At 34.7% G+C, this 53,657-nt stretch overlaps 2 protein-coding genes and 2 pseudogenes across 3 annotated transcripts; 1 reads left to right on the top strand and 3 right to left on the bottom strand.

The window, feature by feature from the left end:
- Positions 1–7,431: 7,431 nt before the first annotated feature.
- Positions 7,432–8,941, bottom strand: LOC143568400 (scarecrow-like protein 18 pseudogene; annotated as a pseudogene).
- A 5,246-nt stretch (positions 8,942–14,187) lies between these two features.
- LOC143568399 (photosystem II 10 kDa polypeptide, chloroplastic-like) lies at positions 14,188–15,888 on the top strand. Its single transcript, XM_077054568.1, has 5 exons — positions 14,188–14,393; positions 15,245–15,303; positions 15,389–15,444; positions 15,527–15,579; positions 15,662–15,888. The coding sequence occupies exons 1-5, from the start codon at positions 14,267–14,269 to the stop codon at positions 15,754–15,756; spliced, it is 390 nt and encodes a 129-aa protein (XP_076910683.1). The 5' UTR covers positions 14,188–14,266; the 3' UTR covers positions 15,757–15,888.
- Positions 15,889–21,996: 6,108 nt separating this feature from the next.
- Positions 21,997–26,594, bottom strand: LOC143568398 (NAC domain-containing protein 21/22-like). Its single transcript, XM_077054567.1, has 3 exons — positions 26,403–26,594; positions 23,504–23,778; positions 21,997–22,950 (listed from the first exon to the last, which is right to left on the bottom strand). The coding sequence occupies exons 1-3, from the start codon at positions 26,551–26,553 to the stop codon at positions 22,402–22,404; spliced, it is 975 nt and encodes a 324-aa protein (XP_076910682.1). The 5' UTR covers positions 26,554–26,594; the 3' UTR covers positions 21,997–22,401.
- A 10,777-nt stretch (positions 26,595–37,371) lies between these two features.
- LOC143568397 (uncharacterized) lies at positions 37,372–45,539 on the bottom strand (annotated as a pseudogene). The gene is made up of 12 exons (XR_013141572.1): positions 45,407–45,539; positions 42,130–42,225; positions 41,430–41,485; positions 41,292–41,394; positions 41,116–41,196; positions 40,878–41,014; positions 39,676–39,852; positions 39,419–39,587; positions 39,248–39,334; positions 39,082–39,181; positions 38,161–38,336; positions 37,372–37,573 (listed from the first exon to the last, which is right to left on the bottom strand). The product of XR_013141572.1 is annotated as an uncharacterized LOC143568397 (transcript).
- Positions 45,540–53,657: the final 8,118 nt, after the last annotated feature.

The following is a 53,657-nucleotide window of genomic DNA, read 5'->3' as shown; positions in this document are numbered from 1 at the left end:
AAAATTTGGGACCGTCAGAAGCTAATTCGTTAGTTAGGACCAACAACGACCAAAAGACGATACCTTATTTATATTGCATGTTTAGTTTCTACATTTTTTAAAACTATATTAGTGGTCTATTATTTACAAACGGGTAATGCTTTTTATATTGCGTGTTTAGTGTTTACATTCTTTTAAAACTATATTAGTCGTCTCCATTACTTACAAATGGGTAATGCTGATGGTTACTGGTGTCGACGACTGTCGAAACATGCTTCCTTTTAAAATTAATTTTGGTTTATGGCGAACATTAAAGTAAAGAGCCAAGCCAAGTCGATTGATTTTTTTACCTTCGTCTAAACATCGTCCTAAATCATGTCAGTTTGAAGCCGTATGTCAAATGGTTCACGCTTGGTACTTTTAGCACATGGGCACTTGCATTGCATACACCACCCGAGTATTTTGTTATAAGAGTAAGGTCAATACTCAATACATATGTACATCTTTCCGTGGTGGTATACGGGTGTGAGACGAGACTTGCCAAAAATCGAAATTGTTTGATAAGATAACAAGTGGATGTTCTCATTTCAATGATATTCATGGTCAACACAAATGGTTGAATCCTGTGAAATCATTGTTCAATAAGCTATGTCGAGATATGCAATCAAATGTCCTAGTAACAATATTAATACATTCATTACATGATTCTAGCGGATAAACTCTTATCGTCTAATAAAAATAAAAATGTTAAAAAGAAATATTGTAATTATTCTTAAGAAGATTTCATATTTGTTTTAACCAAGTCATTGTTTCATGCGTGACGATTTCTTTTCGTCTCGTATAAAAGCAATCTCATATGAAAAGAGGTTTTTCGGAACATCATTAAAAACAATTACAACCTATTATCTATCTCTTGTTGGGTCAAACACCAAGTCATTTGGACACCCATTTTAGCTACTAAAGTTTCGTTTTTATATCATATAAAAATCGAATTTACGAAAATTTCTAAAATATTAGACAAAAAAGGAGATGATTCGGGGAATGGTGGCGGTTATTAATAGCATTTACGATATTAACCGGAAATTTGGTGAGAAACAAGGTTTTAAAAGTGAAGTATGAGATGTATAGTCATGAAGCCTCCAGAGATACATTATGCAACATGGATCAACCACCTCATGCAAGGATTTCATAACAAACACACATTGTAGTGGATAAAGCTCCATAAAATCCCCCATCAATGATTGTATAATTAATTTTTATTTTTGTTGATATTTTTTAACTAATTTAAAAACATCAAAAGATGATGATGGGTGGAGTGAATCAGGTAAAGTGAACAAGGGCAGCTATCTACATCACACCTTGATGCTCATAATGTCTCATAAATCCCAAAGGTAAAGGTACAGGGGCTTCATGAGGAAGTATGACGTCCCACTACACATAGTATGAAACTTATTAACAATTATTTTATTTCATATATTTAAATTATAAGTAACAAACTTCTTTTACTAATCAAAGAATTTAAATTAATTAAACTAAAAATAACCAAACATCTTCTTTAATAAAAACACAAACAAGTCAAAGCAACCAAATAATTAAACAAACAAACAAAATTAATTACACTATAAAAAGTCAAAGCAACCTTTTTTATAATCTAACAAATAAACATTATTAAATAAACTCACATGATCAATTTTATCCGAGAAGATTCTCACAAAACATTTGATTTAGTTTTAAATGTTTTGTTTTTTTTCAGTACAAAACATCAAGTTAAGCTAACAAAATAAAAAACAGATGACAATATTTTCCATGTATCAATTAAAACTGTGATCAAAAGCCATTCGTAGCAAGTGTTTGATAAATTGTAACTTTCGTAGAAATTGTGTTAGAAATTAATATGTGATTAAAATAGTTTGAAATTCTGAATAGTGTTAATTAAAAAACGGCGTTGGAAATGTGTAGGAATTAGCGATACCAAAAATATGTAGTAAATGATTTTTGATGAGCGGATTTGAGGCCTTTCTATATTTGTCACAAATTTGTAGCAATATGCAGTTCCCTACGTATTTCTAACGAAACGAAACAGTGTGTCGCAAACTACAGTAATTCTAGTAGTGCAATTTTTGACGGTATATTGGTTTTTATTGGTCCAAACTATATCTTTTTGGTCGCTGTTGGTCCAAACTAACGAATTGGCTGCAGACGGTCCCAACTTTTAACGTATTTGTTCCAAGCCGTCTGCGACTAACGGAATCCTAACACCGTTAGCTGCAGGTCGCCGGAAAAACGTTTTTGGTCGGAAGTCACATTTTTTTTCCAGAAATCACCACCTGAACACCGCCACCACCACCAATTGACTCACCACCAACCAATCACCACCACCACTTGAGCCCCACCAACCGTTCGGACGATGGTTCTAGGGTTCCGGAACCTCAATAATTAGGGTTTTTACTAGAAAAAGATTACTAAAGGCCCGATACAAAGTTACAAAAGAAGTTTGAGACAAAAATGTTGAGTTTTCCGATTAAAAATGTGAGTTTTCTGGCCAAAAACGTTTTTCCGACGATTTGTAACTAACGACGTTAAGATCCTGTTAGTCGCGAACCGTTGGGAACAAATACGTTAAAAGTTGGAACTGTCAACATCCAATTCGTTAGTTGTAACCGACAGCGACCAAATGGCGATACTTGAGATTAATAAAAACCAATATACCTTTTTGACGGACAAAGCTGTTTACCGAACAATCATTTACCTGTTAGAACCAATGTTGTTGAAACCGGACCGGACCGGCCGGTCGAACTGGTCCGGTTCACATAGTTCGCTCGGCTGACAGAGAACCGGCCGGTCGAACCGGAAAGCCGGACCGGTTGAACCGGTTTTCTAAGAATTTTTTTTTTTTAAATCATTTTTTAACCTTGATCCGTCATTTTTTGACCAAATTTATTCGGCCGGTCCGACCGGTTCGACTGGTTGAACCGGTGAACCAGTAGGCCATCCGGTTCGGTGTCTGGTCCGGTTATAAAAACATTGGTTAGAACCATATCATGTTAACTTATCTTAGGTGGCTGGCCATGGCCACTCTATAGCTAGTACCGTACCGACCCCCATGCCCCAACTTTAGGCATTTGGTTCTCTCGTATCAAAGTCTTATTTAAACCTCTTGCTCAAATTAAAAAGAAAAGGCACACAAATGTAAATAAAGACAATAACTATAACTCCTCTATGTATTACATGCATTGACTTTTGAAATAAATGGTTAAATTTTAGAAATATTTGGTTGGATATATATGGTTTCTAATTTTATCAATAAGTTGACTTATTTTGAGTTTTCCCTTCCAATTAAAAGGTGGGTAGTGTCTTATTCTCATTTTGACAAGTTGATTACTCTTTTATGTGTAGTTTCATGTCTTCTACCTAGTTGACTTCTTTCTATCTTGATATGTCATATTTAACCAAACTTAAGTTCATGATTACTTTTCAATAATAATTTGATCTCATTTATTGTTTCATTTAAATTTTATGAAATAAATCAAAAGAAATGGTACATTATTAACATGACCAAAAAGTTTGGTGTCTAGTTTCTATTGTTCTTATGATGTTAAAATCAGAGGCGGAGTTTACTTAGGGCCCCGGGGCCGGGGCGACACTATCTCTTGTTTTTTTGCGCAGTGGTGTTAATTTACCCGTTTTCAACTGAAATTTTTTATTCGTAGTGTAAATTTAGCCGTTTCGGCAGAAAATCTGAGCCCAGCCCCCAATCGTTTGTGAATTTTTGTATACATTTTGAGTTCACCCCCCTCCCCTGGTGTATTAGTCCATGCTTCGCCACTTAAAATGCATGATCTGACTTTTACTAAAAATTAAGGGATACAAGATTACGGTTAACGATCTTAAGGGAATGCCTTAGTCTTTTTCTTGAGAAAATTGCTTTTCCTAGACCGTTGGCGTAGAGCCGGCCATAGGGGATGGCAGGGTAGTCGATGGCCATAGGTCCGTAACCCCGCTAGGCTCGATTTTTTTTAAAAAGTTATATGTTTTTATGAAAAATAATACGTATAATCAATGTTTCAATACAATTACATATCCACTAGCTTGGTCTAGTGGCAACGAGATATGTTATCTAATCAAGAGGTTGTGGGTTCTAGCCTTATTTGAGACATTTTTAAGTTTATTTTTATACAAAAGTTTTTTACACAACACAAATCATAACCAAGTAAGCACATTTAAAATTAAATTATTTAAACCCAACAAAATGTTCCTTTTACATAAGGCCCAAAAAAATTTTCTCCTTCTAAGAGTCGGCCCTACGTCGGCGAGCATTGCATGTTAGCTTTCTATTTTTTATTTAGATGTTTTATCTATCATGTTTTTCAGTTATTGATAGTTAAATTACTAATGATAATGATATATTGTTAGCACTTTGCATGCATGCCTCGTGTTTGTTATCCAGATATTCATTTTTGCACGCTCTCTGTCTAACACACATTCATGTCCGTAAGTTGTATTTGGATCTCGTGGGTATTTCTGAAAGCAACCTATCTATCTTTTACACTATTCATTAAACCATATATGATTATATGAATGTATTTAACTTTCATGTCTTGATGTAATTCCGGATGAGGTAAATTTGTCATGTATGTATGGCACAATTGTGTGCGTGAGTGTACGCAGATGGGTGTGCTCGTAATTAGAAGTACAACCTCTTTGCGTGAGCACACCCATCTAGTTATGCATTTTCTAGTAACAATCTTGTATATTCATAATTTAATTGTCAGACTTAACTTTTTACTGGGATGTGTTATTCATACACCCTTTATAGGATGTATATAAGGTTTAAATGCGTGTTAAAAAGGTATATGAATAACCAAAAAGAATGTATAAATAACCACAACCCTTTTTGCCACCAAATATATCTGCCACACTCAATCATGCAATACTATTCAAGTCTCTTTCATTCTCATATCATCACAGTAGAGAGAGAGAGAATGAAATAAGGGTTTTGAAGGAATAACAGAAAAATAATATGTTAATATTTTAAACAAAAAAAACAAAAAGAAGATGGGATATTAATCATATGTTGATAACTAATTAGGCTATGTGTAGTGGATGTGTTAAAAAATTGGATGATTTACGTCATGTGGCATCCAATCAGCAAATGGTGAGTTTTTTGTTTTAGGGTGTAATGGTGGTGTAGCCCCCTATATATATATATCACACACACACATATATATAAAATAATAATATACATAAACAAAAAACAGGCGATAAATATTCATCGCCCCCCCACCCCTATTGTCGCGTGGGGCAGTGTTCACCACAAAAATCACCCCCATCTCTCTTAGTTTGTCGCACACTACACATAGCATTAAGGAGTCATAGTTTTAGAGTCTTGTAGCTAGTTTGTTTAGATGGTTACTTTTAGGGTTTTCAAGTTTTGGTTCAATTTGCCAACCATATATATTATATATATATATATATATATGGGAGAGTTATTCTAAAAAGAAGTAGTTTTCTAGGAAGACTAGGATTAAATCATAGCAATTGGATCATGTTAATCAATGGTTGAGATTTAAAATTACCAATAACCGACATAGTTTCCTAGAATTACTCTTTCATCATTATAACCGACATAGTTTCCTAGAATTGTTCTTTCACCATCATTTATAATGCCAAATGTCAAAAATTTGTTGGTTCTTACCATTCTTAGAAAACTCTTTATTCTTATTTGAACTCTTTTCTATATATATATACACACATATATATATATATACCATATTCTACTTCCAATGTAACAATCACTATTAGCCTTCTTGTCGAATCATGAAATGAATCTTACCTGATCCATGACGATGTTTCCACGGATTTTGAGATGAACGAACCACGTCTTGATCTTCTTCTTCAGCTGCGCCTGTGACCTGCAATGGTTTTCGGGGGAGTGGAGGTGACTGCTAAGATATCCTGAGGATTTCTTGTTCACAGACACAAAAAGGTGGTGGTGGCTCTTATTGAGCATGACCCTTTGATAAGGAGGTGGAGACCTCCTTATATAGAGTCTCATGGCCACCATCATGGTACCCTAATGGGCCTAGCCCAGTTAGGGTTACCTCCACAAGACCCCCTCAGCCCAATAACATTGTATTAGTCCATGTAATGAAATAAGCCAAACATAATAGATTTAGGGTCGTAGAACCGGGTTTTAGTACCATACCCCTACACTTCTCATTAATAATATCAGCACAATATAAGAATATGGGATGTATATTGATCATCTGTCCAAACAAATTCATGTGTACTACATACATATAGCTTTTATTATGTGAAATGTGAATAAACACTACAGTAATTATACAAACATGACAATAATTACTAGATCTACTTCAAACATTATTACCATATTGTTTCTTACACTTCGCACACTAAATTCTATTTATTACGTGTGTGTATGCATATATTTGTTCAAACGTCTTTTTTCGACCAAAAGATCTATTGGCAATCCTTCGGTGAAACTGATTGCTATTGGTAACCATGAATCGCAGAAAACATGCGTGGCAATTCATTTCCAACTGAAATTCAACGCTAAATCACCGACACATTATCGACATAATAGCCTATAGGATTTAGCTTATTCTTCTTTAGCCAAGGCTTCATACGCCTCTAACGGAACTCGACACCAATTTCGTCACACTCAAAAAATGAACCAGGATAATCCGACTGATCCAACTCTGATACCACTTAATTATCTATAGAAGAAACACATGTTATGGAGGAAGTTTATTTCATTCATGCCTAACATTGAAACCGGAGGTGCCTTTTTACAGGCTGCTAACATTGATCAGGAAATAAACTACAATACTACTTGATACCACATGAATTAAACTAATTATAAGCATATAGTACATATTTAATTAACTGTGGAGTTCTCCTTTCATTCATAACAACCTTGTCTAAAATACGATGACGATTTTTAATACTAAGCAATATTTGTTATGTTCTACAACAAAATGACATGATACTAATCAATCTAACAATTCGGCCGATAAACGAACCTGACGAACACGAACGAGGGCATGCTCGTGTTATTTTATTTAACTTTAAAAGAGCACGGACACTAAATCGAATACAAATTCTGTGTTCATGTTCGTTTGTTTAAAATATAAACGAACAGTTCACGAACATAAATGAACATAACTTAACAAAGATAAACAAATAGTATATGAACAAACGTAAATGAACACAAACAAACATAGACGAACATAAATAAACACTTAAATGAACACAAATGAACAAATACAAAACCATTAAGCAAATGACTCATCCAGATAATATTTATTTATTTTCTATTAATATGTAAACGAACATGAATGAACGAACGAAACATCGTTCTGTTCATGTTCGTTCGTTTATTAAGTAAATGAACTTCTCGCTGAACGGCTCATGAACAGTTCAATGAATCGATCAACGCCATGAAGAAACCGAGTAAAGAGGCTGATTCCGCCAACCCAAAAACAAACAATCATCAACAACCTGAACATCATACCCTTCACAAGGATAATGAACCCTCAACAACAATTTAGCTTGTGTAAGAGCATAACCACTTAATGGAACCTTAACAAAACCAGCACTCATCATCATCACCTCCCAGGACCGATAACGCTCGTGTCTCAGTTTCCTACAATCTCCCTCCTCGGCCACTATATCCGCAATCTCTCTCCCAAACCACACTTCCTCCACCTCCATTCTATCACGGCTAGTTGGCGGTAGTGTCGCTTCTAACGACTCGAAAACCGCAGTGTAATAGTTTAAGGCTTCAGTAAACCTTGGTAAAAATATTTGGTTGTGGTTTGCTTCTTGTTCTAATAATGTAACCAGGTTAGGGTTCATCGATTTAATTTTGTTAAGCAATAAGCAAAGATTATCCTGGTTCGTCAACTGACGATGCAAGTACATCACACAGTTGACGGCTAGGGTTTCGTTAGGGCGGATTAGCACCACGGAGAGGTGGTCAATGAGGTGGTCAACGGTGGCGTTTGCAAGTAAAATTGTGTGGAATTGGAAGTTGAGGCCTAGTGAATGTGCAAAGTTGGATAGTCGGTCACCGGTTCGATGTAGGATGCTTAAATTTGTGCCTAGGGCGGTTATTCGAAGAGATGGAGGCGGATAGTGGTCCGCGATGGCTTGCATTAATGGCGGCCATTGGACGCCATGCATGATATCGAAATCGATTATGTGGATGTGTTGTGGTTGATGATTAGTTTGATGCATGGCTTCTAAGATGGCTTGGTTTGAAGTGAAGTGAATGAATCTTATAAATGGAGTTATTTGGTTTAGGGTTAAATAAGATGAGTAAAGAATATTAATATTATTAACATCTTCATATTGATTACTTGAATTTATGGAATTATTACCCGTCAGATAAAGTGTCTTACGCGGGTTAAAATTCCTGAACTGGGAAGTGGCAGGTCTGGCGGCTGACTGGAGAATTAGGTCGTCATATTGATTACTTTTATAAATTATTTTGAGTCGAAGTGCGAGAGCTTTAGTGAAATAGTGGATTATTCGGTCGGATGAGTCTCCGTAAGCGGACGAGTGGGAGGAGAGGATGGGGATGAGGCGGTGGGCGGCAGAGATATCCGAACGGGAGATCAGTTCAGCCGCAATGAGGAGGAGTTGGCGGGTGTGGTGGTGTTCGACTGGCAGCATAAGGTGGAGATGTGGTGGCAAAGGAGGGGGGAGATGGAGATCTACTTGTAAATTATCATTATGACTTTTGTCTTGATGAGAGGATGAAGCACACATTTGTATATGGTATTGAATATTGATTACTTTCTACTTTATGTTGTGGAACCCTAAAATATATATACAGACAATGTCATTGTGTGAGATGCTTGCAGCCAAAACACCTGAAGAATATGACAAGCTTACAACATATACATAATAAATATATACATGCATGCATTAAACTAACTTGTAGATATTCTAACTAATACAAAACCTATTGTTAGCTTAAATAAACAATTTGTTAAAAATGCAATCTTTTTTCTAAGGGGTAGTAAAGCTAATTAGCTACACCACCCTCATTTTATTTCATACCATCAAATTGTTGTTTTGACAAATATAAAAAAGTTAAACTTGGATATTAATGATTAATTAGAGCAGTAATCGGAAAAATATTCTGACGATCACTTTGAACATAAACTTTGAAATTTTGTTAGTTAGAACGGTCGTTTGGCCAATACAGATGACCGCTCTGACCATAAATGATCAAACTTTTTGAATTTCTTTTAGTTAAAACGTCGTTCTACATATATCTAAGCAGCCGTTTGAATTTACTTGAGATTATATGTCAGACGATAATTATATAGATGACCCTTCCTGCTGTTGGTATAAAAAAGAATTAATTGCATAAATTTCTTTGAAGTAATTAAGAGTCCTATAATCAATCTATCTCCTCCAAATATACATGTTTTGGTATTTTCTCCCTTACATTAACTTTCATCTTCTCATGTTTGTCCTATATTTATAATTTTTATAATCATTCCTCTAAATTTACATGAAGGTGTAAGTATGTTCTATTTCTCTTCATTTTTGTTTACTTTGATAGCTCTTGAGTATTAATTCTATATATCTAGCTTATAGTTGAATATTTATGATAGTTTGAAACGAACTTTGTAAGAACATTCATATATAGGCTAATAACATATGTAAACGGATCCCTTGATCCGCTCAGATTAGACACTTTATGGTTGTTTAATAGCCTCTTAATTATTCAACTAAGATGCCACATCTGAATCAGCTATATGTAAAAACATATTTGGTTCACTTATAAGACACATGCATTTTAATGGTTCATGGATCGAGCTTCTTAATTTGTAAGTATTAAAAACATGCTGACCAATTCTAAGGCTACCTCTTAATCGGTAAGACGACAAGCATTAACAAAAATGAATCCCAAACTCACGTAGCTATCCCAACATTTATTGAATCTTGTGTTCGTGTATTGAATTGTATAGATCAGTGCCTAACTAATTGTTATTTGTTTATTAGTTTGACATAGTTTTTATTTAACTACTCATTTTACCCTAATCTATATCCATGTCTTTTCTGCATCAATAAATAAATGTACATACATTACATACGTAAGCTCGTGTTTCATTTTCGAGTTCTTGTCAATACAATTGTTTGCTTAAAGAAATAACTTGTTACACATAAATGTTTTAATAAATTGATTCATGCATACTAAATAAAAAATGTTATAATTTTAACTTTATCCTTGCTTTATAGATATTTCTTTAATTTTTTTCACAAGATACATTGAAATAGAAAATTGAATTTAACCGGTGCTACTGTTGACGATTATCAAAACATCATCAATAAAAATATTATTCATTGGTAATTACTGACAGATAGCCTAAACTAGATCAAAGAGATTTTTACCGATGGTTTACAGAGGGACTACCTGCGTAATTCAGTCCAAATTTCGTTGTTTATTCGTGGGAACTATTTGTCATAGGACCATCCCTAACTAAACAACCAAAAGATAACTAGCCTAATGTTGACATGACCCATTAAGGCTCAATTGGTGGACATATGTCACATATCATTTAATCAGTGTTGTTAACAAAAAACTAAAATTACTAACGGTTTTCGATGGACAAGTTCTAAGTTACATGCCAAGGAAACGCCTCAACTCTGACACCGTCATAGTTTTGATACACCTCAGTTCGACTTTGATACAATCAGTTTCTAGTGTAAATGCCAATATGGTATAGTAAAAGCTGGAACAGATCAATAATACAATAAAACGCAAGATCTGTATTGTTTGCTTAAATATAATATAATACGAAGAAAAATACAGTAAACTCTCAAAATGTTATCAGCACTCTACAGTTTATAATAAACACATCAACTAAATAAACTAGTATATCTCGAAAACAATCATATGGACACTAGTATAGCTTACTTGACAAAAAATATGTATAATTTTTTTAAATTAATGACGTGGCATTTATGCCTGCCACGTGGCCCACTAGATGAAGTGGCGTTAACCAATGTTGTAAAAGTAGGATTACAAGGCCGAGTATTCTCCGAGCACTCGCTACAAGGTATGTCGCCGAGACGAGTTTCTATAAATCCGCCTAATTACTAAGAATCGGTCAAATGTAGTCTAACTCAGCCAGAATTACATCTTATCGGTAAACTTAGGATGATTTTGACTAAAAAAAATAAAACATAATTGTTATTTCAATAATATTAAAGAACAAAGATCATTTTTTTTAATTAATGATTAGTAATTTTTAAAGTATTTTATATTTAAAAATGTATTTCTTTTATTTATATTGAAATTCACCTATTTTGTTATAAATATTAGTAAAATTATGATATTTGACATACATATAATATCTAAAAATTAATTTTATTTATATTTATCATATCCGAGTACTCTCCGAGTACTCCCCGAGTACACCAAATTCCCTAGTTGGCCGCCTAAGGTCCGCCTAGAGACTTTTGCAACCTTGGCGCTAACATAGGAAATTAACATGTGGTGTAATTTATCTATCTATGATTAAATACTAAACTAAGAGTAAATTGCAGTTTTTTGTCTCTGTGGTTTGTTCAAATATGCGGTTTTAGTCTAATAATTTCAAATTTGCGATTTTCGTCTCTATGGTTTCAATTCACTTGCAATTAAACTAAATTCATTAACCCCGTTAAGTCTGGTCGTGAAACCTATTAGCGTACCCCTCACGTGAGCAGTGGTGGATCCAGAAAACTTTCTCACAGGGGTCAGAATACTTTTTAGTTGGTATTCAGTTGGCCATCGCTACATAATTAATTTCCTATCCAGTTCGACCGATCGTGTCAAGTAATCGGTATATATATTTTTTAGTCTGGTTGGGCCCCTCCAATCGACTAGAATCGGGTCGGCTCAAGTAATATAGAAAAAAGATAATCAAACAAAAAAAATACGTGAAACTTTATTAGAAATGCATAAATAATATGCCGTATGTCTAAAATTGTTCTTTAGGGTATTCATTTTTTAAAGCTTAACAAAAACATCATATAGTACGCATATCTTTTTCAATAAAACACATACAATTATCGTTTAAATTCTCATCATCCATTTTATTACACAAATTAGACTTCATGTAAAAGTATTTTTAAAGTTTGCGGTTGCGATGGGTAATAGGAGAGCTAGCCTCAATAAGCGATAAACCAATACAATGAAGTTGTGAGCTAACGTATGTAGAAAGTCAAAACATTTTCTTTGAATATTAAAACTCTTATAACCTGTTGAACTCACCTAACAAATTACTTGCCATAATAACCTTTTTTAAAAAGTTAAATGTATATTTTTTTGAAAGTTTAGGCTTGGACTTAAAACTTAGGAATAGATTGATTGGGCATTTGGCCTTAAATTTGTTTCAATTAAACTCAATTTTAGTTATGTAAATACATTTATATAATTATAAATGTAAATTTGGAAAAAAAATTATTATGGCCGGTCTTGAAATTTCATTGGGTTCGAATTTTCACAGGGTCTTTTTGTCGTTCTCGAAATTTCAAATGGGTCGGTGTCAAAATTTCACTACTAGAAAAAGAGATGTTTTTCTACAACCGAATTGTAGGAAATTTGTTGGAAAAATTCAGTTTCTAACAATTTTCTAACAAATAAGTTGTTGGAAAAACACATGCTTAAAAATCGTTTTCAACCGTTTTCGAACAAATTTTCTTACAAAATTGCTACAAAAACATGTGGTTGTAAACTTTCTACAACTTTCCTACAAAAACTATTCATAATGTTTATTAGATAATATTGTAGCAAAGTTTGAGCTTATTTTTTTGTTAGTAATCTGTTGGAACTACTTGTTGTAGGAAGTTTTTGTGAGAAAATGACTTGTTTTCTAGTAGTGTTTCACAGGGTCGGACGAGATTTTTACACATACTAGTCAGGTGCCCGCACGATGCAGTAGGAAACAATACGTAAAGGTTGTTAGCAAGCCAAGTCTAGCTCGAGCTCGACTCAAACTTCAATCCGAGCTCAACCTAAAGTCCGTCTTGATTATTTTTGATATTTATATAATTTAAGTTCTTTTAATCATATTTTTATAAAACATATAGAAGAAAAAAAAATAAAGTTAAGTAATATTTAGATAATTAATAAGTTGTCAAAGTTGTAAGTATTCCTTAAACTTTGAATTGTAATAAGTTTGTTTATGTTTTTTTATAAAAAAGATAAAGGGCTAGATATGTAATTAAATAAAACACGAGATTGTAAAATTTATTCTTTAGAAATTTGTACATTAATGCATAATTTCATGCAGTAATGACTTGTACATTTTAAACCGTTCATCTGTTTTGATAAAAATTTATACTGAAACGTCAACAAAAATAAACACGTTTAAATAGGTATGTTTGAAAAATTTTTAATCTAATTTTTGTAAGGCATATATGAAGAAAACCAAAAAAATTAAAGTTGAGTAAAAAGTGAGTAATCATGAGGGATCAAAGATGCAACTATTTTCTTAATTAACAAAATTTAAGTAAAGTTAAGGTACCATATTTGTAATTATTTTGATAAAAATCAAATGAACATGGGTTTTATGGGTGTAAAAGACAAGTGTATCATTACTTAGAGATGTATATAATGCATTGGGTGTTGTAAATCCCTTAAAAATCTAGTGTCTTAATTTGTCCTTGTTTGGTGTATTATATATAGTAAAGATATACCACTAAAAAAATTTTTCTCATAGGGGTCGGCCGACCCCCTACTCAAAGCATAGCTACGCCCCAGCACGTGAGGGGTTGTTTTGTCATTTTTCTCCCCAAATAAACCCAAATTCTTATTCGCAAGCTCCCTCACGTGAGGGGGCGGGGTGTATTTTGGGGGGAAAGTACAAAACTGCCCCTCACGTGAAGGGTACGTTGATGGATTTAACGATCAGACTTAACGGGGTTAGTGAATTCGGGTTTAATTGCAAGTGAAATGAAACCACATAGACGAAAATCACAAATATAAAACTATTGGATTAAAACTACAGATTTGTAAAAAGCACAGAGACGAAAACCGCAGTTAACTCAAAACTAAAATTATATTTATGAATTTTAAAATTAAATAAAATCCTCATATTCTTTTACAGATAATGCTACGAAATCCTTATCCAGAAGTAGTCCACATATTAAGTGACATGTGTCAACATGGAAATCACCAGTTGATGAATGATTGCCAATAATAATATTAATATTAATATTATTCCACATTCAGGTACTGCATTGAGTCAAGAACACAAAGATGGCAGCCACAGTGATGTCTTCTTCTTCATTTGCAGCTGTTAAGGGTCTTCCTTCTCTTCCTGCCAAAACCCCATTCAAGGTGTATGCTAGTGGTGGCAAGAAGATCAAAACTGACAAACCCTATGGTTAGTCACTTAGTCACACTATATATATATATATATATATATATATATATATATATATATATATATATAAGATTTGAATCAAATACAAATGAAATTAACGTGCTAAACGTGAGAATCAAGTAGAGTAATTATGTAATTACATTCATAGACAGCTTGATTCTCATGTTTAGCACATTAATTTCATTTGTATGATAACCTTCCCCTATACACACACACATACACACCGACATCTAATCTTATACCGTTTTAAATGGTCTTCCAGAAGTTCCATCTGGACGGCCGTTTTAATAATAAAAAAAAAACATTTCAAATTTTGACAATTTATGATCAGGAAAAACGGTCGTTACCAATAGTTTTCAAAGTTTGAGACCTCCTATGGTTGGCCTTCTTAATATTGTTCTGACTGACTGCTGTTTTGACAATAATTTTCAAAGTTTTACTCTTAGATGGTTGGAACGGAACAAACCGGTTCCAAACCCTAAATCGGTCCGGTTCACTCAACAAAACTCAAAGCCGGTTTATGATCGGTTATTGGTACAGTTAACCGGTTTGGAACTTGAGGTTACGGTTCAAAGAATTACAAACTAGTCACGAACCTAGGGTTTCAATCAGTTCGAAACGAGTTCCTATATGATCATATCCAAACCCTTTCAGGTTGTCGGGTTGGTTTGGTTAACCTGTTTTTTTGTGCACCTCTAGACGTGTATTCTGACAAATAATTTTTAAAGTTTGATTTTTTTTTTGTTCAAAAGAGTCACCCGTCTGATGACATAATGTCATCAGATGGGATGGTGTAGCTATAGCATGACCGAAACTAAAATCAAGAGGGGTTTATTTTTTTCTTTTAACAGGAGTTAATGGAGGAATGGCTTTGAGGGATGGTCTAGATGCATCTGGAAGGAAGCCAAAGGTTTAAAACTAATTCATGTTTTTCTTTTCCCTTCAAAATTTCATCAATATATATAACCTAAACTTGTGTATAATTTATTATTTAGGGAAAGGGTGTTTACCAATTCGTCGACAAGTACGGTGCTAATGTTGATGGATACAGGTATTGTAGATTCGTAACTCATTGCATATACATCATAATTTGATTAGCATGGTGTGATGATTAATGATGTTTGATTTTACAGTCCTATCTACAACGAAGACGAATGGTCTCCAAGTGGTGATAAATACGTTGGCGGTGAGAAAACTGATCATATACACACAAAGTGATTAAGATGCTTAATTTAGATATTGATTCATTGTCGTGTTATAAACTACAGGTACAACTGGTTTGTTGATTTGGGCGATTACGTTGGCTGGAATTCTAGGAGGCGGTGCGCTTCTCGTTTATAGCACAAGTGCTCTAGCACAGTAATTGTGACTCCATCCATCTTGTTATTGTTATAAGTAATTGTCTAGAATATGATGTGAAATACAAGATCAAACTATGTACCTTGTACAACTACTTATGTATGTTTGGATTGAGTACATAATGTGCTTTTGTGAATCATTGCATTATGTGCATAATGTGCTTTTGTTAGTGCCTCCAACTTGACACATTGATCATGCTCATTAAGTATTAGTGTAACATCTTAATCCTTATACCAGCCAATGTTGTCTGCTTTGTTCACTAGAAGCTTACAAATTTATTTTGGTTAGTGGAGACTTCTCAGGAGGTCACCAATCTTTGGATTGCTGCTTTCACCTAAACACGTAACTGTGGAGTTGTTTTCTCATTTGCATCTAACATGTCCAAAACGTGGTTTTGTATTTGAGACGACTTGAATCGTTATGGACCTTACCGTAATTAAGCACATATTCGGTCAAAAAGGAATTAGACTAACTTACGAAGAATTTAATCACTATGTGTTGTCGTGTTGATTATAGTTGAACTAGTTGCTTGTCCTTCATGCATTGCGGTAGAGGACCTGTATATGTAGAGCGAAGGAAAAACCCCCTCTTGTGCGGGATTTCAGTCGGTATGCTTCGGTACCATATTCGTAACTTGGCTACCATATTATAAACTTGTGGAGTTATTTGTGTAATTTATTGAACTTGAGAGTTACCATGCATTAAAAAGTTTTGGGGTTATAAATGTAACTTAATGAAAGCTGTAGTGTACCATATGTAGAATATAAACTTATGGGGTGTCATATGTGAAAAGAAAACTTACTTGTGGGGTTGTTTGTGTAGCTTAATGAAATTTGAGGTTTGTCATTTATCATATTAAAAAGTTGTGAGTTGGTTTTAAAATGGTTTAAGCATAGAAGTAACCTTACTGATCTAGACCGATTCGGGTCGGTTTTAAACAGATTTAACCGGCTTAAACCGGTTTAAGACAAAAAAAAATGGTTTGAGTTTGATTGTAAAATACCCAAACCGCTATACGAACCAGCGCTTTGGTTCGGTTTGAAAACCGGTTAGAGAAACAAACTTAAACCGGTTCGGTTTTCGGTTAACTAGTTCCGAACCGGTTTTTTTTACACCTTACTTTACTTAATACTACAGTTAAACAATATGTGAAGTAGGCCCATTTCCATCTAAGCTTAATTTCTTGAGTTGGCTCAAACTAGTCCAAACTAAAACTAGGCCTAGACCGGACTGATAACAACTATATTTGGGCCAATTTCTTAGGTCATCTTATGTGTATTTTTTTAAATACAAAAACTTTCAAACTTAAAATGTCAAAGCTATATAACCCTAAATTTTTTATTCTTGTTTGGTACCAAATGTGTGTCATATTTGAAATCGTGTCCTGATATATTTGTGTAGTTCATTTTCGAATTAAAGTATTTTTGAGTGTACGAAATACATAATTGGGTGACAAAGAAAGTTACGCAGAGAATAAAAATGTACATTCTGTGAAAACGAAGATACTACTACCGTACATATCACTAGGCATGAACTCAACCTCTTGGTCCAGGGACTCTACCCCTTAGAACCATCTACTAACTTGTTCATACGTTTTAATTATTTTTGAATTTAATCATTTAAATGCTACACATGCGCAGGTTACGTATAGATGATAGAATCTATACAGACTAAATCATGGATATGTTCTAATAGAGTTAACAAAAGTTAAACTACATTTTCCAAACTTGTTACTTCGTTTAAATCTGAAGTGAGAATGTTTAGAGCTTCAAAATTTGGATAATGCACTTGTACCGCTTGCTCTAAGGGTGGTGGGTGTGGGAAATGGGAATGGGAAGGTGACGTGGGATCCTTTTTCAACGGTGAACACTTCCCCACCACGTTAGGAATGGGGATCAGAGAGGAGGAGAGACTTCTAATCACAGATTCACCTGACGTTGTGTGTGTGTATGAGAGAGAGAGAGAGAGAGGGGGGGGGGGGAGCGGCTCTGGTGGTGACATGACAAAGCTCACCAGCAGGGAACACTATCCTCCTCCATCGTGATGTTTGCGGCTAGGTGGTGGGAGGGATGACAACCTGCATGCTAAGTTTTATATAAAAGACGGTTACATAACTACGTACCCATCATTTCATGAAATTATTAATGTACAACCTACAAGTGTCGTTCTCTCGCAGTTTCATCATTAAACTGATTTTAAAAAAATGTGTCCCTATATATATAATTATAATTATATGTATATGTATATATTATCTACTTTTTATTGGAGATGAATGGTTTATTTTATTCATGTTCTCACAATATATGTGTTATCCATACTCATACACATTAGATTTTTTATATTATCCATGTAAACAAAATCTTTACTATACAATTACATGCTCTCTAAATATATATAGTTAAATGTTAACAAACAAAATGATTATGTGTGATTAGCAATTTGGTAATACCTTCCAATTAAAACTGAACAACACTTGAAGTTGGTAGACTATAAGCATTTGAGTTTGGTTGCATGTTGCTTTCTAGCTTGGGACTGAGATTCTTGTTTTGACTTTTTGGCATCCAAACTAAAACCTAACCACATTATCATATGATTCATATCCGTTCTTTCTGTAGGGTCTTTGTTTTCTTAATAGTTATTTTTTTAATCTAATTAACAATTAATTACGTCCTTGTTATTAGGTTAGACTTTCCATGGAGACTTGCATTCGTGCGCTCGGTGAAAGACTGAATAACTCGTATACGTTGACAATTGTGTTTAGCCGTCTGTTTCATCTTTTATTCCACTAATCATTATTTGATACACAGACTTTTGTATCACTGTAGATTTTATACTGTATAATACTATACAGTATATTGCATAATACAAGTTTTTAATGTTAGTATGACAGATAAAATCTATGATGTTAGAAATAATTTGAAGTGATATATATATATAGGGGTTGGATCAAATACAAACTATAATATCGTACAAAACGTGCGAATTGAAGGTTTCACAAATTTTTGGCGGTGGCATTATCGTAAAACCATTTAATCTAATTAAATGGTTTCATCTCTTTCATCCTCCTGCTTCAAATATATCGAACAATTAAAGCTTTCGAAACAATCAATCAATTATAAAACACCTACTTGATCATTTGTAAATGTCAATTCAATTGATCAATTGTAAATACGTAATCAATCGATCAATTAAAGAAATCAATTTCATGAACAAAAGTTCACGACAAAGACGAATTGATGCTCAAATTGTACTAATCCATCAATTTGAAGCTTGTGAATTGAACTAATTGAGAAACTAAAGCTTTTTGAAAATAAAATTGATTAATGAGTTGAAGCTTGCAACTGAGATTTTTTAAAACAACCAAAAATAAAAAACAGGGTATGATATGTTGCTGGGTATCACGCTTCAAAGGTTTTTAAAATGGTAACTAGAGTGATTATTTTCCTTAGTAGAGTAATTATATTATTGGATACATATAACTAGAGTAATTTTGTCATGAGTAGAGTAATTATGTAACCGGTATATGAGTAAACAAAAAATTAGAGTAATTTTCAATTTCAAGTAGCGTAATTTTATATTATAAGTAGAGTAATTTTCAATTACAAGTAGTGTAATATTATTAAAAATAGAGTAATTTTCATTTGCAAGTATCGTAACTTTATACTATAAGTAGAGTAATTTTCAAATACAAGTAGTGTAATATTATTACAAATAGAGTAATTTTCATTTTCAAGTAGCGTAATTATATATTAAAATGTAGAGTAATCAACATTTATAAGTAGAGTAATTTGTGAAACAGAGAGTTCATAATTTGTTTGATTTCATAATTACTCTAGTTATATAAATAATTACTCTAGTAGAGTAATTATCATATCTTCACTTTGTTAATAGCTTCTTCTCCATCATCACCGAACACAATATGTAATGATTCATTATTTGAATATTTACAAACCCTTATAGCTGCTATCCTTTCACTTTTCCTTTTTCTCACCATTAAATTAACGTTACAAATAACCAGCTTAAAACATATTAATAATTACTAAACTTATACAGACATATTACAATAAATACAAAACAAATATCTATGATAATTACTATAGTATTCAATGTAATTACACTATAATCACTTAACATAGTTACAAAAGCTACATACAAACTAATTACCCTACATATGAAACAGCTTCTTTCCTACATCTTTCTTCACCATATTTGTCTTTTGCTTCTTTTTTCATCACCACATCCTTCTTAACCTCATTTTCTTTATCAACGCACTTTTTTGGTTTCTTAGTAGAAGCACTTTTGCTTCTTAACCTAGTTTTCTTCATCACTATATTCGTCTTTTGCTTCTTAACCTCCTTTTGATTCATCATTGAAGTATCTACAAGCCATTGTCATTGTTATTATTTCGCTCTTCCTCCTTTTCACTATTAAATTAACATCACAAACAACGAATTAGAAACATATTAATAATTACTCTACTTATACATACTAATTACACTATATACGAAACAACTACTATAGCTTTGATAATTACTCTAGCTGTGAAAATAATTACACTACAACCATAGAACAAGTTACAAACAGTATAAACATACAAATTAACATTACAAACAGCTAACTAGAAACATGTCGATAATTACTCTACTTATACAAACTAGTTACACTATGTACGAAACAACTATTATAACTTGGATAATTACTCTAGTTGTGAAAATAATTATACTACAGCCTTAGAACAAGTTACAAAAGCTATAAACAGGGAAATTGACATTACAAACAACTGATTATAAACATATTAATAATTACTCTACTTATTCACACTAATTACACTATGTACGAAACAAATATTGTAACTTTGATAATTACTCTAATTGTCAAAATAATTACACTACAATCTTAGAACATATTACAAAAGCATAAGCAGACATATTATACAAATACAAAGTTAATTACTCTATTTAAATACACTATAACCAGTCAACAAAGTAACAAAGAAATAAGTAGACTCGTTGGATTCAACTATGATAATTACACTACTTGACAAAATAATAAAAGCATTAAACAGACTAGTTATCTATTTTGGTTCGAAGCAAGGGTCTATCAAGATTCTTTTTGTTATTCGTTCACTATAAACTAGTGTTTCATCATTTGTATTTGTATGTATATGTTGAAATTACATTAAACATGAGAGATTTAAAATCAATTTTTCTCGATCCAAGCCCTAAGTATACGAGTATAACAAACAACACACACACAAGTGATCTGAATAATGAAATTTACCTTCAATCGCCATTGTTAGCAGATCATGTAGCGTATGAATGGTGAAATTGATTGATGATTGTAGGTTTTGAGAGAATCATTTGGGGGTTTGATGAAATGAATTTGGATTTAGACTATGTATTTGGGGGTTTGTGTGAAAAAAGAGATTTCAACTTATTTACATAATTGCCACCGTGAAATTCTTTTATTCGCACGTTTAGTATGGATTTTGTATTTGTATGTTAACCTCACCCTATATATGTATATAATAAATTTAATACAATTATTTTGAATTAGCATATTTAAGAATATACGAAACCTGAAATAACCAGCCAATTCAATCACGCTTTAAGAATACTCAAAACCAATCGATTATTTAGGCATGATCCAGTCAGTTGGTACGATTCGGTTCAGTTACAAGAAAAATCATCTAACTAATATGTATACACACAAATAAATTCATTCACTATAATGTATATAAAATATGGCTAATTGCTTACATTAGACATGACATCAAACTATCAAAGTGAGTGATTTGAATTGATTTGATTTAAATTTATTTATGTGTTTGTTTCCATTCTCCAATCATCAACTAAAATATTTATGATTGATGAAGATAGTGAATATCTGGTGAGGTCATACCATATGTGTTATATACATAACAATATAAAAAAAATGCTAATTAAAGGCATTATTTAATAGCCAGCAGGAGTATTAGCTTGCCGGCTAAGTCTATGAAAATGATACTTCATTATTAAACTCTGTGCTAAGAAAATTATTCAAATGGTGATTTAAATAAACAAGATTGAGGGTATATTCTTTTGTGTGTTGACCAAAAGAGTTATAGCATTTGAATAAATATGTGCAGAAGATTATTATCAAAGTGGAAGAAGTGGTGCAAGTTAAACAATCCTTTATAATTAGTTAGTAACAAGATGTTTCATATGTACATGTCTCACTATAATATATTCTATAATTGTGAATTAGGAATGAAACAAAATTATACAACATAGCACACTAACAAGCAATATTAATAAATATGTATTACACTAAAATATAACTTATTTTACCTTTTTATCATCATATATATGAACAAATATTTTTTTTTACATAACAGACCTTTAGTTTTTTTTATCTTTGTATGTAAGTAATATTTTATAACCATTTAATGATGACGTGATATACCACTATATTGTTAACAATATTGTGTCACATTATCATTTTATCTGTTATAAAAGATACGTTATTTACATACAATGCAAAAAATAAAAGTTATGTTATGTAAATGTGAAAAAATATCTTTGTTTCATATGTATAATGGTAGAAAAGTGTAACTAGGTTACATTTTAGTGTAATTAACACGCTATAGTTAATGTAGTTATTTCCATAATCAGGGATTCCACATGGTAACATGCAAAGATTCATCCGATAAAAAGCTTTGATCCGAAATCCCATCACCAAAGCCGAACGTTGACTCGTTGAAATTAATTTGCTTGTCCATGTTATTAAAACGACTCAAAATAGCTTTGATCACATCCTTCCTCTCACCACAATGTGACGATGATGAAGATGATGAAGGAATTGTAAGGTCGGGTGGTAGTGGCATCGCTGGTGGTGGTGGTGGTACGGTGGCAGAGAATAGATGACAGTTGTGATTAATAAGATCAAATTGAGGATTTGATTGATTAAAAGTGGTGGAGAGGCAGGGCACTTGCTGGTTAAAAATATTATTAGTATTAGTATTATTATTATTGAGTTGGCTTTGGTCAAATGAGAGTGTGTAAGGTTCCATTAATGGTGGTAGAGATGATGAACAACTTAGTGTATCTTCATGCCCTCCATACTTGCTTATGTTTCCCACCTTGCTATGACCAACTTGTTTTCCATCAATAATTCTTTCTCTATTCTTGCAAAACACTCTACACAACACCCAGTCTTCCTGTAATACATATAAATTTAATTATAGATATGTTACAGTTATTAAGAATATTGAATTTTAATAATTCTTTCAAAAATAATAATTCAAAAATAATATTGGATTTTAATATTATGTAAATGTCGATAATAATCCACATACCAATGCAAGAATTGAATCTTTATGTGGACAACTTTTATTTTATGACGTTTCAAAACAATTTGCAACATTCTGATTGGCATAAATATTAATAAGTTATTTGTTTTGATGAATGAAGTTGCTTTTTTGTTAGAGTGGCATTGCCCGGCAACAATAGTGAAAGTTTACGGATTATCATCAGCTAGTATATTATCGTTTAGATGATTAAAATCCAATCTAACCCTGTAAGTCTATAACTATATATGAAATAAAAATAAATTAAATGAATAAGAGGTCTTAATTTACGCATAAACATTGTTTTTGTTATATTGTATATAAATCGATTGCGTAACCTCTTACCGCTATTTTTTCTTTTCCGTTAAATCTTAAAAATTATAAACATATGATGCGGTTTTCACGTTTTTCTAACCATAATTACCTTGAGTGAAGAATCAAGTGGAGGTGTTTCAGGATCTTGTAGCCTAAATTCATGCATGACCCAATCGGTTTTCTTTCCTTTGGGTGCCCTTCCAAGATAGAAAACAAGAGTCTTTCTCATCCCAACAAGTATACGGTTTCGAAGGATAGATCGGTCTTTTCCAGTTGCTTTCCAGTACCCTGACACGGTCGCCCTATTTGTACGTAACCCTGTTGCGTATTTTCGATCTCGTTGGCTATAGAAGTACCATTCCTTGCCTCCCACGCATGCAGTGTCTAACATGAAATAACAATAATTAGTCACTACACTAATTAACTATGATTATTATGTATATTAAATATTTGCTAAGCCACACATGCTTGTAAATCTTCAATAACTTCCTTTGATAACAAAAAAAAATGTTCATGTTATATTTGATCATGGTGCATACATTCATGTCTCTTAATTCTATGTAGACGTCACACCATTCACTTTACCTTTTTTTACTATATATCACCTAAAAGAATTGGATTAACCTGCTTAACAATCCCCCAAAAACAATTATTAAATTATTGTGCGTGAGTAAGCTCGTTAACGCTTTAACCCAACTTGCCTTTTAACGTCCCCTAACCCATAAAGAGAGTGGTGGACTGGTGTCCCCCTCATTAACTTTATCAAATCAGCTTTGACGCCCTGACGTTAACATATACCCTAGGATCTTGCGTCTACGAAAAGTAATTAAATTACCGAACATAGATACAATGAACTTAAAACAAGATATAGAACCACTAACACATCACTATCATGTTTTTAGAAACTAAGCTGTCTTAACTTCATTACCATATAAAAAAGTAGTTCTCTTTACATTCTTTTAGAAATAATTTAGGCATTTTGATCACTCACGTATCTAATTTCTTGATCACCACATAATTATATAAATATATAATACTAACTCGCTATTTAAAAAAAACAAGAAAGGAAAAAAAAAACTTTATGAGATAACAGATAATTAATTTTAGATCCGTCACGAGTATTGATACATTATTTCTTCCATATGACCTACATGCATGGCCAGAATTATTTGTGCATGACATAGATATTATCTTATGGAAATTGATATAATTAAAACTAGATAAATATGTGAATGGAATATATAATATATATACATTATATGAGTGATAATAATAATAATAATAATTTGTTGTTTTTATACGTGAATTGGTATTATGTGAGGGCCAATCACGTGGGCAATGAACGACAATTAAGGTTAAGTGAGGGCCATCTAAATTTGGACACACTAGCTTATCACTTCCTTTAATTATTATTATTATTATTATTATTATTATTATTATTATTATTATTATTATTATATGCATGAGGCTAAACCTTAATAAATCTAACCAAAAAATATAAAAATACGAGTATTAGTTATTATCAAAGTATTATGTCTTAGTTATCAAAGTGTTAAAAAGAATGTTCTTAGTAGTGTCAATTAAAATTATCATTATGAGCAAATGATGTATATTTATTACTATTGTATGAGTTTGTCAATCAAAAAACAATATGTGTATTATTAGTTATTACTTGCATGTTATATATATAACCTATGATCATCTTAATGAAGATAGTATCATTTTTTATTGTTGGGCCGTATAATATAATACAATATTGCATTATATACCCTACAATGTAATTCTACAATACATTTTGCAACATAAAATTTAAAAATTGATTCAAGAATATTCGTGGTAATGTTTTAATATTGGTTATCTTTATTATTATTTTGAAAAGACAAAGGACAAAGGGATAAACGTCAATTTCATTATAAAGTGAAAGAAATATGGAATACGAAAGAATAAATAGTTTCCATCCTTATGTATATGTGTGTGAGTGACAAAATAACACGTAGGTTAGGATATACATAAATTTATACTCTCCTATATCCATATATATATATATATGTATATAATATTATTATAAAAATAAGCTTACATGTATAATATCTTTTAATATTCCACATGAATTGTATGCTTATATTGTATATTCACTACAAATTAAACTACTTCACATGTCAATGGAAATACCAGTCGTTAGTAATCTGGTAATGAAATTTTGTGAGAAAATTGGGTGTGGTTAAAGACTACACGTAATTAACACATTACACCGACGAAGATACTTCACTAACAGGCCACCGACGATGTTTTCACTACCATGGTCAATGACGTTTTCACCAACGAATCACCGACCGCCTGTCACTAACAGTTATTTCACTGATATATCACTGACATATACTTAAAACCTATCAATTTTTAATAATGTTTGGTAAGCTACTTGAACACAAGGTAATCACCATCAATTTATAAAAAATAGTTTTTATTTGTCAATGATCTATAGACTTTTTTCATTCAGCAAATTTTTCTTACATTAAAAATCGAACAAAGTGTGACATAGAAAGTAAAAAATAATTAGTATATAAAACTATATGTCACATATAATATAACTATTATATAAAAAGCATTTGATGTTTGGTGAAGGCATATATTGTATGTGAACTATTTTATGCATGTAACAATGTGAAAAAAACATATCAATTTTACTAATTGTAGGTTCTTTTTAATGTTTGATCAATAGTTACAACTTATAACCGATTAAACCCTCACCCATTTCCTGTAAAGTGAACTAGTTAACATATTTGTTTAACCGTAAGGTGTATCTGTAAAAACCTTGGAAACGTCGTTAAAAAAAGTGTACTTACAAAAAATTCAATTCAACTTTCAACTTTCGTGTGTTTGTATTTCCAAATATCTGAAACCTATCTCATACCCGTTTACAATGAGGTTCTCAGACCATAAATCATAATTGCAAACGACAAAAACATTAATCGATTCGAAAATGAGATTATAGGAGTTAAAAAGATTACCAGGAAGATCCCATGGCTCACACTTGTTTAGATCAATTTCAACAAGAAGAGGTAACTTTTTGAGCAAGTAATCGCACACGAGTTCTTTGTCTCTTGGGTGGAATCTGAAGCCAGGAGGGAGTGTGGATTCCACCAAACTGAGGTTGCTCATGATGAATGATCTATGTGACTATGTGTGTGTGTTTTTGGTGTGAATATGAGAGAGCGCCAAATAGGGAACTCCTATTAATATATGAAAATCTATCACTTATCATATATTTATTATAAGCTATGGTTGACTGAAAACCAATCCAGAAGAATGCAAGGTTAATATGGTCAATAGTATTAGTAATAATAATAATAATATGGTGCATTGGTTTTGTATCATCTTTTGGTTATTGCCGGTTCTAATTAACGAATTAGCTGCTGACGGTCACATCTTTTAACGTATCTGTTTCCAATGGTCCGTGATTAACAGAATTCTAACGTCGTTAATTGCAGGTCGTCGGGAAAACGTTTTTGGCCGGATAACTCACATTTTTCGAAACACTCACATTTTCTTTCCAAACATTTTTGTAACCTTGGATTGGACTTTCGGGAACTTTTTTTCTAGTAAAAACCCTAATTATTGAGGTCGTCGGAAACCTAAAACCATAATCAAAATCGGTTGGTGGTGCTCAAGTGTGGTGGTTGGTTGGTGGTGATGGCGGTGTTCAGGTTGAGTTTTTCGGCAAAAATGTGACTTTTCTGACCAAAAGTGTTTTTCGGCAACCCACAAATAACGGCATTAGCATTCTGTTAATCGCGAACCATTTGGAACAAAGTTAAAAAATATGACCATCAGCAGCCAATTTGTTAGTTAGGACGGGCAACATCTAAAAGATGATAGTTTGATTAATAAAACCCAATATACCTAATAATAATAATAATAATAATAATAATAATAATAATTAAGGTGGTAATTACGTTTAGGAAGAAGTGAGTGTATGTCCAGCCAAGCCACGCCAGGATTGGTCACCAACTGCAGTTCACATTCAACACGTCTCATCACTCATCCTCTAAAAAAATCTACACTTTAATTCCCACTAATAATATTATTAACAAATATTTACAAATTAAACAGACTCCAATTATGATTCCATACTTAAAAACAAGTCATATATAAAATGTTATATGAAATATTTACGGATTTGTATGCTACATGCGATGGCGGACCTACATATGTGGGATAAGGGGCGGCTGCCCTCCATAAAGTTTTTTTTTAATATTATTTTTGGCTAAACATCTAGATTGTCCTCGTAAAAGAAAAGAAACAAAGAAAACCCCAAGTCGGCCAAACTACATGCCTCTACTTCAAAACTAGGTATTTTTGTTCAAAATTGCTATTGCATAAATCTCTGGTAATCCCATTTTACGGTCCGTTTACAAATCTCTGGGAATCCCATTTTACGGTCAGTTTACGACCGATTTGCAGTTAAAATACATTTATTTAGTTTTGATTATCCTTTTCTCCCGCTTTCTACAACTTGACTACAATGGTCACAAACTTTACAACGAGTTTGTGGCCAAAATTTGACAGTCAAAAACTTTGCAAAGATATTGGTCATAAAATTTGTGGTTGTTTTCACGTTCATAAACGCCTTGCTAGTTTGTTTTACTAGTGTGTTTGCTTATGTGATGGATTAAACTTTCAACCAACTAATCTCTTGTAACAGATTATTATATGTTTGTGTGTTAGGTTGTTTGTGTATATGGATCAACACATTCACATGCTCTAATTGTATATTGCTTCCTTTATTAAAAGTTTCCTTTTATGTGTAAACACTAAAGTTCATTACTTTTCAAAGCAACATAAGTACATAACATTAAAGTTTTATATTTTAAAAAAAATATATTTGTTCGCTTCAGGGTCGGCCCCAGGCAAGGCGAGCCGGACTCCCAGCCTGGACACGTTTTTCCTACGACACTAAATTTACATATATATTTTTTAAAATATAAAACTGAAAATTTTTGGGCCATCTATATAAAACATAAAAACCTCAAAACTAATACTATGATTCTGTTATATATATTACTATAACGTTAATTATCATTTAAAAAATTAGTTTATAAAGTTCTTTAGCAACTAAGGGTCTTTTTTTCACCTCTTATAGGGCACTTGAATACTAGACCAATTATGGTTTACGACATAACGTGAATGAATGGTTTTATTGTTTAGTGATAAACCTTATTAAGTTTGTGGGAAGTATATATAATGCTTGAGTCTTGCGTGTACATAGCAGAACTTAATGAGGGGGGGGTCCGCCATCCCCCACTCTATGCCGCCACCCCCCACTCTATGCTTCTCTTACGTCTCTTCATCCAAACTTCATCACTATACTTGTATATTATAAAAAATATCAATGAACATGTGTTGTATAGACTAAAAATATACATTAATTCCAAGCTCCTACAGTACTCTACTGTTCTCCTACCTCACTAAAACCCCACTTAACAGTAAGCATATTTAATATTTTAAATTAATTTAAAACTAACACGTCTTTTTATAGAACGGTCTATGAATTATTCAAATGGATGAGCTACTAGCTAATTCACCACATCAGGAATTCGGGATACACTTGTTTTTCTATTCGGAGAAAACCCACATCTAAGGCCAACGTTATGAATACTTGCCTGAATGCACGATAGTGCGGTGAGGTAAAACACGTTCTGTTCATGGATCAAGCTAGTGAACGACATTTACTCGTCTAATCTCCCATAATCACCTGTCCCGCTGAAACTAAATATTGGGAGCAGGATTCAAATTTTGATTACATGAAACACCAAGTTTCTTCATCACCACTCCACCACAAGTCTCATATAAATATCATAAGATTTTCACCAGCTTAAAGATTAAAACATGAGACCCGTCACTATTAGAAAACTAGGCATTTCTTATAATCATTTCAGTCACAAACGACGTTTTGCGATCAAAATTGTGATCGCAAAAATCTCCATAAGTAATAATATTTTTTTGTAATCAAGTTTGCTACTGCTCGTAATTTTTGACCTCTTATAGCGATCAAAACAACAATCGCAGTATTTGCCGTCGACGTTGGCTGTCTGCGACTGGTGACCTTATATTTCTTTATAACTTTTTATAGTAAAAATAATGTAAGGCCCCGAACCCGGTGACCCTACTTTAGCGTCGGATTTACTCATAAACACAGTTCTTCAAATCAGAGTTTATTAAAACTTTTCGCGGAATATAAAACATCAATCATTTGTTACAAAACATTAAATCTTTTCTTTGATACCATAACACAAAACTTTATATTTAAAACATCTTTTTTTTCTTCAGATGCCAGCCGTTCAATCCATGTCGTGTGTCATCCTCATGCTAACTCTATAATCAGCTCACCTGCGTGCATACTAAAAGTCAGCTACGCTGAGTGAGTTCTAGTTAATCGAACGCCATACAATACATACACATACATACATATCTGTAGATACATATCCATACTTCACTAGTTACCCTTATGTTCTACATACATACTTGCTACCATACATACATACATATCTATAATCACTAACCTCAGTCTACCGAGAGTACGTTCATAGTTCACCGTCTATACCTGTACTCAAGGTCGTGAACACGTACAAGGTTCGCAGTCCTTACCTATGTTCACCATTTATGGTATGTACAAGGATCGCGGTCCTTCCCTATACCATAGTACATCCACAACACGTACAAGGTTCACAGTCCTTCCCTATGTTGCAACCTAATTCATAGCACGTACGAGGTTCGCAGTCCTCCCCTATGCTACAAAATCAGCACGTATAAGGTTCACAGTCCTTTCCTATGCTGAAATACATTCACAACACGTACAAGGTTCGCAGTCCTTCCCTATGTTGCAACCTAATTCATAGCACGTACGAGGTTCGCAGTCCTCCCCTATGCTACAAAATCAGCACGTATAAGGTTCACAGTCCTTTCCTATGCTGACGCCTATCTACATTACGTATAAGGTTCGCAGTCCTTATCTACGTTTACATATATCATCTACTTCACGTATAAGGCTCGCAGTCCTTAACTACGCCATCACCAGCCGAGTCTATGTCCGACAGAAGCTAGAGGGATTTGCCATCCTAACTTACTATGTCGAACGTAGAACTCACATGCCATTCGTGTACCTATATACACATACTTACATTATAACATAAGAACACTCTAGGCATTCCTTACCTCATTCATTTAACAACCATACCCCTTGACGTTACGTGCAATATCCGAAGATCGTTCACGCCCCGACAAGTATTCATTTGAAATATTCATACATCTTCGATATATAATATTCGTACCTTTATTTTTAACCTGACAGTACGCGCAATATCCGAAGATCGTTCTCGTACCGACAAACAATCATTCATATCTATCACACATATCACATATGACATACACTTATCACTTAGGATAAATGTATTAACAACACATCGAGTATGCACACAGCCCCGAAAACATAACAAGGAATGGGGCTAGAAACTCACCTGAACACGGTTACGTTCACCGTTAATCGTAATCCCTTTCTTCAGCTGTGCACGGCTGACTGTATAACAAGTACACGTATCAAACAACTATCACTATTCATATCATCTTTCCAGTCTTAACTACTACCCACAACGAACGGGGGTCCGGGGGCAGCGCCCCTGGCAGCGGGGTCTAGGGGAGGCAGCCCCTAGCAGGGTCCAAGGGGCAGAGCCCCTGGCTGGGGTCGAGAAATTAGATACGTGAACTTAACTTTAGGCGAAGTTAAACCTTAAGCGAACTTAGCTTTAGGCGAAGTTAAACCTTAGGCGAACTTAGCTTTAGGCGAAGTTAAACCATAGGCGAACTTAGCTTTAGGCGAAGTTAAACCTTAGGCGAACTTAGCTTTAGGCGAAGTTAAACCTTAGGCGAACTTAGCTTTAGGCGAAGTTCATCAGGCGAACTTAGCTTGCAGGCGAAGTTCATCAGGCGAACTTAGCTTGCAGGCGAAGTTGTCGTCTACAGGTTCTGTTCGCTCTTAAATCCTTCGTTCCTTAACCAAATAACTCGATTTAGGTACCCATGGAATCGTCTGACCAGCGCCTACAAACCCCAACTATCAAATCGACCTAACATCGATGTTTAGAGGGTGCGATTTAGGCATATAGGTTACGGGTCCTTTTTATCAATCGATTAACCCATCAAATCATAACCATTTTCAGTAAGTTTAGCTTTGTTGGATTCGTTTTTACCATACAAACTCAGATCTACCATTTCTCAAATCAAACCGAACCTATACGAACGATTTCTAACCATAAACGTACCTTGAACGAGTCGAACTTACGAACACGAGCTGGTCTTGTTGCTTTGGTTCGTCACGACGATCTAGCACCAACTAACGTTTACTCTCTCTCGGATCCTGCTCGTTTATGGTGTGTGTGTTTTTGAATGTGTAGAGATTAGAATGGAAAGAGATGAGGTTTAGGGTTTTATGGTGGTTTAGGGGATATTTATATCCCTTAAAGCCCATGGACCTAAGGCCCATTCTCATTTAACCCATCTCAAATAATCTAACACTAGCCCGACTCATACCAACTGCTACTCTATTATTTATTTCCCGAACCCGAGTCAACTTTCCCTCTATTATTAAGTAATATAATAAATATCATTTTGGAAATTTCGGGATGTTACAAATAAGGGAGATGTTACGACTCGTTAACATCATGTAAGGGTAATTATAGACACATCATACAATCTACAAGATTATAACCTTTTGATTGTATAAATAATCAAATTGGGTTAGGTTAAATGTACCCCCCAGGTTGCTTGTCATACCCCCCCCCTCCCTTGAAAAACCAACTTTCATGTTAACCCTTGAAATCATATAATTACCAAATTAGCACAAAAGTAAGGATTTAATATTATTTTTTTTACAAGTTGCGTTTTCTTTTTATGATTTCGAGTTTAGGGTTTTGGGTTTCGATTTTAGGGTTTAGGGTTCGGTTTCGGGTTTCAGGTTTAGGGTTTCGGTTTTAGGGTTTAGGGTTCGGTTTCGGGTTTAGGGTTTAGGGTTCAGTTTCAGGTTTAGGGATTAGGGTTCGGTTTCGGGTTTAGGGTTTAGGGTTCGGTTTCGGGTTTAGGTTTTAGGGTTTAGGGTTTTTGGTTATTTTGTAAAAAATAAAGTGGTAAAATAAGGATATTATAAATATATATACTATTAAAATTAAAAAAAGATATTATAAATATTTATAATATTAATATTAAAAAAATAAATTAATAGTAATACTTGATAGTTTTTAATTTGATATATGTAGTGAAAGTTATCAAATGAAAGTAATGTTGTAGGGACTAATATGTATATAAATAATGTTAAGAGCTAAATGTAATTTATGTAATAAGTTAGGGGGGAGTGTATTTAGTAAAAATGGAGTAAGAGGGATACGTTTAGCAGCACCCGATCAAATTATGTATAACTTTTATTCTCAATATATAAGTCTCACAAATGTTAAACCACGAACATTTGAAATAAATAATATCTTTCCACGTTTCTAACATGTGTAGTAGAACCTTATCTCATATACTCATGTAACTCTTTTATTCCTTACTAGAGGTTGAGACCACAATTACCAAGTGGTCGATCGACATCACAAAATGAGTGAAAAAAATAAGTCTGGATATCGAACTTGAATAGAATATCACGGAACCAAAATTCGATTTGAATTTTGGAATCTATTCGGTTTGATTTTAATTTGGATATTTTGAACTACATTTCAAGTTTGTGACCTTTTTATTTGATTCAGAATTCAAATTCTAATCATTCATATAATTTTTTAAGCACTAAAATTTGGGTATGTCCAATTAACACTTATTCTAAAGTCTAATATACAGCTCTAAATCACTATCATAGGGTGTGATCATGTGAAAATGGGGTGTGAAAACCGCCATGTAGATCGAATATACAAACATTGAAACACCATACATGATTATATGAAAGGACGAAGACAAGCAACATCGTGACGATGTATTTAAGAAAAAACAAACAAACAAATTGATATAACTCACGCAAACGAAAACAATGAATTTTGATTGAATAACTCTTAGTCTTATTAACCATAAAAAATATAACTCTAAAAACTTATTATAAGCTCATAACTATAATCACAACTTTGATTAGGTTATATAGACCATGAGTTGGTACAATTAGAGATTGACTAGAATTCCTGATTAAACAATAAATAAAACCCCACATGTTTATCTACAAATCTACGTAGTTATCATAAATTAAATATTAACTCATTTAAATTTTCCAAAAATGATTTAATTAATTAACTCAATTTTCATAACTCGAAAATTACATCAAACACGACTATTACTATTGTTACCAAAACTACAATCCGAACCCGCAACTAAATAATCATTGTTTAACTAATAAAAACTAGATTGATATTATATTAACTTTATGTTTAATAAAAACAAATACAAAAGTCATAAGTTAATGAAGAAAGCAGCCCCATATATCACTTCCTCATTAGGTGGAGCATCTTACTAACACATCTTATAGGTATAGCAACAAATACATGATTTTGACCTCATTATTAGATGCGTTTAAACTTTAAACAAGTGGATATGAAAATAGAATACCTAAATGTTATTTAATTTAATTAAGAAAAAAATACAAATTTTGTCCTTTCGAATATACGTTACTATGGTTTGGGTCCTTTTCGAAAATGAGTTTCACTTTTTATCCTTTATTTGGATTTTCACCTCAGTATTAATCATTTACACTAACGACCATCCAAAACCCCAGTTAAGTCATGACATATGCGAAACATGGGAGGGCATTTTGGTCATTTTATCTATCTAACTAAAAATAATTCATTAAATAAATATAATAAAAACTTCATATTTAAAATTTTTTCATCAATTATTTCTCTCTCTTTACTTCTTTCCCACCATCATCTTCATACATAATACCTAGATCTAGCCGCCGCCATCACCATCGTCTTCATCTCCATCTTCAAGTTTCTCACCTGAGAAGAAACAAGAAGGTTGTGGCCAGACACCGTTCTCGTCGTAATCGTCCATTGCTTCAGATCAATCGCCGAGAAATATTGGGGATTAGGGTTCTTAATCAATCGCCGTGAAATATTGAGGATTAGGGAAATATATTTGTGTGTGTGTGTGTGAAGTTCAACAGGCAGGGGATTAGGGTTCTTAATAGCTGGAAATATGTTTTGTGTGAAGTTCAACAGGTAGCTTAAAGGATGATGATGAAAGATTAGGGACAGAGGGAAAAGACAATTATGCCCATCACCTTTTATTCAAATGGCTATGCTTAACGGGATAACTTAACGGAGGTTAGCTTAGAGGACAAAAACCATGGCAAACATCCAAATAAAGGACAAAGAGTGAAACTATTTTTAAAAAAGGACACATTCCATAATCTATGTAATTCAAAAGGTTAAAATTTGTAATTTTTTCTTTAATTAATATTATATTGCTGTGATTATGACACTTATCTTAATTTTAACAAATTAAATAGTAAATGCTATTTTAGTTGTTATTCCAATTCTTTAAAATTCTTATATCGGATTTTGCATAAACATATTTTTACGGTATAATTATATAACAGAACCACGGAATTTTATGAAACGCAAGAACAATTTCACATGTCCGTTTTACGCTCATGTATCGACACAAATGCTACTTTTTTATGAAAATTAGAAGATATATGAAAAGCAGACATGAGATTGAAGAACAATTTCACATATCCGTTTTACGCTCATGTATCGACACAAATGCTACTTTTTTATGAAAATTAGAAGATATATGTATAGCAGACATATGAGATTAAAAAAGAGCAAATACTACATAAAAAGATTTCAAAAATATAAATTGAAAATGTTAAGAAAATCATGTTTATATGTTTTCAAATGTCTCTTGTTCTATGAATATAAATAAATAACTAGGATGCCACATGAGATGTTTATAGCCTTTAGTTTTTTTCACCGTCTTACTCCTTCTCTCATGTTAAATACGCTCTTCTCTTATTAGATACGTCTGTCTCTTTTATTTAAAACTCACACGTTTATCGAGTCCGAGCCCTGTATGGCAAGCTCATTTAGGTTCATCAAACGTCATTGAGCCTTGTATACTTTTAAGTTTAACTCTTTTGGACTACTATGCATTAATTTCACACAATACAGCCAAACTTTGGCTCGTTTAAGGTACTACACAAGCCTAAGCAGAGCTTAGGCTTGTTTAAGCTTTTTCTTTAAAATAATTAAAAACATATATAAATTAATTAATGAATAATAAACGCCCGCGTTTGAAAAAACAACTCACAAGCCAAACTTGAGCTATAGAAAAATACCTCTAAACGAGCCAAGTCCGGCTCTCATAAGCCAAAACAAGCCGAGCTCAAGCCTAGTCAAACTCGGACTCAACTGGGCTCGTTTGCACCCCTATATATGTAAAAATTAATTTTACAAATTATATAAATATAGAGATAAAAACTCTATAATAACTTCTTTGATATAGACACTACCATATAAATATTATTCTCATGATTTTCTACCATTGTGAATTGTGATGACTAGGATGCCGTCTTAACTTTTGCAAAAAAAAAGTATTAAAAAAAGACAAATAAATTGTTAACCAACCACCTATATTATAAACATAGTCTTCAATGATAATTATTTTGACCCGAAAGTAGTAGCTATTGCCAACTGAAATCCTCTTTTGTTTTCTTCCTATTATCTTTTGCCATATGACTCAGATAACTCTACATTTTTTTTTATTATTATTATTTTTGGATTATATATGTATATATATTTATCCACTAACTATAGAATAATAAGTTAATAACAAGTTAGCGGGTTCTCTAATAAGGACACTGCCCCCCCCCCCCAAAAGCCCAACATGTTGTGACGAGTGCCTTATTTAGTGGAATCGTCAAGAGTTTAGAAGTGAAGTTTGATCTATCCCCTCGCCAAAAGGCGGTGTTGGAATGCCTTCGGGCTCCTCGGGCTCAGGATTTTCTAACGGCCATCCCCATTGAAGGATTAGGCCAACGTATGTCGGGTTTGGAGTATCGGGCTATCCTTAAGTACCGGTTAATGATCCCTATGTTCCCGACGGATGAACCTTGCCCAATTTGTCGTAAGGTCTGTTTGGATTCTTTTGGTGACCATGCGGTGCATTGCAAAAAATTGCCTGGCTTTAAATACAGACATGATCTGGTTAGGGATGTTCTGTGTGATGTTCTTAAACGGGCAACGATTTCTGCTAAAAAGGAGGCCCCTGTTAACTTTCTCACGGATCCTATTGAAGGGAGGTCTACTTTACGACCAGCTGATATTCTTGTGTTCGGGTGGGCAGGGGGGAAACACGCCTGTGTGGATCTTACAAGAGTGTCTCCTCTTGTTGGGCTCAGGGACCGTGGGTTTGTTGTGGGTCAGGCTGCGTTGAAGGCTGAATCGGGCAAAGTTGTTAAACACGAGAAAGCTTGTTTAGATAATCAACATGTCTTTCTACCATTTGCCTTTGATACATTTGGTTTTCTGGCTCCAGAGGCTGTGAAATTTTTTAGTAGGGTTCAGCGCGTCGTACACGGAACCTCTTCAGCTTCTAGGTCCCAAAGCTTCGTTTTTAACAGGATTGGCTTTGCTGTTCAAAAGGGGGTTGCGGCGCAGCTTGTTGCCCGTTTGCCTGCCACTTTATTGTAATCGTTTTATAGTAAATTATATAAAACTTCGATTGTGATATTGTGTGTAAAATAAAGAAGAGTGAGAGTGAAGACAAAAAAAAAAGTTGAATCTAATTTAAATATTACAAAGAATTTTATAAACCCATAAGTATATGACAAAAATGAATATGACCAGACTGTCAAGATCACTTGATGATATAGTCCACTCTTGAAATAGTTATTTTACTACTTTATTAGCATGTATTACTATTACTAATCCTGCCTGCTAACCCGACCCGACTGACCGAACTCGAAATATTAAATTTTCTTGGCGATCAAAGCGACGTTTCTAGGCGATATATTGGGATTAAAAATTGGTACCATGACTGCTTCGATTGAGTCGCCTTGTTCTTGAAGGAATAATAACCGATCAAGGAGAATTAGTGTTTCCAAAACTGGACCGAGAGCTGCTCTGAGTGACCAATATGGTCCTATAACTCCCTGCAACATGAATCATAATATCATTATGATCAGTTTTATATATATCATGTGAAAACTAGGGGTGCAAACGAGCCGAGCTGCTTGCGAGCTACTCGAGATCAGCTCGTGAAAAAGCTCGATCGAGTCGAGCTTAATCGAGCCCGAGCTTGAGCCTAAAAGTAAGCTCGTTTAATAAATGAGCATGAGCCCGAGCTTCACTTATCGAGCTCAAGCCGGCTCGTGAGCCTAAACGAGCCTGTCATTTATATAAATTTTTAATATATATAGTTAATAATTATTAATATATATATATATAATGTTATAAAAATATAACTAAAAATAACTAAATAACATATATTATTTTATACATAAATAAATAATAGAAAAAAATATACAAAAATAATTATAGATATATAAAAATCAATTAATAAATAGCAAACAAGACGAGCCCGAGCCGTGCTCGAGCTTTGAAAATTAAGCTCGAAACGAGCCGAGCTCGAGCTCCGTGTAAATTAAACGAGCTGAGCTCGAGCCTAGTCGAGCTCAAGCTCGGCTCGACTCGTTTGCACCCCTAGTGAAAACTAATTAACCGAATCTAAAATACATACTATAAATGGTTCAGCCTCCTTCCAAATGCTTGCAAAATCGATATTGTCCGGTTGGTTAAGATTGAGACGATGCAGTCCGCTCTGGCAAAACTTTTCAAAAAGTGTACATGTGCCAACATGTTCTTTGTTTTCACTAGTAGAATCTGGTTTACACGAAAATCCGTTTGTAGTCAGTCCTGCGAAACCAAAAAATTCACCACTGCATTATATTAAAAATTAGCAAGTTATAAAAATTTGTTTTTATTTGTTTAATAATAAACGAGCGAACATGAACAAAAAATTTGTTCATTTAGTTAAACGAACGATAATGAACAGTTCTCGTTCATTAATTTAAATTCATTTATGCTCGTTCATTTGCGTTCACTTATGTTCGTTAGTTTTGCGTTTATTTAACTTAATCCTTTTATGTTCGTTAACATATCCATTGAAAATTTTAGGCCCATTACAATTTACTCAGTTTAAATGACCTTTAAAGCCCAACACATTGTTATTCAAGTTTACTTTTAACTGGTTTTAGCCCAATTATGCTCGTTCACGCTCGTAAACAGTTCGTTTTTATTAACGAACAGGCATAAACTAACAAGAATAAGTTCACGAAAAAGAAGACCCCGTTCATTTAATTGTTCGTGCTTGATTGTTTGTTCGGTTAAAGTTAAAAGAGCAACATGAACAGGGTCAATTCATGTTCGTTCGGTTCATGTACAGACCCTCGGGTTACTCAAAATCTACTCAAAAAAATGTTGAAAATTGAATCAAACTCAATTATTAACTCATCAAGCTTGTATTAAATTACATTTTAACCCTTTATGTGCATATGCATTTACATTATCTGTACTACATAGTCAAATAAAGTCGATCTAAGCTAGAAAGTATTGAGTTGATTAATAATATTAAAATTTTTATGGAGTAAAAGAATGTAACCGTTAATCCTAGAATTCTGTTGTTGGCGGCGCAAAGCCTTCCCTTGCCTCCCTATTGTAGGGCTTCCGGTCAATGTCTCTGGAAAATATCTAGAGAGCAACTACAAGAAGACCAAAGTCAAGTCAAGTCAAATCAGAGTCAAAGTCAAATTAGTATATAATGAAACATACCATTTGAAGGCGGCACGAAAACCATGCAACTCAAAATTATGGAGACCGGCATCTTTTTCCATAACTTTCCATCTATCTGCACTCTGGTATATATGAATTTGATTATTTTGAAATTATACATTTTCGTGAAATTAACACATGAGAAAATAGTAAAGATGTTTAAATACCTGACAAGCAAGATCCCGTGAATTTCTTCCAAGATATAAACCCGTTGATTGAACACCTTTACTGATAGGAAAACCGCATAGGGCATTATTATCTTCTTCCTCTGATAGCAAGTTATAACAACAGCCAATGCTAACTACAGCTTTGACTTCTTGACTTTCCAGAAATGCCCTTCAAGTTATAAGCATTATCTTTCTAATAATCATTTAACTAGATTGTCAAACTAAATTAGTATATTTGCAACTTTTCATGGTCTTACCGGAGCATAGTTACAGACAGATCTCCACAAGCATGAAGGCCGGTGAGAAGCGTAGGACACGTGTCGACTGTTGACTGGTTGTGTTCATCGTTCGAGTTAAGCAATGTTTTCAACATGTCCGAGGAGAGGACACGGCATGTAACTGTTTTGGGAATTGTTACACCTCTTCCTCCTAAACTAACAAACGATGCATATGAATCATATGATTACCATGTTGTGTTAATATAGATTTAACATAGGTTATAATTTAAGGATAATGTATGTAAAGAGTGAAGATCGCCCAAGCAAGTAACCTTTTTTTCTTTTATCAAGGCCATTAATACATTGAAACTGCTTTACAGGCCACCAAAGTATGTACTCCGTTTCTCTTTACCAAATTGAGCAAGAAACATGCCGGGCCATTGTAAACTACGCAGTCGATATCGCCGATATATCACGGATATATCGGTTATCAGTCCCTTGGTAATATATCGGTGATAATATTGGTCCCGATATTATCGGCGATATTAACCGATATAACACTGATTTTTCCGATGCCAGTTTTTTAAGTCTTAATTATCAACTTTTAGTGTTTAATGTTAGTGTTTTTAGTCTTAAATCAGTTTTACTTGCTACAAAGTGTTTTGTAAGTTGCAAAAGGTTAATTGTTAATAGTAGGAGAGTATACTGAATTGTTGTGTTAAATTGCTAAATATATTTAATTCTGAATTTCTGATGATATTAAAATTATCGATATCTCACCGCGATAACCGATATCTCAAATATCGGTCCTTGACCGATATGATATCTGATATTTTTCCGCAGTAACTGCATATATTGTAAATGACATAAACACCATATGTTCTTTGCATCAAATAGTTACATTTTCATAGATTAATACAAGGGTATTTTCATCTTTTGAGAATCATTACGGTATTTTCGTCATCAGATTAATTAGTCAAAAGAGGGTAAAAAACATGTCAAGCTATTGTAAATAACAAACACAACCTATTTTCTTTGCATCAAATAGTTGCAATTTCAAGAACTGATACAATGTGTAGTTTTGTCTTTTAAGAATCATAACGGCATATTCGTCACCAAACCTTTTTTGCCATATTTGGCATGAAAAAAATGGGATACATATTAGGGTGCCTATAAAGTAGTTTCAGTATATGACTGGGCTCCACATATATTATCCCTGCATTTATTATCTTATAACATACCTAGATTTACGCATCTTAGCTTAATGCTTTTTAATCCACTCTGCACGTTCATGTGTGACCTTTCCATGATGAGAAGATGCATCAATCGCAATTACAGACAGTTGGTACTCGAATGAGAGTACTTGTGACAGATAACCCTACGCAAGTGTGAGTCAGAAAGTGTAAATCATAAATTATTAAAAAACAATATTTATGCTTGAACATACTTAACAAAAGAGCTAAAAATGACAAAGTTTACCTGGCCTGCACCTAAGTCTATTACTGTATTAGTTTCAACATCTTTTGCTACTGAACTAACAACAGCTGCAAGAGCTTCTATCTGTAACAAAATATTATTACGAAAGGATTAAAATTTAATGATAACAAATTATTAATCCTCCATAACTAATAATATGAAATGTCTGTGTGGCTTACTTCATGTCTTTTCTTCTGATTCATGCCTTGAGTTATAACATTATTAAGCAAAGCCGCCTGCGTATTTGGTAATACCTGCAAGAAAAAAGAGTATATTACCGCTCTTATTTTTTTTTAAATACTTACATAATTAAATACAATACAAGAGAACTCAAGGTAGTGATAAACTGTTTCAAAGAACAAGGCCAGTGTTCCTGGTATCATATGCAAAAATAAAGCATTTATAGTTATTAATACTGAAGTTTCTAAAATATTAATATACCATAAACACAACACAGTAGTCATATATTAGTCAATTTTAGCATACATTATATAAGGCTTCAAAATAATTAGAGATCAAATGCAGGTGCCAACTAGAATAACTGCTGGTCAGATTAACTGTTTTAAAATATGTAAGATTTCAACCACATGTAGCAGATAAAGGTTCGAAAAACATTGTAATCTGAATACCAGTAAAGTATGCCACAATAAGGGTGTGTTTGGTTCATAGAATTTGTTGGCAACTAGTCGCTAATCGGTGGGTTACTGACTAAATTTTTGCTAATCGGTGGCATTAGTTGGTAGTCGGTTAAATCGGCCCAAACTCGGCCAAAAATCAGACCTTTTTGTCTACTTTTATTTTATTATTTTTTAAAAATTTTGAAAGCCAATCGGACCTCGATTTTCTCATTAATTCGTTATGCTTAAGTTTTTTAACTATTTATGTTTGAAATAATTATGTGAACATTTATATGTAACTTTTCAAAATTACATGTAACTTTCCAACCACGTAGTCACTACCCCCTCCCGCCCGCCCGACTAGCTACTAGCAAGTTCTACAGCATTGAACAATAATAACCTGAACATTTCCCGATGGAATTTGAATAAGATTCTCGATCGGTTCATCGCGAAGACAATCAATCCATTCTCTATCCACAGCTTCCCACAGTCTCTCCTGCAGTGTTACAATAAACATACAATCAATAGAGTTATTATTATTATTATTATTATCACTCTACATTTTTTGTAGTGCAATTACTCTACATTTTTATAGTAATAATAATTATTATTATTAATTTGTTATTATAGTAATAATTATAGTAATAATAATTACTCTAGTTCAAAGCTGATGAGAAGTAATAAGTTAATAACAAATTAATAATAATAATTATTATTACTATACATATACACAAACATAAAATAGAGTTATTATTATTATTATTATTATCATCATCTACATTTTGTCATCATCATCGTACTCAGTATATCCCACCAATAGCAATGCTATGGTAGGGTCTGAGGAGGGTAAGATGTAGACAGCCTTACCTCTATCCAGAGGCTACTTCCGGTGAGACCCCCGGCTCGATAGTAGTTTTGCATCAAGCCTTGGACATAAGGCACATATCACTCAATCATCGGGACACCGGCTGATTGGTGCATGTGCCCTTGTCTTTCGGCTATCAACGCCACCACATGATGCCTGATTAACCTTCCGCCACTTTTAACGTTATTTTCACGAGATTAGTAAAATAACGTCAAAATTAGTGCAATTTTACTTTTGCCCACCCGAGGGTTCACGCATATATACATTATATGCGCGCACCGCAAGCAAGGCTCATCATCTACATTTTGTAGTGTAATTATATAATATATTGTTCCCGGTACTCTTAACCATTCCTACGAAGAATCACAGCTGTTCGATCAATCTGAAACTAAATCTCAACCCTTTAAACTCTAGAAAATGCTTCTAGAAGGGGAGGTTACAGGCAGTTTACGATCCTCCCACGTCGCCCTCCTTCATCGGAGTAGTTAGCATCACCCACGTCGCCCTTCTTCATCGGAGTAGTTAACATCACCCACTACTTCAAATATCACAGATTGGAAATATTTTTCATCCCTGCAGTTTCTCCCCTCCTCTCAATCTCAGCATCGATCACCGCCACCGCCACCACCAATTCAATTGACCGCCGTCGCCGCCCTAATTGGCGATTACTTCTCACCTTTGAAACCCTAATTATCCATAATTTACTCTTGCGCAAGTCGTTGAGTTTTGGGATCGAAACTTTGGCATTGGAGCAGATGGAGTAATCTTTGCAATTGCCCTAAAGTATGGGACTGATTACAACAATGAGAGATGGCAGCCAATTTGAGGTGATATTCTTTTCTACATTAGATTTACATTATTATTTGTTTTGATTGCAATAAACACTCTTATTCTTGACATTTATATTAACAGCCTGGAATATTGAATTACTAACTTCTTTTATGTTGTTCTTCCTCAAATGTGTGGTAACGGAGTTAGTTGCTTTGCAAAGTTTATTTCAGATTTTAGTAACTTAAATGGAAGACAATGGTATATTTGAGTTTTTTTTATGTTACCTGTGACTTATTATAAATTTTCAGTGTAATTGATTTTCTTTATAACCCACTTGATTTTCAGATTTGTTGTGTAATTGAGAGAAACATACATAATGACTATTGTTAATTCGTGGAAGACGTGGCCAAAGTTATCAGACGATATGCCCTACAACTGCATAGGGAAAAGCTTCAAACGCTCAATAAAGTTTGATAAGGTACGATAATATTGCTTAGTTGGTAACTATCTTATCTAGCATGCAGCAGTTAGCAGTAGCAATTGTTTTGAATTAACTCTTTGAAGTAAATATTTTTCATTTATTTGAGACTGTGGAAGGTAGTTCAGTTGATGAACGTGCCAAGCTGTTGGCTTCTAAGGCTATTTGATTAGAACTATAACTTGGATTTTATTGTTTTATATTTGGTTAATGTTAATGTCATCAATATTCAATAAAGTTATTGAAGTTTATTATTTTTCAAAAATTTTGTATGTTACTAGATTGCTACACCTTATTTACTCTCAAATACACTTATTAGATGTGAATATAATTAACTCAGGTCTCTATGTATTTATTGAGTTTTAACTCATTATTCTTACCATATCAGGGCATAGGAAACACGGGATCCAACTCAACCTGAGAGGCAGTCCACACAAACAAACAAGGTTTCATGGTCGGAATGGAAATTTTTTTATCTATTCGTCACAATCACGCACATGGGAGTTTGTGTAAGTCTACATTTTGCGGTGAGCGTTAAGCACAAGTAGTCAAGAGTTATTATAATTCTAGCTTTAAAACTGTCTATCCTAAGAGCTACTATTTTGTTTGTTATTTAAATGTAGTTTCACTACAAAAATATTGGTGGTTGTAGAAAAGAAGTGGTTTTATTTTAACGGGTTAACGGATCCTTTTTTTTTTGTTTCATTAACGGGTAAAAAATTAAGTTTTACTTTATTGTTAATGGCTTTAACCAGTGTGTGTCCAGCTTTATAGCAAGTCGGGTTTCAGGTGATTTTTTTTAAATATTTTGGATTATTACCCGAGACTGGCCCTTACCTGATTCTTCTTGAATTTCAGAACCGATGACCAATTGTAAAAAATATAGGGTCGGCCTTTTATCAAGTATTAAACCAAATTATTATTTTGTGAGGGTTTTATAGAGAGTTGCATACTTGGATATTTTCTTGTCAACTTAGATCTTTTGAGTTTGAAAATGACTTTTCATGTTTTTCCTGGTGACTCAGGTGAGATTAAGACTGAAGATTATTACATGTACATCTTAATTATCCAGTCAACCATAGGTGGTGGCCGTGTCGGTAGAGATGGAAATGACAATGGTTAAGAAACAAGGCAATTTGGTGGATAAAAAGAAGTGAAATCTGATCATTGGAGAAGAATTTGAAGTTGATAATCAATTCAAGGTTTCTTTTAGAATGTGAAGAAAGATAATTATGATATTATGACATTAAACAACCCGTCCACCGGACGGGTATAAAACTAGTTACTCTAGTTCAAAGCTGAATAATAATAATAATGATAATTACTATACTTATACAGAAACATGAAATTGATTATAGGTTTAATAATTTGAAGCAATTAATCATTAATTTTCCAATATAAACATACAATAGAGTTATTATTATTATCTTACTCTAGTTCAAAGCTGATGAATAATAATAATAATAATAATAATAATAATTTGAAGCAATTAACCGTTAATTTTCCACTATAATATCAATATTAAACAGTAACGGGAATAACTAACGGAGGAAGTTGAATTACCGTTAGGAAATTGACGACGTGAGATTGCCAGAAGAAGCTGTAAGGTTTGATGAAATGCATAATGGTGTGAATCCATTCTAGGGTTTCAGTTGCAGTGGAGCATGAGTACTTGCAGTTTGCCATTGATGGTGCTGGTGGTCAATGGTGGTGGAGATTGGAGTTAATAATAATATTGGGCTTAAGTGGGCCCATGGGAAAAGGTATCGGGTTAGCCCAATAAGTTATTCTCTTAATGGGCCGTATTTGAATGGGTAGAACCGTAAAAGTAGAGGTGCACAAATCGGGTTTTTTGAATACCAGGTTACGGGTATAGAATCGGGTTCGGGTATTGGAAAATCGAGTAGGGTTCGGGTCCGGGTATTCTCTCTAAAAACCATGCCCTATTCATCGGATTCGGGTCGGGTATAGATTGGATTTTTTAATGGGTTACAATTTTTAGGGGCATTTTAGGGAATTTTTAGGTGTTTGAAAAACCGGTTTCGGGTATTAGAAAAACCTGGTTCCGGTATGGAACCGGTTTCGGTTTTGGGTATTACCAGGTATAAATCGGGTCCGGTTCTGAGTACGGGTTTAAAAATTTAACTAGTTTGGCTTAAACCAGTTTTTTAGTCTAACCAGTTCGGGTCAGATTGTAGTGAACTGGTCCAAAATAGGTTACTTTGTATAATTCTAGTAAGAACGGTTAGATGAAAGCTCATTTGGTATATATAAAAATGTTTTTTTTTTTTTAAAAAAAAATTGTTGATTTGGAATTTCTCATTCGCTCATAATCACCACTGTCATCAACATCTCTACTACATTCTGTCTCTCCAACCGCGGCCATCAATCACACCTGTTGTTGCTATCTCCTCCAACATTATTTTTGTTGCCACCGCCACCACCACCACCACATCTCAACATTTTTAGCAAGTTAAAACGTCAAATTTTGAACCTTTTGTCAACTACACGCATCATGAATTTCAATTTTTTTTTAAGAAAAGGTTTAACAAATCACGTTCAAAAGAATAGAAGATAATACAACCTATGAGATGTGACCCCATAAGACAAACCAATTTTTAAAATTAAATATCAGTTTAAATGTACATCTTTCATGTTTACACACGTATGTCATATTCATAGAGATATAACAAGTCTTAGGATCAGTTCAACATACTCGAAGGTAAAAATTTAACTAAAATACAAAGGCCTTTTTTTTAATACGTGTAATACTAGAAATTATCCAAGAATTATGAAATATGAATGAATGGAGTGATAATGGATATGAGACATTCCTCCTTAGCTTGTGGCCTATCACTATATCAGTGAGTTACTAATTCTAAAAATTGGTCAATTTTTAAAAACCCATAATACGTAACCCATTTTTTATATATAGAGGCCCTTATAAAATTGGAAGACTAAAGCCATGGGTTAGTTTAGCTTACCCACAAGACGAGACAAATATGAACGGTATATGTACACGATGAGTTGAAAAGGTAAAACATAAAAGGTACATGTACACAATGAGTTGATTACAAATATGTTGATGTAACAAACCCACGCCTAGTCCCTCCCTAGATCGGATATCATCACATCAGCCCACCATTATTCCAATGCTTTCTAGTGTTTACCTTCCCCCCCCCCCCCAAAAAAAAATAATAAAACATTGTATATTACCTTTCTCTATCTCATTAATTTTACATATACAAACTAGCTTCAAAATACCAATTATATTTTTTTATTGTAGGATGATTTTAACCTTGTTAATACATCTCAATTTGTTAGCAGCGACTCAACTTGGATTCTTCAACTCTCCAAACCAGATGAATTGGCGTCATGAATATCCGTTAAACAATCGCTCTCTCATAAAAGACTAAATTTGATGATTTTAATTCATCAGTCTCAAAAACAAAATATAAAAAGCGTTTAGTTTGATTTGGTGTTCGATATTATAGTTCGTTTTCTTAAAACAATTTTTGAGAATAAAGTTACCGACACCAGTATACCTATACGTTTTGCCACAGAGTATCACATTATGCGTTGCAAAAATAGCACTCTTTCATCTTCATAAGCACAAGATACGCATAATATTTTAACATCTTATTATACACGTCTAGAGATATATAAAATCTGTCTCATTAAAAAAATACATTAGACAAAAAAATTTTAAGTTCATTATAAATAATGTTAACATATAGTCACATTTATAGGTTTCAAGAATTTTTTTTTAAAATAATATAGGTACATAATGTGACATCTGACCCGATCCGACCCGACCCAGGTACCCGTTTCCCTTATCCGATCTCTTTCTTTTATGATTTAATATTTATTTATACTTATACTTTATTTTTAATAATAATATATTTTCCTTCCCGCCTCTTTCTCTCTCTTTCTTTCCGCCGTCCCGTCCCTCTTCCTTCTTCCTCTTTTCTTTCCGCCTTCATTTTCTCTTGTCGCCGTCCCGCCCTTAAGCCTTGAACCCCTTCTCTTGTGTCCTTTGTTTCTTCCCGCCTAAGGTTGTCTGCGCAGCTCCACGCGCCAGACTCCTTACAAGGAAGCCTGCGTGAAGACCAGTTGTTCCTGCGATACGCAAGGCGAACTGTTCTCGCAGCGCGCTAAGAATTGTAGTTCTTCCCGCGACGCGCTAAGGATTTGTAGTTCTTCTCGCAGCGCGCTAAGAATTGTAGTTCTTCCCGCGACGCGCTAAGGATTTGTAGTTCTTCTCGCAGCGCGCTAAGAATCGTAGTTCATCCCTCGACGCGCGAAGAAATATAGTTCTTCCCGCGGCGCGCTAGGAATTGTAGTTCCTCCCGCGGCGCGCTAAGAAATGTAATTCTTCCCGCGGCGCGCTAAGAAATGTGATTCTTCCCGCGGCGCGCCTTAGCCTTCTCGCGCGCAGCTTTCTCGCGCTAGACTTATCTTTTCTTCTGTTTAATCCAGCCGTTTACTTTTGTGTTGTCTTATCTTCTGTACTGTTGACCTAACCTGCCTTATGTCTGAAAAGTTACTTTCGGCGCAGCATGCGCACCAACCCCATTGGTTGACAGAAAAAGTGACTGACATTATCTTTTGAGATCTGCTTTTCCATGCTTGACCAGTACCTTTATCTGACCCGCCCATGCTTTTACTGTTCCCTGTCAGCTTTTCCTTGTCCCCTGCAGCTGCCATATCTTTTGATATCTTTTGCTTTTGGAATCTTTTGCTTTTTAAGATCTTTTCCCCTTTTCTAGGGATTGTGTTCCCTAGGGTTTCTCTATAAATAATAATGTTATTTTCTTAACACATCACACACAAACACTTAATTTAACCTTCTCCTTGCTCTCTCTGCCGCCTCCCTCTCTGCCTCCGTCTTCCTCCCTGTTCCGCCCTGCTTTTCCGGTAATATATATTATATATAATAATTTACTTATTAATTATGCTAACTTATAATCAAGACTTAAAACCAATCATTAAAACAATAATCTTATTTATAGGTTAACTTGTGCTTGTTTAAAGTTGGTTCTTGCTTTATCTTTCACCGCACCGTTTATCAAGTGAGTAATCTCGTACCTAATCCCTTTTTATTTTTAATGTTTTGGGATGTTCATGTGTTCATACAAACTTAGAGTCTTAAACTGTTTATGAACTTTAGTCGCGCAGTATCCCATGTGTTGAGGACGTAGACTTGGCTGTTTATTTGTATGTGTGGATCATTAACCGTCTTGTCGGTCTATTCCGCAGTTCTCATGGTACCATTAGATGAACACGGGAGAACAATCGTTTATGATTTTCTCTTTTGTTTACACTTGCACAGTCTTTCTTGTTTGTGAGCTCAATTGTGAGCACTGGCAGTCTATGAATCTTAGAGTTGGTCCCGATCGGATTACACCCTTGTTGAAAACCAGACATACACATGTTGCGCGCAGATTTATTGTTATCTATGTATTGTATTAAACTTGATTTCTCACCAACACGCAAGTGTTTGACGTTTTATTTTAACACATGTTCAGGTTTGTTGTAGCTACATTTGGAGCTTGTGGACATGTAGGACGTTTTTACTTTTGGACTTAGATTAAAATGTATCAAGACAAGTTATTGTTGTTCGAATATTTTGCCTTATAATATATTGATTTATGTTATCTTGTGTTTACGTTGCGCGTGCGCGAATGAATATATTTATTAAATATTGACACCCAATAGTGTCACGAGTAATGAAACAATATGTGGCGCCCCGATGTATAATCTGCCTTTGGTCGGGGTGTTACAGATTGGTATCAGAGCTCGTTGACTTTAGGATAGGTGGTTAGACGTAACGGCCTAGAATACCTAAGAGTCCCTTCTCGCGCATGAGAGAAATCTCATGTTTGCGCGCTTTTTGTTAATTACTCGTTATTTATGAATATGCTCGCGCCTGCGCAGTATATGATTTTATGTTTTATTTCGCGATATTTCGATTTTTGCTGAATTTCGATTTTTATTGATTTTTCTTGCATATTCGTTTGTTGGGATTTGAAAATCCGAAAAGTCATGGTGATACATGAATAGTTGATTTTCAATTTCCATTTACGATTATGTTCTGAGGTTGGAGACTTGAAAAGTCATGGTGATACATGAATTGTCAACCTCCAATACTCATTTTCTTGTATATTTTATATTGAGGATTGAAAAGTCATGGTGATACATGAATCGTCAATCTCCAATACTCGTTTACTCGTATACTTTAAATTGGGAATTCGGAAAGTCATGGTGATACATGAATTGTCGATTCTTGATTCAAATTTGTTACCTTTATTAAGCCTGCATTTAGGGTCATTTATTTTACTTTTAACTTTTGACAGTAACTGACTCCGCGAAACCAAGCTTTATAAGATTAAACTTTGCGCTAAGATATTAACTAAAAATTAAAACTTTTATAGAATGCCTCCACTATCTCGCCGATTTCAGAGAAGAGAAGCCTCGCGCATGCGTAGACAGCAACGTTCCCAGGAAATGGCCGCCGCAATAGCCCAAGCTTTGAGCCAAAACAATACCTCCAGTTATAACATTAAGTCCTTTAACGCGGGTAACCCTCCAAAGTTCACAGGTCTTGAGGGAGCCACCGTGATGCTCCAGTGGCTCGAGAAGATAGAAAACACTTTCCTCCATACCCAATGCCCCTCAGACAGACGAACCCTATATGCTTCCAGTGTCCTGGAATCTAGAGCGCTTACATGGTGGAATGGAGTAGCTCATGCGCGTGGCGCAGAAACTGCTTCTAGCATGACATGGGAGGAATTCAAGGAAATTCTGACGCGAGAATTCTGCCCTCCCAACGAAGTTAAGCGCCTGGAGGAGGAATTTTGGAATCTTAAGCAATACAGCGGTGAAGCGCGCGAGTACGCGACGCGCTTCCATGAACTAAGCCTGCTTGTCCCTCACCTTGTTACCCCTTCCCGCCGAGCCATAGAGAAATTTCTTGGGGGTCTCCCCATGGAAATTCAAGATTCTGTATGGGCCAGAAACCCAGCAACCCTCTCTGACGCCATCGAGTTGGCCGCTGTGCTCAGCGACAACCATGTCAGAGCAGGAACCCTGTTCCTACGGGGAACTGAGAAGACCAAACCCACCAAAACTGTCCCTGAACCAACAGAAACCAAACCAGAACCCTCAAACCATAACAACCCGAAGCGTAGGCGCAGACAAGTTTATGCGCTTACCAGCCCGCCCATTGTCCAGCAACCCGCCTATCAACCTCCAGTTTACGCTCCTAACCCACTGTCAACTTACCCAACACCTGTAGTCCATAACTATGCCTTAACCAATCCGGCACTCCCTGCCCCGCCAACTAAGAAACCTTACACAGGAAACCACCCCTTTTGCCCAACCTGTAGATTTCACCACCCAACCCAAACCCCGTGTCGACTTTGTAACCGATGTGGCCGTACTGGTCACACTGCTGAGAACTGTAGAGTCCTTCCAGCCAACCCAATCGCACAAACACCACCAACCTACCCGCAGAACCCACAACCAACCTACCAAAACCCACGACCCAGATCGTGCTTCAACTGCGGTGATCCTAGTCATTTCCGGAACGCGTGCCCGAGACTACAAGTTCAGATTACGCAAGCGAATCCGGTGAACCAGATTTCGAACCAAGTGACGCGTGGACGAGCTTTTAACATAACCGCGCACCAAGCGCAAGCGAATAATGACGTAGTTAATGGTACATTTTTGCTTAACGGATTTTATGCTTCTGTACTTTTTGATACTGGCGCCGATCGAAGTTTTATTTCTCGCGCGTTTGAGCAGAAGCTTGCGCGACCGCGCAACGATTTAAAAGAAAATTTTTCAGTTGAATTGGCTAATGGTGAAACTGTTTTAATTAACTCCGTGATTAAAGATTGCACGCTTAACCTTAACGAAAACGATTTTCTGATCGACCTCATCCCCATGCCTCTTGGAAGCTTTGATGTTATTATTGGTATGGACTGGCTCTCGAATAATCGCGCCGAAGTTATTTGCGCCAAGAAGTTGATTCGCATTCCTCGAGAAAACGGTGACCTTCACATCTATGGCGAGAAACCCTCCAGTGGTCTTAAGCTTATGTCTTGCGCCGAAGCCCGAAGACTCATGTGGAAGAAGTGTATTGCATTTTTAGCCCATGTGGTCGAACCTGCTGAAGAAAAGAAGCTTCGCGATATCCCTGTTGTGCGTGATTTCCCTGAAGTTTTTCCTGATGATCTCCCTGGTATCCCTCCCGCTCGTGAAGTCGAGTTCCGTATTGATCTTGTCCCTGGTGCTTCCCCCGTAGCTAAATCTCCTTACCGTCTTGCGCCCGCTGAGATGCAAGAATTGGCAAGTCAACTTCAAGAGTTGACCGCTAAAGGATTCATTCGCTCTAGCTCTTCGCCCTGGGGTGCTCCGGTGTTGTTCGTTAAAAAGAAAGATGGTTCGTTTCGCATGTGTATCGATTACCGCGAGTTGAACAAACTCACCATTAAGAACCGGTATCCCTTACCGCGTATTGACGACCTCTTTGATCAACTCCAAGGTGCCTCTTGTTTCTCCAAGATCGATCTCCGCTCTGGCTATCACCAGTTGCGCATCCGCGATGAAGATGTTCCGAAGACTGCTTTTCGTACTCGCTATGGCCATTTTGAATTCTTGGTCATGTCCTTCGGTTTAACCAACGCACCCGCCTTTTTCATGGATCTAATGAATCGAGTGTGTAGGCCTTTCTTGGATAAATTCATGATTGTGTTTATCGATGACGTTCTGATTTATTCTAAGACCAAGGCCGAGCATGAGCAACATCTTCGATTGGTATTGCAAAAGCTTAGAGCCGAGCAGCTCTTTGCCAAGCTCTCCAAGTGTGAATTCTGGTCTGATGAAGTACAGTTTCTTGGTCATGTTGTAAACAAGATGGGGATTCATGTCGACCCATCCAAAATTGAAGCAATCAAGAACTGGATTACGCCATCCACTCCTACCGAGATCCGTTCCTTTCTGGGCTTAGCTGGTTATTACCGGCGATTTATTTCGAACTTCTCGAAGATCGCTTTGCCTTTAACAGCTCTAACGCACAAAGGTAAACCGTATATTTGGGGCTCGAAGCAAGAAGAAGCCTTTCTAACGCTCAAGCGTTTGTTGTGTGAAGCTCCTGTTCTTGCGCTACCTGAGGGTAATGATGATTTTGTCGTGTATTGCGATGCATCCAACCAAGGTCTCGGTTGTGTTCTTATGCAACGAGGCAAGGTTATCGCTTACGCATCAAGGCAACTCAAGGTTCACGAGAAGAATTATACAACTCACGACCTCGAACTAGGCGCAGTTGTTTTTGCCTTGAAGATCTGGAGACACTACCTTTATGGTACCAAGTGTATCCTCTACACCGACCATAAAAGCCTTCAGCATATCTTTGATCAAAAGGAACTTAACATGAGACAACGCCGATGGAACGAACTCATCAGCGATTACGATTGTGAGATCCGGTATCATCCTGGTAAGGCTAATGTGGTAGCTGATGCGCTCAGCCGAAGACCCAGCCAGCTTAACTGTATTTTGCCGCGCACGCAGCTTCACTTCGCGCCGATCCAAAGCAACCTTGAATCGCGCATTCGTGACGCGCAGTGCGCATCCATCAGTAATGGTAACCTTCGCGCCGAGTTAGCGTGTGGCGCGGAAGCGCATTTTGTCCCTAATCTGAGTGGAATTCTCTGCTATCTCAATCGCATCTGGATTCCCTTTGATGAGAATCTTCGCGCTGATATCCTGAGTGAGGCGCATAAATCTCGGTATTCTATTCATCCCGGCGCTG

The sequence above is a fragment of the Bidens hawaiensis genome, unplaced genomic scaffold, assembly GCF_021521415.1.
Source record: "Bidens hawaiensis isolate Kalapana, Puna unplaced genomic scaffold, B.hawaiensis_p1.1 tig00023985_1, whole genome shotgun sequence".
In the NCBI taxonomy this organism is placed as follows: Eukaryota; Viridiplantae; Streptophyta; class Magnoliopsida; order Asterales; family Asteraceae; genus Bidens; species Bidens hawaiensis.
Note: the sequence above shows the minus strand (reverse complement) of the source record. Positions and strands in the feature narration are given on the sequence as shown.

Excerpts from the sequence above, each read along its gene's own strand:
- LOC143568399 (XM_077054568.1), top strand. The coding sequence starts at position 14,267 with ATGGCAGCCACAGTGATGTCTTCTTCTTCATTTGCAGCTGTTAAGGGT. Across the intron at positions 15,304-15,388 it reads CATCTGGAAGGAAGCCAAAG|GGAAAGGGTGTTTACCAATT; the intron begins GTTTAAAACTAA and ends TTTATTATTTAG. Across the intron at positions 15,445-15,526 it reads GCTAATGTTGATGGATACAG|TCCTATCTACAACGAAGACG; the intron begins GTATTGTAGATT and ends TTGATTTTACAG.
- LOC143568398 (XM_077054567.1), bottom strand. The coding sequence starts at position 26,553 with ATGAGCAACCTCAGTTTGGTGGAATCCACACTCCCTCCTGGCTTCAGA. Across the intron at positions 23,779-26,402 it reads TGAGCCATGGGATCTTCCTG|ACACTGCATGCGTGGGAGGC; the intron begins GTAATCTTTTTA and ends ATTTCATGTTAG. Across the intron at positions 22,951-23,503 it reads CACTTGATTCTTCACTCAAG|GAAGACTGGGTGTTGTGTAG; the intron begins GTAATTATGGTT and ends TATGTATTACAG.